Source organism: Ruditapes philippinarum, unplaced genomic scaffold (assembly GCF_026571515.1).
Source record: "Ruditapes philippinarum isolate M1 unplaced genomic scaffold, ASM2657151v2 ctg1685_1_1_1_1, whole genome shotgun sequence".
NCBI lineage: Eukaryota > Metazoa > Mollusca > Bivalvia > Venerida > Veneridae > Ruditapes > Ruditapes philippinarum.
Genome location: NW_026860356.1, coordinates 240,288 through 299,541, shown reverse-complemented (window position 1 = coordinate 299,541; position 59,254 = coordinate 240,288). Strand labels below are relative to the sequence as shown.

General features: G+C 32.4%; 3 protein-coding genes across 5 annotated transcripts; 1 reads left to right on the top strand and 2 right to left on the bottom strand.

Moving 5' to 3' along the window:
• Positions 1 to 71: 71 nt before the first annotated feature.
• On the bottom strand, positions 72 to 20,030 carry LOC132759782 (scm-like with four MBT domains protein 1; the record flags this gene model as incomplete). The annotated part of the gene is given in 18 exon segments (XM_060751632.1): positions 72 to 284; positions 1,049 to 1,224; positions 2,407 to 2,516; positions 5,460 to 5,584; positions 6,099 to 6,148; positions 6,943 to 7,202; positions 8,247 to 8,329; positions 8,672 to 8,918; positions 9,814 to 9,911; positions 10,346 to 10,586; positions 11,063 to 11,151; positions 11,590 to 11,830; positions 12,415 to 12,500; positions 12,753 to 13,392; positions 14,100 to 14,179; positions 15,692 to 17,119; positions 17,677 to 17,863; positions 19,928 to 20,030. Coding segments are annotated over 17 exon segments (4,306 nt in total), but the record flags the coding sequence as incomplete, so codon positions are not given.
• A 10,742-nt stretch (positions 20,031 to 30,772) lies between these two features.
• Positions 30,773 to 38,215, bottom strand: LOC132759781 (ras-related protein Rab-43-like). The gene is made up of 4 exons (XM_060751631.1): positions 37,918 to 38,215; positions 32,649 to 32,832; positions 32,012 to 32,157; positions 30,773 to 31,126 (listed from the first exon to the last, which is right to left on the bottom strand). The coding sequence occupies exons 1-4, from the start codon at positions 38,113 to 38,115 to the stop codon at positions 31,013 to 31,015; spliced, it is 642 nt and encodes a 213-aa protein (XP_060607614.1). The 5' UTR covers positions 38,116 to 38,215; the 3' UTR covers positions 30,773 to 31,012.
• A 1,107-nt stretch (positions 38,216 to 39,322) lies between these two features.
• Positions 39,323 to 48,563, top strand: LOC132759780 (uncharacterized). 3 transcript variants are annotated; one of them, XM_060751629.1, is made up of 11 exons: positions 39,323 to 39,427; positions 39,882 to 39,915; positions 40,840 to 40,974; positions 42,651 to 42,766; positions 43,325 to 43,499; positions 43,974 to 44,179; positions 44,888 to 44,941; positions 45,765 to 45,861; positions 46,203 to 46,349; positions 46,656 to 46,727; positions 47,315 to 48,563. In XM_060751629.1, the coding sequence occupies exons 4-11, from the start codon at positions 42,677 to 42,679 to the stop codon at positions 47,890 to 47,892; spliced, it is 1,419 nt and encodes a 472-aa protein (XP_060607612.1). In that variant the 5' UTR covers positions 39,323 to 39,427; positions 39,882 to 39,915; positions 40,840 to 40,974; positions 42,651 to 42,676; the 3' UTR covers positions 47,893 to 48,563. The 3 variants fall into 3 exon arrangements, with proteins under 3 accessions (XP_060607612.1, XP_060607611.1, XP_060607610.1); XM_060751628.1 differs by lacking the exon at positions 39,323 to 39,427 and adding an exon at positions 39,449 to 39,563; XM_060751627.1 differs by lacking the exon at positions 39,323 to 39,427 and adding an exon at positions 39,600 to 39,766.
• Positions 48,564 to 59,254: the final 10,691 nt, after the last annotated feature.

The following is a 59,254-nucleotide window of genomic DNA, read 5'->3' as shown; positions in this document are numbered from 1 at the left end:
ATATCAAAATACTAACAAATCCCCATATCTATTTTTATAAGAGAGCTGAAAATTGAAATTAAACAGTTTACCATCTTCATCATCATAATCAATGAAGCCTTCATCTTTCAACAGATCACCATTAGCATCGTACTGCCTCTGACCTTGACCTTTCTTCTGTATATATAAGAATCGTTTCTTCTTACGCCCTCGTTTCTTCGGTTCCCTGCTTCGGTCATCAGAATATGTGGACGACCTCACACTGATTAAGTTGCTGAATTTTCTCTTCTTTCCATAGTTTGGATCTATGAATAGAAACAACATTTCACTGAATGACAGCAATATAAAAATATATATATCTTATTTATTAACCAGGCTATAATACACTTGTCAATGTTAAACTGTTGGTTTAAACATATTTATTTAAAAGCTCAATTGCAAACAAATTCTTGCAACTTCTTTTAATCACTTTCAAGTTCTTCCTGGAACCAACCAGTACTGGTGTCATACTAAGAAACATGTTCGTGACCTGATAAGGGCTGGAACCCATGATCCCTGGTTTGAGGTACAGACACCTTAACCATTAGGCCATCGCTCCCCATGAACTGTAAGAGCTTTCCACTGTAAATTTTGACACCATCAAGATGAAAATTTGAAGTTAATCTGTGGACAGAATACTGCCTGAATATACTGCACTGATGTACTTGCTAAATTATACCGCTGATAAAGGGCTTTTGACCTTTTGCAGGGCATATTTCCCCTGCAAAATTCTATAAAATCATGCAGTTTCTCTTTTAATAAAAACAATTCTTTCACCTTATGCAAAAATACTGTTATTTCCCCCCCCCCCAAATTAAAGGGAATGGCCTCTTCCCCTCCCTGTGAAAAAATGCCACTGCTGTTCACTTTCAACTCCAGTATTACAAGTGGTAAAGCTGTATAGTTAATAGAATTATTAATGTACTTATAAGAGAAATGGTTATGTTGTACTTTTAAGAGAATTGGTAAATGTATTTATAAGAGAATAGGCTATGCTGTATTGAATACAGAATTAAAGATGACAACTTACTTGATTTAGTTTTTGTCAGCTGTTGACAGTTTTCAGGGCAGTTGTTACGCACTTGTACAGGACTGAACAGGTACGGGCAGCATTCCAGCTTAATGCACGTGTTTCTACAGAAATCTTCCAACTGTGACTCAGTCTGACATACCTCCACAACTGCCTTGTACTTCTTTCCCTTATACCTGGTGTTAATACAATAAAGTTTTATTTTTTAAATTCTGTATGACACAAGACATAAACCTGTGCGCTTTCATAATATTGTAATCCATACAGGAGATTCTGTTTTTTTATCTCTGACGTTACGATGGGCTAAGCCACTCTTTACTAAGCGATAAATATAAGATATCTTTATTAATATGTTAACCATATTAAATTGACAAATACTAAATCATGTTTTAAAATACAATTTAATTAAAGGAACTCCACTTTTCTTACATATATCAACTAGGGCACTTAAAACAGAAAGATATCTATGAAAGAATATAAAGAAATATACTTAGAATTAAATTGAAAATCATATTTTTGTGTAATTCTTTGCCCAATTTGAGTTTAAAGTATTTAAACTTTTTTCATTTGGGGTCATTTTGCACAACAATTAAAATGATTAGTCAGGAAAAACAGACCAAGTGACAAAAAAAATTTGCATACAGATTATTGACAATGACCTAAATCAAATGGTACAAAAATTTTGGGGAAAAAATCATTCCAATGCCGTCAAGTCAAAAAATCTCGGTGGAGTACCTTTAATGTAATTATCCTTAGTAAGGCACAAATTTCAATAAATAGATTTCATAATGTTATGCTGCACATGTACATGCTTTGCCTTTGTAAAAACATTGTTTAATATCTACTTAAAGGCCCATTTTGCCTTCGAAATGCTATCATTTTTATTTCTCAAAAACTCTCTATTTTTTGTATCTTGTTACAGTTTCCAAAAATTTACTCATTTCAAACATACATGTATATAAATTATCCTTTACTTCTTTTGTTTTGTTGGCCATGGGTATAATCATAGTGAATACGTATTTTGTACAGAAGTCAAAATACTACTTTGTTTACATTTCGCTACCTTTACAACACATTCAGCACATCTTTCTTTAGTTGTTAAACATCTAATGTGCTCTGAATCTATTATTGAAACATGACATGTTTGACATTTCTAAAGAATTAAAAATATAGATTTCTGAGGCATAATGTGAGGCATGATGTGCCTTTAAGTGGTACAAATGAAGCCAATTACTGTTGAGTGAAAAGGTATGAAAGAGTATGTTAAGCCAGTTACCTTAATATATACACAACATAAATTTAATACAAATAATAATATTGAAAAATGCTTTTTTTTTTAAAAAATATGTCACACTTACTTTGCTTTCAGAATGTGTGCCTTCATACTCGGGTTGAATGGTCCTTCTTGTTGGATCTCTTTCAATGCTCTACAAGGCACGTATGCTATACTCACTAACAAACTTAATACCTGCAAATATATGATAATTACTATACACATATAGTGTTAGATTATACAGAATTTATTTTAGTTTGATTGTGTTGGAAGCTATATGCTTATCATACATTCTAATTTGTTCCAGGAACCAACCAGTACTGAGCAATGAGTACAAGGAAACAATCATTTGCCCCTGACGGGGTTTGAACGCATACCGCTAGCTATACTTAGACAAGAGGGATCAGTGATCACATGTGTCGCCTCATGATGGCCAATTTCATGTTGGGACAAGTTTTGTGACAGACGGAGAGACAGACGGACAGTGCACAACTAGACTTGGTACTGATCATTCCTGTAAAGTTTGGATAAAATTGCACCAGTAGTTTATGAGGAGTAGTCCGGACAAAGGTTTTGTGTATCTAGCAACACACAGAAAAAAACACCTTTTTATCAAAGTGCCATAACTTGGAAAAAAATCATTCAACCGGAAAACCCATGCAATATGCTCAAGAGCTACAGATCAATCCTGTAAAGTTTCATTGAAATTGCATTAGTGGTATAGGATAAGTAGTCCGGACAAGCTTTAAAAATAAAAATTATTAAAGGGCCATAACTCTGACAAAAATCATTGAACCGGAAAATGCTGACAATATGCACAACTAGACTTGGTACTGATCATTCCTGTAAAGTTTGGATGAAATTGCACCAGTAGTTTATGAGGAGTAGTCCGGACAAGTTTTGTGACGGACGGACGAACAGACGACGGAGAAGTGATCCCTATATGTCGCCACTACTCTGTAGAGGCGACACAATAACCACTCAGCCATGCCGCCACACAAATAGCATCCCATGTTGATGGATCTCTAACAACTGTGATAGACCGTTCCTGATTTTTTACAATATTTAAATTTTACCTCCCTTGCAAAAAGTGACAGCCATTTTGCGGGTCAATATTCTATATACATGTAATTTAATTGACACAATATAAAAACTTCATTCTAACACTATCGGAATTTTTTCCATATAGACAAAGAAGGTCGAAAGCGTGCATTATTCTACAACAATGCACTCGCCGTTCTTATTATCTCCCTGTGTATTTTCACATTGAGGGCGCCATTTTGTTTGAAAAATCTGATAAATAAAAAACAATTGTTGTCGAATTTTGTTGTGAAAACTATCTAGAATGAAAGAAAATGGTCTAACTAAGAAAATGAATCCGAACACCAATATATTTTATTCAGTTGTCAACGCTGTACAGACGTTTAAAGTGTTGTTTACGTGACGTCACAATGTAGCGCCAAACAGTAGTGCAAAACAATCAAATCATGTACGCTATTTTGATATCGCAAACAACTTAAGTTTTAAATTTATTTCACTTTTAACAATTTGTATTTCGCTTGAAAAATTATAAAGTGAAATAAATTAAACAAACAAAGTTTTATCAACGTTTTCAAAATTCGTTAGATTCAAAATGTTTCTACACACAGTAGATTTAATGACATTTTTTTCAACCCACTGGAACAGCCTTTAAAGAACGTTTCTTTTGGAAACTCAGGGGCGAAAACAAATTTAACCACCAAACGTAAAGTCCAACTTTATAATAATAATTATATTTTTTCTTGACGTGTTAGAATGGAAATAGATATTAATTCTTCGTGCATTATTGTATATCCTATACCACTAATGCCTTCGTGATTATATTACTACGCATTTGAACTCAAAATGTGCATTATTCCACAGACACTTGGGGTTTGGAGCTCAAAACGCCTTTAAAATCCAAATAAAATGCATATTTGTCAATCCCAGCACATGTACTGATCATATATATCAAAAAAACTTAATATAAGCCGTTTTGAAAAAATTTCAAATTTCAACATCTATAATAATACACAAGATAAAAATGTTCGCCGGAAAAAATCCGCACCCCTACCGTCATAATCACCATGTATTTTATTCCATTTCCAATATTTTCACATAATCCTTTGGTCCATCGACACAGAAGATATAATTCTTCACGATGGTCAATTTTTAACTTGAACGGTAATATAAACAACACAACAGCCGAAATAAACATAAATATTATCGCCGTTTTCCTTCAATGACATTATCTTTCGATAAATTCAAACGTGCCAGTCGGCTATGGCCGAAGCCATCCGATTATGTGGTTCCCACACTTAAAAGCGCTGCGCATTTTGCACACGGCAAAGCTGCGGCCACATAATTGGTTGGCTTCGGCTTATATTAAGTTTTTTTGATATATATGATCAGTACATGTGCTGGGATTGACAAATATGCATTTTATTTGGATTTTAAAGGCGTTTTGAGCTCCAAACCCCAAGTGTCTGTGCATTATTCTACAATTATGCACTCAGAATTGATATCTATTTCCTAAATATAAACAGCTGATTTGGGCGAATTATTAAATTCTTTTAAACACATGAAAGAAAATTTAATTATAGTACCAGTATGTTAAAGATTTTTTATCATTTTTTCATGAAGATGATAGAATTATGATAAATTTTTATCTTATTTTAAGCATTTAATATATTGGAAATGGCCCTAAAAATGATGGCCAGGGGAGGTAATAACTGCTATGTGAAGAGCAACTATTATTACGCAGTATTCAAGATAATAATTCCACTGTACAAGGACATAAAAATAAAGAACCTATTTCCTTATAGACTTCAATGCTAACTGAGCAAACTTTTAGCTGTTTAAGACGTGTAACTAGATTGTACAATAAAGAAATTTACCAATTACAAAGATCTGGAGAAAGGGTGAGCCCTCGGATGCATAAATCAAAACAAAATAAGATGTAAAGCAGACTGTTTGATTGAGTCAGCACATCAATGATAATGAAAAAGAGCAACATCCCTCATGGCCCCTATCAACATTTAAAAGAACCGGAATAAAGTATCCCAAAGGACAAGAAAATATTTCGACACCTATTACAAGTCACAAATATATAATTTTTACCTCTCTTAGAACAAGATCCATCGGCCCTGGACCAACATGCTTCGGTAAATCTGATATACGACCTTTGCTTAAATACGGACCAGAGAAACATCTGTGATTGAAGTAGATTGTTGGGCACCAGGCACCTAAAATGTTTGATAATCCATTAGTGTAATATGTAAAATACTTTGGAAAAGTATTTAATATATGCAGTTAAAAACGTAACATGAGGTACTTTGCTACAAAACTTACTCTTATAATTAAAATTTCGAAAGAAACTACAAAATTATGTTCCAGCAAATTAATCTTATACATGTATATCCATACAAAGTCCTTATTTGGTTTTAATGATGGTTTCAACACATTTTTAGTCATATCTGGGTGAATGGTTCAACCAACCATCTTTCCTGGATAACTAACCAGTAATTTCTCATTTCTCCCAGTGAAGAATTCTCATTCCTCATTTCTGGATCAGCATCAAATTGCAGATGTACAAATTCTTTTGTTACTTCAATAGATTTTTCTATAGCTTGTCTTAATACCAACATCAAGTTTATACAAAAAATCTTCATCAAATTATTTCTTTTACAAGTTTTTTAACAATCCCTTTTACAAGACATGGTTTTCATGCAACATATTGTATGAAAACAGTTAACTGACCTTTTGTCTGACTAGATGTTATTGAGCGATAAACTTCTTCTGTTCTACGTCTGGAATTCAGTAAAAATTTAAAATCATGAATAACAGTTGAAATAAATTGCTAAAAGTGAAATATGTCTGTGGTATATGTCTGTATGAAAGATAAAATCATTGCAGGAGAAGTTTCTTTTACTAAGAAAAATATTGGTAAGTATTTTGCTTGCAAAGGGTCATACTTTACCATATACACAGAAACTATTTACAAGCAAGTTGATAGTTTTGTAGTTTCAGGATTAACATATTTTTTAATAGTAGTTAAGTAACTAGTAAGCAAAATATTTGCAAATATTTGTAGACTGAATGTTTCTCAGAAAACCTTTGCAACCTTAGCAGAGCATAACCCATTGGGAGACAAAGGTTTTGGCTGTTACTAAGAGGTCTTGCTCTGCAGAGGTTGAAATTACTGTGTTGAAATCTGTGCTTAGGAAGAATTTTAACTGTTAATGTAAAGTGGCAATTGCTCTATAGACAGCTACTCTTTGAGTGTGCACAGTACAGTCATAAGACTACTTTTCAACTTAAACAGTAAATGAGTATGCAGAGACTAGAGAGACGACCCAATTTTACTCAACTATATAGGTTCCTTATCATAAAGTGCGGACTTAATGGCAAAGGACCCCAAAAACTCTATGTATATATCATCTTCGGTACAAAAAAAGAGATACTTAGGTAAAATAAGTTAGCTAGCTGGATTCTTTTCTTAAATGTCATATTATGCCCCATTTTAAAAATTTTATTACAAATATAAGAAGCCAGCAAGAGTTTCCTTATCAAGGAAAATAATATCTTTATATTAAGAACATACTCTGACATGCGTCTTTGTCTCTTTTTCGCCTTTATCGGTGGTTTAAGCTGATAGTTATTACTCTCACACCACCCAACAGGGAACAGATTGTGTGAGTCTATGTCTTCTATATGACTAGGAATGTCTCTCATATGATCTAAATGTATCCATAGCAACGGACCAACGATCTTGGTGATGGTGGCAGCACATATCTGATTGTGATTGTTGGGGTTGACGGCCTCTAATTTCATACCTCTCTCAAACTCATGATCCTCTGTTCCCTGTTTTAAAAAATTGTGACTCATTAGAATTTATATCAGCAGTACAATTATTTAAACAAACAAAGATATATCATAAAGGATGAGTGTGGGTATAATACTGAATTTATTGAGTGAGTAATATGCGAGCCTCTGAAGAACTGTTTACAGAATCACTTTATATTGACATGCTAATAGTGTAACATTATCATTTACCACACCTTTATGCTATGCTTGTATAATGCAAATGATGTCACATCAAAATATATGCATGGCCAAGTTGCAAAAGCAACACAGGTATGTGATAAATCAATTGATCTTTATAGCTACATCACCTCCTTTTTATACAGATTTTAACATAGTCATATATCGGCAGTAGATCCACCTCATTGACTTTCCTGGATAACTAACCACTAATTACCAATTTCTCTGCAAGTGACCGACCATTAATCCCACATGATTTCAGAATCAGCAGTGGGAGAAAAATTAACAATATACCTCAAAGGTTGAACTCTATCAAAATAGACTTTCCTCCAAATTATGCAAGTTCTGCCAAAATCTAAACAAAAATTACTCAACCTTTTCTTGGAAAGCTACACAATACATATTGCCCATAACCAAAATTTTTCGAGAAATATGTGACAAATCAGACATTTTATCCCTTAATATCTATACTTTCCCTGCCTAACGATTTTTACAGCCAAGTAATATACATAACAATTAGTTTTTACTTTTACACACATCCCTATTGTTGAATTATAAAGAAATTCATTAACTGATGCATCCATTGTTTGCAAATTCTTCACTTTCATGAAAAATACAATCAGATCCATGAATTGTACAGCTAATGTAACCTTGGTTATACTCAGGTGCCTGCTCATGCCTGAAATAATTTGCATGCAGGGGCACCTAAGGTTTTCTTCCACCAGTAAAGCTGGAAATTGCCATATGACCTTTTCAACATTGGCTTGACTTAAAACCCAATCAATAAATCAATCAATTGAGCAATCAATCATGATCAATCGATCAATCAATCAATCATAGATAATGTAAGAAATTAGAACTTACAGAGTGAAACAACTTCTCTGGAGCAGCTTTAGCATTACACATTGACAAATACTCTCCCCAAACAAAATCTCCACCACTCCAACCTGTAATATTATACATGTAAATACATATAAGCACAATCAATCAATCCATTGATCAATCAATCAATCAATCAATCAATTTTTACTTTTTCTAATGGACTTGCCATGTTTTGAGCCTGGAAGTAATAATTGTTTTTAAATCATAAAAGATAAGATTAATCAGCTAACAGTATGACACCAGATATACATTACATCAGCATAAGCTGGCATGACTTGAAACTGGTCGCAAAGGAAATAATCGATACTGCTGCCAGAATCTAAGAAACAAAATGTTTGTATCAATTATTTTTTTCGTCTAAACTCAAGTCTAAGAAATAATCTCTTGTCAACAAACAAATAACTTACCAATAGGTGGACTTAGACGAATTCCTTTACACTGACACCATGAGATAGGAAATATTCCCAGATACTCGGAGTTACAGCAGATCTGTATGTTCTCATGTTCGATCCTCACATCGTCCATCTCAACAATGAAGTAGTACTTGTTGATCACCTTGGTTACGGTGGCAGGACCGATCGTATTCATTCCTGGATTTAACGCTTCAAGTTTCATCCCAACAGCAAACTGATGAGTCTTCAATATTTGTTGATCCTGTAAAATGTCAGACAATATGTCAAATAAGTAATAGAAAGAGTATTGAAACACGAGGCTATCTGATTTGTACGAGGCGACATAGCCCCCGAGTATAAATCAGATTACCGAGTGTTTTGATGTTCTTTCTCTTTTGTATCACAGTCAAAAATAAAAGCACGTTCCCTGAAGTCACAATATGAAACCCAAGATAAAAAGCAACCAATGAACAAGCATCTGAATATGATATTTCTCTCGCTATCCCTTTCTCTGTCGTCACAATATGTAAACCCCATACAAAATGAACCAATTAATGGGCATGCTCTGGAGTGCGGGTAACTAATACCCGCACTCCAGTTAACGCACTGTGCATGTATATGTATACAATTTAACTCTTGACACATTTTCAACAGAAAGGTCCCCAAACTATGATACAAGTAGGTTTTGATTTACGACTGGTCTTAATATGTTTGTACATAAGTGATACTAAGATTTGATGTACTACAAGTCTAAATATATTTGTATATAAGTGCTTTAGTCACATCCTATTTAATTTACTACCAGTCTAAATATGTTTGTATCAAAGCGCCTAAGTGACACCAAAATTAATTTACTACCAGTCTATGTTTGTATGTAAGTGCCTAAGTTAAATTAAGATTTGATTTACCACCAGTCTAAATATGTTTGTATGTTGGTGCCTCAATGATACTTCCTATAGCTTTTTTGCAATTTCTTTGGATACAAATGATTTTACTCTGCAGTCATAGTAGAGGAAGACTTCAATATTCTCTTATTCAATTAATACAGGAATTTACATGCAACCAAATAGAACCACCACAGACCTGTCAGCCATTTACTACCATCCGGTTTTCAAAAGGTCAAACAGCATTTAAGTTAGATACAACAGTACACCTACCTTAAACACATCCTCGGGTACACCATCCTCCTCACACTCTTTTAGAGCTGCCTGTAGAATCTCTGACCAGTTTTCATCTGTTTGTTCATCACATATATCTACAATTATATCAAAATAGAATCAAGTCAGTTTGCTGGTGATCCAAGATAACAGAAACAAAAATCATAGCAAAGTTGTTGGGAATTAGAAACAAACATATTATAGTGTGTTAATGTAACATGACATCCTGTGCATACACTACCTTACACTACATTATTTTCTACATTAAATTATTGATGTTCATATTCATATATAGTAGTTAGTTAATAAAGGTCCAACTTAGAAACCATGACATATTTTGTTTATTCACAAATAATCCCTGCAATACTCACCTTTATTGGCCTCATTTCAGAAATAGCAAGAGTAATTTCATTGAACCTTCTTTATCTAAATTCTTCTCCTATCCGAACAGTATTCAATTATTTATAGTCTAAAGACCTACATTCTATTTTAATAACCTTTCCTCTGTAGCTGGAAATAACCAAGTTCTTACCTTGTGGAGGTTTGTAGACACATCCATGCTCACTGGCCCAGCCAACAGGATGAAGTCTTGGGTCTAAGTAAAACATCCAAAAATGTTTGGAGGCAGACTGGGTGCTTTCAAGCCTCAGGTACAACCTTCCTCCTACATTCTCTAAGATCTGGACCAGCCAGACATGTAGAGGGTTCAGTATATCCTGAAGTTCAAGTCTCATACCGCAATTCAACTGGTCAACTGGACTGCACCCAGTACCCTATAAAAAATAATTAGCAAAATAATAAAAAAGAGATTTCTTAGATCCATCTAATAAAGATTTTTTGAGGTAACACCATTTTTGTTCGTGTTTCAAGCCACATCAACACTACTTAGGTCATATGACAACTTTTTAGTTTTTATGGTGCACAAAGACCTTAGGTGGCCAGCTGTGCATTAGTTTTAGGCACGGAGACCCTTAAGATCATATCAATGTTTTCCAAGCTTTACTTGTCAAGACAGACAAGGTGCTTTTTAAAACCAGAGACGGTAAATCATCTTTCTCATATAAAAGAAATGAATGTGTATGGGAGGATTTAAACCTAGAGCAGTACAAGACATGATCTGAAATCAGTGGCAAACTTCTTTTTTTTTTTAAGTTAAGGTAAAAAGTACAAATATTCCTTGCTTAATCATCAGGTACATGTATGTCAATAACAATGTGAATTAATAAATGACAATAACACATTATCTCACCTTTTCAAAGAAATATGAAGGTGCAGTTCTGGCCCCTGTTAGTGACTCTAGCAGAAATACTCTCCAATCACTAACTCTGTCCCGAATATCTGTGGAAGAAAATTAAAACAAAACCAATATGAAGTGTGGTGCATTTATTTTTTCATGATTATAGATTTTTAAAATTTTTTTTGGCTATTTATGAGAAATTACCTTTCAATACAAAGATATGCTCATAAAACACAATGTCTTGAACCCATATATAGACAAATGGAGAGACTTTCTGAAAGTTGAAAATTTGATCCTCAAGGTCAATCTCTTTGGAGGAAAAGTTAATTTTTCCACATATTGAAAAAAAGCCCTTACCAAAGACTAAGTACAAGGTATCTTGCTTATAAAAGATTAAAGTCATCAGTAAGAAAAGAGAGACAAAATATGAGAGCAAAATAAAATGCCCCGTGACCAATTAATATGGGCATAAAATCATGCTATAAATATCACTAATGTTTAAAATAATCCTCATAAACTAACATAAAACAACTACTGACCATCTGGTGGTTGTAGATTTTTTCCATTCTGGGCCGACCAGCCTATCGGATGTATATCTGTAGTGTTCAAATCGCACCAGAAGTCTCCGGAACTCTCCTCGCCGTACCCGTCGTATCGTAACCTTAACAACGGCCCACATGTCATGAGAACCGAGGCTACCCAGAATGTAGAGGGATCAGATTTGTTAGGAACTTCCAGTTTCATGCCTCTGATAAAACCACTCTGTAGACTACATTCAACCTATAAATAAAATTAAAATGATTGCAATAAAACGAACAATCACCTAAAAGTGAAAGATTCAAACTTTGTATGCAATAAACTGAGCTAAATCAATTTTAACTTTTTGAAATCCCTTATAATAACAATGGAGTGAATGGACATTTTTTTTTTAATTCTAAGCAAGGCAAATACATTTTCGAACTAATTTAATAGTAAAAGTGATAAAATTTTTTAAAAGTAAATCGTTAGCTCATTGTTAGGATTCAGACAGGGCTTTTTTCTTTCCTGTTTGAAAATATACTATGCAATTTCCCCCCAAAATCCAAAGGCAAGGCTACTTCCCCAACCTGTGAAAAAACTCTGAGACTACAAAATACAGACAATAACACATGACAACTACATGTTTATCTTCACATGTAAAGATCACAGTGCTAAAAACATATCAAATGATTCAAATATAAGGTTAACAGTTTTGAAGTTGATAAAATTTCCTGTTCTTTAACTAAACCATTAGCCCTAATTTGTTGGAAATGAAAGAATCATTACTTATTGCTTTTTAATAGTGTATAATTTTATCATTTTTGAAAATGAGAGTACATCCATACATGTTTGAAGGCTGTGGGAGGGACTGCAGTAGTTCCAGTCTGCTGAAGATAATCTTCCCAAACAAATTCTGGCTCCTCATCTTCTCCTAGAAATAAAACGCACAGACATCGCATAATGTTGTAAAGAAATGAAGCTAAATAAGTGGGTTTTTGCAACATTAAATTGTAAATACCTTAATTTCACACTATGAATGGCTTCTTAGAAGCTTAAAAGTTTAGAACAAAAGAAGCTATTGAGATCTATCCAAAGGATCTTGTTCAAAACCATTACAATTACAAAATATGCATTCTTTAAATTTAAGCATTAACCTATATGAAAATCACAAGATTGTTTTTACCTTCAAAGCTTTGTTCATGAGCTGTATCATCTTTAAACTGAGCTGTTTCGTTATCAGCGTCTACATCTGTACACGTGGGCTCACTACTCACTATATCACAGCTGGACGGGGTATTGTCCAAAGAACTTTCTTTAAGTGATGTGAAAGTAACAGGTGCTTTGTCTTTGATGTTAGTGGCCTTTAACTTTAACACAGTATGATGAAAATTTTCCCAAGTTATACTATTACTATCGTCAGTGTATATATCGTACATGTCGGAAGCTGTAGCCGCGTCTTGGCTATCCTCCGAACTACTAGGCTGACTACCTGTATCCGCCATTACAGAACCGTCCATTTTCATTTCTACATTGGAATGTATACTTTCGGTATCTTTCACCTCTTCCATCTTTCTTCGACTATTTTGTTCCAAACCCTCGTCCATTGGTTCAAAAACTTGATCCCCACTTTCAGAAATATTTTGCGACAGAGCATCATTGCTTGCCTCAGGGTCACTGACTGTATTATTTGTAGTGTGGTCAGGAATTTCAGCATCTTTTACATCATCTTCATCAGTTTCAATCAGTGCTTCAATGGAATCTTCGGAATCAGATGTCAAAGGTTGAATCTCCAAATAAGGTTCAACACTGTCTTCAGAATGAGTCTAGAACAGAAATGAGAAAAATGACGGTTACTGATGGTGGTGAAAATATTGGTCAAAGGGGCTCATTTGAACAAGTTTGGTAAAGAGTAACTCAACAAAGCTATGTTACAATCATTAAACCTTTAGGCCGTATAGTGTTGCACAAGATTTTTGCCATGTCAGTCTATTCAAAAGTAGTGTGCACTATAAAGGTTTATTTTGGTAGCTCAGCATGAGGAATGCTATATAAGCTGGAGTTTTTAAAATTTGGTAAACAATTTTATTAAACATTTTACTTCCAGTTGCCAGATCAAATGTCATTTGAAACTTAACTGTGGACAGTCACTGATCCTTCAAAGATTAGAAAAAAACAAGGATAACATAAAATTTGTAAGAAGTTTCAATAACAAGCTAAAATCTTATTCAATGTTCACTGAATACTAAACCCTTCAGCATAAACAAAAGAGAAATTTCAAATTTGGACTTGATTCAACATTTAGCAAAATTCTTAATTCTTTACAAACAAGAGCATTGGTTATTTATGACCATATTTAGAATCATTAGACCAGCATTAATAGAATTTTCAAAAAATACTTGAAATGTTTGACGGCAAAAATCAAAACATGGTCTTGGGCTATTTTGCCTTGTATTTTGCCACTACTTTATACCAGTGCACACCACCTGTTTTCCTATATTTAAAAACTGTTTCAGATAGGTTGAACACTTGCCTGATCTTGCACTGATGTATAATGTTGCTGTTCCAAGCCGTCTTGCCTTGATTCCTGGTCTCCTCCTTCCGATAACTCTTCTGAAATGTTTATATTCTTATCTTTAGTTAATAAACTAAGCTAAGGGTATTCATGATCTTAATGAATTATTCATTTCTATGTAATAAAATATTAAAATTGTAATAAAAATATTGCTCCATGGACAATGGTGTAATATGATCATTTATAAAACATTATTTTGTGAAAGGCATCTTTATCAACCAAAGACTACATGATATTAATAATTAAATTATATGAATTTTTCAACCATTACCCTAAGTGCTAAAAGTGTGAAATACATCTTTATTAAAACAATAACTGTCGGAGGACAGTAACGCTAGACTATTCCAAAAGTTGTCACAAGGGTGTTTCATTGAGTATAATAATGCTTACCTATATGAATACATAAAATTGTCCAAAAAGGGACAAACCCTTCAGTAGTTATGGAGATACCGCAAAAATTTACCTAGAATTTCTAAGTCGAAAAAGGGGCATCATTATGCAAAAAAGTAAATCAGACTTATGGAACTTGTGCCAATCATCTTAGATAATCACAGACAACACGAGTGTGAAGTTTCAATCCATTCCCTTCTGTAGTTATGGAGATACCAGCTTACATGCAAAAACTTAACCAAGAATTTCTAATTTGAAAAAGGTGCATAATTATGTTAAAAAGCATGTCAGAGTTATGGGACTTAAGTCAATCATCTAAGATAATCATAGACAACAAGAGTGTGAAGTTTCAATCCATTCCCTTCAGTAGCTATGGAGATACCAGCTTACACGCAAAAACTTAACCAAGAATTTCTAAGTCAAAAAAGGGGCATAATTATGCAAAAAAGCAAATCAGAGTTATGGGACTTGTGCCAATCATCTAAGATAATCACAGACAACAAGAGTGTGAAGTTTCAATCCATTCCCTTCAGGTGTTATGGAGATACCAGCTTACACGCAAAAACTTAACCACAGGGACGCAGACACCGACAAATGGGCGACTGCATTAGCTCGATTATTCTGCGAATAGTAGAGCTAAAAATTATTTTTGCTTTAAGTTTTGATTTTTTTGTTTTCTAATCAACCACTAGCCTGCTGGAAGCAAATGAAAATACCCATGCTATCAATGCAAACTTAGATCAGCCAGTGCAACTGAGCCATCTGATCAGGGTCTGCACTGTTTGTAAGTCAATAAATGTATTGAAAATTTCCCTAAAATCACAATGAATGATTTTGTCCAAATTGAGAGATGGATAAGTCCATTTAAAATATTTAGCATGGCAGGGTCTTTCAAACATAAATCTATTTGAAAGATCCTGAGCATTGTGAGGGTTAAGAAGGTTTCAAATATCAAAATGCTGACTTGGCAGAGCAGTCTGGACTGCCTTAATTGCATATAGGTAAGTTCTCATTACTATTACCAGTAAAAAGATTATTCATAAAATACTTAAGACATGCTTTGAGCGTAGTTGAAGTAAGCCAGGCACAAATCAAGTATTTCTATTAACGATAACATGAGCTTAAAATGAAGAAATGGTAAAAAGATGAATTCAAGTTACCTGTATTCTTTAAATTCGAATTTGTGAAATCCAAAGATGCTTGAGAATTCTGCGAGGACTCTGTGTCAAATGATGACGGAAACAGCAGCAACTCCTCAATGTCACTTGTATTAACCATATTAGACATACTGGATGATTCCCTGGAGTCTGATGTAGCATTATCTATCACCATTGGTGAATTCTGCTCACTAGACAACAGCAATGTTTCCTCTATGCCTACTTTTTTATCAAATAGTCTAATTCCTAATTGGGCATCTGATATAAGATTATCTTCAAGAGTCATTTCAGTGTATTCATTTGTAACGCTGTCAGTCTTTGATCCTTCACTGATTTCAGTAACATTCTCGGCAAGGGGCTCTAATCCTGTAGGTTCAGACATTTTTACAGATTCTGATTCATTTTCTTGATCGCCAGATTTAACTTTACTGTCACTATCCAAGATATCCTGCTTTGCCAATATCGAACCTTCAGTTTCCCCTGTCACATTCAAACCATCATCTTTTTGAATTTCAGGAGCCACTGTAGGCAATAGCTGGTTTTGTACCATACTCTGAACTGGATTCATTTGAACTAACCTTGGAACAACATTATGCTGCATCAGCGGCTGGGTGAACACTTGATTAATACTTAATTGATTTGCGACAGAGAAAGTTTTCTGCTGGAAAGGGTTTGTGGCAGTAGAGATGACTGGGCTTAAGACAGATGATGGAACCTTAGTAGCCATCAGATCTGGATAAACAAATTGTGGTCTTGGTTGACCCTGGGCGTTCATCTGTGACGGGTACGCAAGCTGTCCGCCCGGTTGGAAACTGATGTTTTGAAATACTGGTGAAGCTGACATAATCATTGGGACATTGCTATGTACTACAGGAACTGTGTTGCGAACCACAGAGGCGGTGTTTGGTACCATGGCCACTTTGTTTTGTACGACTGATAGTGAGCTTCGTACCCCTGAAACACTGTTCTGCACCACACAACCAGCGTTTTGTACCATGGAAACTCTATTCTGAACTGAGGGCATCTGACTACCAATTTGAACAGTCTGTGGATAAACTATCTGAGCACCTATTTGTTGCGGGGTTGCAGAACGATTCTGTGACAAAGGGCCAACATGTCGGTAAAGAGCTTGAGCAGTAATTGTAGGCTGGGCTCTAAGGCCAGATTGTGAAACTGACACAGTCTGTTGATATAGTGGCTGTATGTTCATTCTGGTCTGTTGTCCAGTTAAACTCTGGGAGACAATGCCACTTTGTGGATATGGAGTAGCCATTCTTGGCTGAGACAAAGGCATCTGTGTAATAACTCCAGTCTGCGGGAACAGGGCCTGGGCAGTTAATCTAGGTTGTGTGGTAGGCATTGTTTGGGATATTGATGTACCATGGAACACTTGAGGTACAATATTCCCTCTTGAAATTACTTGTCCTTGACCTAGAATACAAAAATAATGATAATACAATCAAAACTCAAACTATAAGTATAATAAAAACTTTGAATTCAGCTCAGATAATATCATACACATGTATAGAAATAAAAAAAACAAAAATAAAGGATAATAATGGTATTATATATCACACTATCCTTTTAGACGAGTATGATAAGCAAAATTGAACCATTTCTAATCACTAGAATTCAACTGTTTTCCAAATGTTATTGATTGTAGTATTCAAAAATAGATTCTTTGACTTTCAAGGCTCATTTGTCACAAAGTACCAACGTTCACTCTTTAAAAATATTCTAATTCCGTAAACCTTTTAAAACCTTTCCCTGAAGGTTACCTGTTTTCTTAACAGTGATGAAAAAACAACAATGTCAAACAACAAAATATTAACAATCACTATACAAAGATCAATTGAGGCCTTTTTAGTTCCAATCTAGCTGTTGAGAAAAATTGGTTTATAAATGTAATTTCCTACGTTATTAAATAATTAATTTATGCAGAAAAACAATATTATATACATCCATGGATCATTGTTTTACAAGCATACCTTGTGGATTCATCATTGGGACAGCCACTTGTGGAACTATATTTCCCAGTGGAGATTTTATGGGACTCACTGGCACAGCCTTTGGTCTCAGTGTACGAGGCACATTGACAAGAGCCTTTTGCCTGTTGTTTGGATTCATTTTGCTTAGTGCTAATCAGTCACCATTCATTGCTCTAAAATATATTCTCTGGAATGAAATAAGAATATCAATATACTTTATTATTTATTACTGTAAATAACAAGAGCTGTCGGCAGGACAGCACGCTCGACTATTCTAAGTGCTTGATAGTAAAAGAGCCTTGATAATGTTAAATTTTTTAAGATCACAAAAGGTCTAATTTTTTTTTAATAAATTCATGTTATAGGCCTTAGAGAGAGTCTAATTATACAGTATTGGCTTGACTATTCGGAAGGTAATGTCACAAGGTTGTTTTATTGAGTATAATAATACTAATTACCTATGAATACATAAATTTGACAGAAAAGGTACAAAGGCTTCTAATTAAGATGTTTTATCAAGTAAATCACTGCTTTATTATTATGAATGCATAAAATTGTCCCAAAAAAAGGCACAAACCCTTCAGTAGTAATTGAGATAACAGCTTACAAGCAAAACTTTACCATGAATTTCTAAGTTGAAAAAGGGGAGAAAATCAGCCTAAATGCAAGATAGAATTATGGATCTTTGTAAGTGACCTACAATTATGACCCTAAATGCATATGTGAAGTTTTAAATAAATATCTTTAATAGTTATTGAGATATGTAAAACTTGCATGTAAACATTAACCAAGAGACTAAGTAGAAAAGGGGATATGAATCAGCCTTAATGCAAGATAGAGTTATAGAACTTGGTCAGTGACATACAATTATGACCCTCCAATTATGACCCTAAGTGCATGTGTAAAGTTTCAAGTAAATATCTTTGAAGACCTTTAACCTTTAACCAAAATTTCTAAGTTTCAAAGGGGCAAATAATTCTTCAAATTTTGCAGGCAGAGTTATGCAATTTTGCAAACTGATGTACATTGTTACTATAAAAAAGTATTTTATTTCAATTGAATATCTCAAGCAATAATTGAGATATTTGACTTTACAAAAAAACTTTAACCAAAATTTCTAAGTTCCAAAGGGGCATAATTCTGTCAATATTGTAGGCAGAGTTATCCAACTTGTCAATCTGATGTACATTGTTACTATAAATAAGTATTGTAAGTTTCAATTGAATATCTCAAGCAATAATTGAGATATTTGACTTTACAAAAAACTTTAACCAAAATTTCTAAGTTAAAAAGGGGCGTAATTCTGTCAATATTGTAGGCAGAGTTATCTTAACTTGTCAATCTGATGTACCTTGTTACTATAAATAAGTATTGTAAGTTTCAATTGAATATCTCAAGTAATGATTGAGATATTTGACTTTACAAAAAACTTTACCAACGCAGACGCCGACGCCGGGGCGACTACAATAGCTCTCATATTCTTCGAATAGTCGAGCTAAAAATGTTTTATTTCATTCTTTTGTAAATATAATATATGTAAATCTAATATTACATTTTTCATTTCATTGAATATTAGCACATTCAACAAATTTTAGTGTATTCTGTTATTACATCATCATTCTGTTTTATTGTCAGTATGAAATAACGATTGAGATAAATTAAAAAAAGCTTTGATTTTCATAGAGAGGATACCTGGAGACCTATTTCAAAATTATCTATATTCCCATTTACTTCAAATAGATAGATCTACAATTTCAATTAAAGAAAATATGTTTTCCAAAAATTAAAAAAGTTAAAATTTTGATGTATCTGAAGGAAAACGTCTGCATTTAAAACCTAGGTCACTAGTTTTTGGGTTGGTGTTAATTAAAATATACAAATTTTAGGAAATACTATTTTTCTTTGTTAATTTGCAATGTATCAATATTTCAAAATTTATCTATACTGTATATCATTGTTTATTTACTGTGATCTTTGAAGTTACAAATTAATAAATTAATAGTTAAGCGTATTATTTAAGAAACAAAGTACCCCCAGATTATAGTTAACATGCAACCAGCCTTACATTTACATATTGAAATATCAGTTCGAAAATATTAAGAGACGAATCGTATCCGGTAGAAGGGGGAGGTAACTTGTGAATAAACAATTAAATAAAATCGAAATCATCAATATTTCAAAAGAAAATGAAAACATCTGATGTTAAAAATGTATATATCAACACATTATAAATTTTAAAGAAGTGTTAAACCTTATTCCATTTCTTTCCTCCGATTTTAATCAATAAAACATAAATAAACAAAGTCAAAACTGCAACTTGCGCAAATTGACGGTGCGTGAGAATAACACTCTTTTGCAAATCTACAAATACTACATTTAGTGGTGTTCGAATAGCGGTCCAAAGAATGTACAGACCACATACACTTTGGGTGTGCAGCTTAAAACGCCTTTAAAATCCAAGTAAAATGTATATTTGTCAATCGTAGCACATGTGCTGATAATATATAGGCCTATATAAAAAAAACTTATTATAAGCCGTTTTGAAAGAAAATCATATTTCAAAATTTCATATGTCAACGGTATAGATCTAATAATATAGACGTTGAAATATGATTTTTTTTTTCAAAACGGCTTATATTACGTTTTTTGATATATATGATCAGTACATGTGCTGGGATTGACCAATATACATTTTATTTGGATATTAAAGGCGTTTTAAGCTCCACACCCCAAGTGTCTGTGGTACAGATCGACCTCTTGAATTGCTTAAAAAGTGTAAACTAAAGGTGTTTTAGAAATTTAATCCAACCTTTAAAACAATACTAGATCTATACATGGCGGTAATTTCTATTTCACACGGGCTGATTATCTGTGATAATAATAATAATAATAATAATAATAATAATAATAATAATAATAATAATAATAATAATAATTAATATTAGGCCTACAAGTAATTATAAAGGTTCTAAGGTTTTGCCTCTCAACCCAGGGATCATGGGTTCGAGATAAATTCCGGTCAGGACCATGTTTCTTCGTATGACACCAGTACTATTTAGTTGCAGGAAGCGGAATCGAAAGTGATTAATATAAATTACAAGAACTTGTTTCGCACTATAGAGATTAAAAATATGCTTAAACCAAGAATTTAGTACCGATATCCCCGGTCCTAGTTATCTCCTACGTAGGAGTTTATGTTTTGTATAGAACATTATGAATTGGCACCAGGACGCTTCCGTAGTTTTATTTTTATTTCGCAAAAGCTTTTTACTTTAAGCGTCGTATCATAATTTCCAAAAAGTTACTCATTTGCCAATTACATGAACCATATTTTTGCTTCTGTTGCTATTCAGCAATTTGTTCAGTTATAGTGATTTAGTATTTTGTGGGAAATCAAAGTACTACTTTGTTAACATTTTTCTCTACTTATGACATTCAACGCTGCTTTTTCAGGAGATAAGCATCTATAATACACTAAAACTATTATTAAGATTTAAAAAACTTCATGACTACCCTTTCTTATTCGTTTCTGAGGCATAATGCAACTTAAGAACGAGTTGAACGAGTTAAATATTATCATATTATTCAACGAGTTCACGAAACATAGTAATGAAATTTCACGAACATAATTTTATATTAATCACATATCTAAGGTAGGAACTGTTTACGGCAAGGGGCATGGCGTGAGGTGGTTGCACATTTGGTTCAAGCAAACGAAATGGTCGCAAACAAAATGGCTACCTACCGAGTCATGGATATATATATAATGCCCGAGTCATGGATATATATAATGCCACCACTATAAATTATTTTCTCCAGGTAAGTGAATGTGTATATTATTTTATTTTTTTGAAAATTGTCTATTCATTAAGGCAATGTTTATGACACTCTCGGATTTTGCTTTCAGCTTTTTAGTTTCTGATTAAACGAAGTTATTGAAGATATAAACTGGTCATGTGCATATATTTAGATTTGACAAGTAACTTTTCTGGTCGTTTTTTCTCCTCATGTTAACATTCACATTTGTAAGTTTTGAAGTTCATCAAACAAGACAAAATATGTTTTCAGCGAACCCACTGGATGCCGCAACAGATAAAAGAACAAATTATTTAAAAGCGGCATATAAAGTTTTAGAAGCCAGAGTAATCAAAAGACTGGGCACATGATCGAGCGATTTCTACTGGAGCCGCTGGATTTGTGATCAAACATTGTTATCAACTAGAATATCGACTCTTTTGGAGATAGAAGTGTTCATATAAATTCATATAACTCTATTGACACTTTTATGTTTTAGATGTTTCTAAAGCAAAATATTGTGCGCAAAACTTGATTTCCTTGTTGATGATACTTATAAGTTAAAGTTAATTTGTCCTTAAGGTTTTCTATGAATTACGGTTTGCACGCGATAGTATGACATAATTATTCCCTCGGAAGCTATTATGTGCGCGTGCACACGCTGGCTACATCACATACATGATGGCTTTCGCGTGTGCACGTATTCACGTTAGGTACGCAATATGTAGTAAATTAAGAAAAAACATCGTATGCCCCCTTTATGCCACCGTTATAAACAGCTTACACATACAATTGACTTGCTTGACTTGCAATGATATAATACAAATGTACATGCATCTCCCGAGCGAAATAATGCATTAAACTGGCGTGGGTGCTGGTTTATCGTGTGATGATTACAAATACATGTAAATTAGTTTTAGCCATGCGATTGGTTCTTTTTAAAAAAAATATATATCTTAAAGCGGTCAATAAACATTTACTTCTTTAGATAGGGCAAATTTATTTGATTTTGTGTACAGTGTATACAAATACCAGACTTGTGTACCAAAGCTTAACTTTTACACATATTTTTCTTGTCAATTCACTAGCATCAACAATTGTTTTCTCAGTTATTATATTTGTTTCATTTCTTCACCTGGTCTTTGAAATAGACTCGATCGACGCTTGCCATGAACCTGATGAATTTTGAATAGTTCATAAGATATTAGGTGTTTCACTATCAATATATAAGTCACCAACATTAACGAACCTGATCAAACTTTACATATGTGGTGGCAGAATTTACTTTCTTTTTGGTTCCAGCAGATTGTGGGTTACTGACCTTTTTATAAATTATACTCTTTAAAAAAGGCGTGTCCATATCAATTTTTGAGAAAAAAAAGGTTGTGAAGGTTGGTCTAATTTGTTTGGTTTTACGGCGCACCAACACAATTAGGTCTTATGGCACTGAACCAGGGAAGATGATTTTGGTTACAAACTTAAAGCAGAACCAGCGGTCAAAACCATCTCACCCACTGGAGCCAAGAGAAGCATACTCCAGTAATTCGAACCCATTTAGTCGCCTTTAAGATCACGCAGGGATAAAAGGTGGCTGCAATTCTGATGCCTCGACACTCAGACACAAGAATTCTTAATTAATCAATACAGTTACTCCAAAAACAAACAAACATTTTATGACACGCCTCTATGCTTTAAAACTGTCACAAGAGGCCAAATAGAACAACTTTTCTTCTGCCAGTGAAATAGAAAGAGACCAGACATGAAATTATTCCAAGTTCATTACAAGATGCAGACACATATAGCTAATAAATGGCGATAGAGGGTCGACATAATTTAGTGAGACAGAAAGACAGGCCAATGCAGACATTATGTCATAATTTCTGACATGAACTGCTATCTTTACATTTATGCTGTATCAATTCATTTAAGTCAACTTCATGGGAGACCTTGGGGGTGGGGGAGCTTACTACTTTAGCCAAGTCTGTTTCTCTGTAAAGACGATTTAATTATTATCCACTCTTCATACTTGTAAGTATGGAATATCCACTTGCAAGTCAATTTTTCAAGAGTCTGGGAACATCACACTGACTTTTAAAGGAACTCCACTGAGGTCCAAAAGCCTAAAATATAAAATCTGAATATCTACTCAAGTGCTTTAAACAAAAGATATGCAAAAGAAAATTAAGAAATATTCTCAGAAATAAATTGAAAATCATATTTTTGTGCTATTCTTAGCCAGATTTTAGTGAAAAGAGTTGCAGCGCTTTTGAATTTTGGGTCATTTTCGGCAGTGGAGTCCCTTTAAGAACTCAATCTTGTATTGTCTCTTTTTTTCAACAGGAGTTTATTGTGAAAGGAACAAAACAAAATATAAAGCACGAAAGCCCATTTATTTCACTGAATATGTACATATCTTTAATAAAATGTAATATCAACATACAGTAAATCATTTACATTCAACAAACTGACATATTCCTGCTATGAGAGAAATATATCACATAAAGTAGTACTAAAAGAGGTCACATGATAAAAACATGAATTACTCAGTCAATCTTTTTATTATTAAACTTTCTATTGTGAAATAATTACTTCATTTTTAGACTGAGGCATGGTCTACTAATTCTACACTTACTTATTAAAAACTTTACCTTTAAATATTATTAAGGTAACATTGCAGAGTCTCATTATTTATTATGGTATTATGTAAGTATCTTTTGGAACATACAGATTAACATAATTTCTATGCTCTCATACGTTTATATATCTGCAAAGATGCGATTGGAAGTCATTGTATACTTAGAAAATAGAAAATCTTAAATCAGTTTTGGTATATTCTTTGAAAATAACATTATATTTAACATTATTTCATACAAGACAATGATGTCATTTATTTGACAATGATGCCAGATAATTTTTGACAATGATGTCATATTTCACAATAATAACAAATTTGACAATGACATCATTTTTCACAATAATACAATGTACCAAATTTGACAATGATATCATATTTCACAATAATACCATATTTGACACAGACATGGGTACCAACACATTTTAATGATGTGTTTACAAATGACACAATAGAAATGTACCCTACACCTATAATTTGTTAAAACAATTAAAACAGCACTTAATTTATAATATTAAAATAAATAGCTCAACCTTGATTTAGTTTTGAAATGCATCATTATTATTAGCTCAGCCTAACTTTAACTGTATAAATAAGATATAAAGAATATTGAATGAGTGTAGGTTCAATACTGAATTTATTGAACAAGTTAAATAAAATTGTATTATGCGAGCCTCTCTGTTCAATAACTTCAGTAATGAACCTATATGAATATAATATTCTATTTATCACATACCCAAAATAAAGACTGTATAAAGTGCAAAAAGAATCAGTTTTTAATTGACGTGCCTATAGTGTAATGCTAACATTTAGCGAGTCTTTACACTATGTTTGTATAATGCAAATGATGTCACATCAAAATATATGCACAATTGTGCAATACCATTTTTAGTTTTTTTACAGAGTCACAAAATTGGCACGGGTAGGTGATAAAATTTACCATGCTTAAATCATCTATAGTGAACGTATCAGTTGTTTCATTCTGGACAAAAGCATTAATAACTTTAAGAAAAAAACAATAAAAAACACCAAAAAACAGACTGAATAGCAAGCAGTATAAACCAGGATCAGATGGCATAGATGAGCTGGCAGAACTTTGTCTGCACTGGTTGCATTGGTAGAATCTGTGGCAAGCCAGCTATGCGTTAAATTAATTGACATTATAATGACAAATCATCAATCAAAATAACATTTAATCAAATAAACTCTAAAAGATTTATATGGCTAAATGGGAAATTACTTTCCTTGTAAGTAAATTAGATGGGAAATTAATTTCCTTGTAAGTAAATAAATATCTCTGCACTATACATGTAACTAGAACAATATAATTATTATGTGAGCAAAAAATAGAATGATTTTCATCAGTTGGAATGCCCTTCACTATACTTAATATTTCTTATTATTGCACAGATTATCCTGAAAGAATTACTGAATACAAATGTTCACTGGTATATGTATGTTATACAAGTCTGGTAAAATATCATACATTACATGTATATTGTACAGTTTCTATATAAAAAGCCTTCAAAAGATTCCATACTGAAATTAAACACAATAGAAATTTATAATGATGCCATCTTTATAACGCCATTATCTCAAAATAAGCATAAAAAATCATGAATATTTACTTTAAAGTGCACATTTCACAATTAAAGGGAAGTAAAAAATTCAGAACTAAGGGAGGTATATATAAAGACTTGGCAGTGAAGGAATATTCGTGACTAACTCGGGAGGGTGGTGCAAACAAGAGCTGTTTTTGTTAGAAATGTGATACCTTGGCAGTATTGTTAACTCCTTCCGCCAATGAACCAAGAATGAGCTTAAGATCGAAGGCATGTCGGGCAAAAATGTCTCCAATTTTAACCCGGTTAATGGACTTTTGGATGGGCTATAATCCGGGGAGATGGGAAAACCCCCGGTGCCAAACAAAAATACAACATAATATTTTAATTTTTAAAAAAATATAATGAAACTGTAGTTGGTCTTTTCAAAGGCAGTTACAAAAACTTGCCCTGATTAAACAAGCAAGCTTAAATTAAATTAAGTTAAATGAAAGAAATCATGTTTTCTTTCTTAAAATTAATTCTATGGTCTATGAAATTAGTTCCAAAATGCCAAAAACTTTTTTCTTCTAAATCATGATGTTAAAATTTTCCATTTTCTTTCATTTATTTTGACACTGCTTTTTTGATGTGCATCCTATGCAAAGCGACCCCTCGTAAAGTAATTACCTCTTTTAAACTGCAGTTACAATTCTTCTCAAATAAAATTATCCTCTCCAGAGCAGTCACCTCTATGCAACAACCAAAATCTTTGCCTCCTAAAAGGTTACTGATCTACAAAGGTTGTACTGAGTACATGCACATTTTTTGGACATACATGAAACAATTAAACCAGATTTTTCAAATGTTATGAATTTTAAAATCATCAATGCAGTTCCAATGATAGTGTTTAAAAAAAATCCAAGGCAAATAACAATGGTGCTTTGGAAAATATTTATCATAAAACTTATTTACTTCATAGCAAGCAGATCGTATTATACTAAAAGCACATAGCAAAAGAAACCCAGCCATATATTAAACGTGTATACATTTTAAGTATCTATTGCACAAAAATTACAACAATAAATACTGTGACAAACCTTTAAACATCATGATATTATATCACCATATCTATCTACAGTGACGACGGAATTCTGTACACATAAAAATAAGTCTTAAAAGTTTACAATTTATGATATTTTTTTATAGATTGCGATATATAAATATCACTGTCAAATGGACCACTTATCCTTAAAGACCACTCATTCTTATGTCCAATTTGACAATAAAAGAATGTACAAATTGTACAGGTGAAATTTAGAAAAATATCAATGCTAGAGTTATGCTTTGTTTGTTTTTTGTTTGTTTGATTGGGTTTTACGTCACACCAACACAGTATAGGTCATATGGCGATGTTCCAGCTTTACCTCAGGTGCCCTTCTGTGCATTATTTCATTCACGAACGGGCACCTCAGTAGAACCACAGATGTTCTGTAAGCTAGCTGGATAGCTTTCTCACATGAAAGAATCCAAAGTCCCTGTCGGGATTCGAACCCACAGCGGTGAGTGGCAATTGGTGTTATGCTTTGTAAACAGTCACCCACAATTATTACTGTGAAATAGTGAAGTTTAAACTTAAAAATCATTGGTGATCAGCAAGATATACATGTAAATTGTATGTAAAACCCGAACAAGGTGTTTCACTAATGCTGAAGTCAGGTGGTGTTGAATGGTGATAATATTATTTTTATTCTTGTGAATAACATGTATTAGTTGTATTTTTTCACACCATTTATCAACCTCTTAAAATCTGCATCTTGTAATTGCACCAAATAATATGCTTTATAACATTAATTTGCCCAGCAAAGTAAAATTATCTTTATATGTTGTAAAAAAAACCTTTTATTTTTTAATAAAATACATTAAAAAATTCCATCAAATAATCACATGTTTTTGTTAAGACATATTAATTCTATAGTATAATTAACATATCCCATAGTAAAACACATACTCTCATCACCTTGTTAAACATAAATTATAACTTACACAATATCTGCACTATATATATATATAAATCAAAACATGAAAGACCATTAATATCGACAAAAACAAATTTTTAACATGTAATTTTTATTTTTTAACCCAAAAAATTTAAAAAGTTCATTTTGTAAATTATTGGGCCTAGGGGAATTCGTATACCCTTAAGCAAGCTTTTATAACCCGTGTAAGTTTTTTGTAATTTAAGTAAACAAATTCGAAGTAAAAGTTTTTTCAGAAAAAAGACTTAAATTTTTTCCACCAAAAAAGGTTTTTAAGTAAAAAACTTTAAAAAAGCCTTTAAAAATTAAAAACAAAAAAACTTTAAAAAAAAATTTTTTAAAAATTTTAAAATTTTTTATGTAAAAAGGTTTATAACCCTTGAAGATGGGTTTTTTTTTCAAATTAAAAAAAGTAAAAATTTTTTTAAAAAAAATGTCAAAATGAAGGAGGAAAATATTTTATAGGTACTTGACCTATTTAATACAAATTTGCAACACTATATAAACAGGTGTGTTTGCCAGCATGATCTTTGTAAATAATATTAATTTGTAATACCTCATTTTCGACAAATTGGTAATGATTCACCACCAAATGTTTATTTTTTTATGGGAGCTTAAAATACAATGTTTTCTTTCTTTCCGAAAAAAAAAAATTTTATTAAATTTTTGTTATTTTTATACAATAAAAAAATTTTTATTCTTTATTTTGTTTTCAAAAAAAAAAAATCAATCAAACTAAAATTATCTCAAAAACTAATATGAATTTGCCAGGTTATGTACATACTGTTGTCAATTCTATTAACAATTTATCATAATTTACAATATAAACTCTTTTTTTATCTTTACACAATTATTTTAAAAGTTACACATTGAATCTAGTTCAATAATATATAAACATAATTTTTATGACAATACATGAACACAATGATATCTTGAACATTGGATGAGATCACACATAAGTTCAATAGGTAATAAAATTCTCCTTATAAACATTTAAGGATACCCCTGTAAGTCTGGACATTCAAAACCCTTTTTCTTTGGGACATACCTCTATTCTGCATGAACATACACTACTATATCCTTTGTACATACCTACATTTTGAGAACATGCCTATTTTTTGGGACACCCCTATAACTTTGGACATTCAAAACCCTTTCACTTAGTGACACATCTCTATTCTGCATCAACATACACTTCTATATCCTTTGGACACACCTATATTTTGAGAACATGCCTATTTTTCGGGACACCCCTATAAGTTTGGACATTCAAAACCCTGTTACTTCAGGACATACCTCTATTCTGCATGAACATACAATTCTATATCCTTTGGACACACCTATATTTTGAGAACATGCCTATTTTTCGGGACACCCCTATAAGTTTGGACATTCAAAACCCTTTCACTTAGTGACACATCTCTATTCTGCATCAACATACACTTCTATATCCTTTGGACATTCCTGTATTTTGAGAACATGCCTCTTTTTCGGGACAAGCCTGTCTTGGGACAACCTCAAAATGCACATTTTATATAATAGATTATTTATTCTGATGAATTTTGGCTCACCATCCAAAACAATTATACCCAACATAATTTTCTCACATTTAGACAAGCATCCATCTCTACATTTCAAGTTACATGTATGCGATCTGAGACAGAGAATGTTTTTTCCCCAAACAGGTAACGGATGACCACCCTAGCTTAGCATTATTCTTGACTAAAGAAAGATATATTTTTTGATCTGTAGCTTTATTTTTGAGAGCCTGTTTATTCTGAATGAATTAAAATCTGGATTAATTAACAGTGTCTTCCCCCTCCCCCCCCAAAAAAAACAACCTTAAAAAAAAAAAAAACCCCGCAATATTCTGTTTATTTAACAAGTAATCTACTTCATTTAGTAAACCAGGCCATCAAAAAAAACCTGTTAACATTATTAGAGTTAAAAAGGATCAAAAATTCAAGACAGGCTGTAAGTTGGACATACAAACAATGTTTGTTTGTTTAAAAAACAAAATTAAAATATTTCATATACTCCATTTGTACATATACATATTTTGTGCTGATAATTATTCCCATCATTTTAAGTCTGAAAAATAACCTCTCCCTGAAGAATTTCTACTAAAATTTTCTATATGTTTTCAAAACCAGAAATTGTAACAGGGAGTTTAACAGTAATAAGCCCCAGTGGTACGTATAATATATAATGTACATATGTAAGTATGGGGTGTGGTTACAACTGATTGGTGTATAACACACTAACTCTCTTTATCTACCCAAATGTACAGAAAATTGTATTGTTTATATATTGGTAGTTTTGTATTACAGATATACTGATGTGTAAATTCAATACAAAGTTATTGATACATAAACATTCTATACATGATTTTTAAGCACTTGTTCTGTAACTTGATGAACCTATTCAGTCAGAGTATATCTTATTCTCTGTGACCCAGGTATACACTTACATGTACATTTCATAAATGATGAATTCAGTAAATGTGGGTTGTGATAATTATATCCTTGATATAAACAAGATAATTAAAAGTGACCTTCATGCACATGGCCTAGTTCTTTCATTTAACATTTGATGACATTTCAAATGTGACTATTGTGATCTCTTTCCCAGGATTGTTTAGCTCTTTTTTCTACCTTTCTCCAGGAAAAAGTTTGATTTTTGATTTAAAGTCTTCCAGATGCCAGCACTATTGTTGAGAATTGAGTACCCCTCAAGCCGGTGCTAAGGGGTGTAAGGGATGTTGCACTTGTTCATTACCCTCATGCACAGACTCAATCAAACCAAGTCTGCAATTATCATGTGATTTTGTTGTGATTAATGCTTCAGGGGGATCATTTAGTTTCCAGATTTTTTGCCATCAATAGGGTATCAGTCATTACTTAATTTAATTTCACACAATAAAAAACTTTCCGACTAAAAACATATGGAAGGATACCCAAATTTGCCAGACGAAATTTCACAAAGACCTATTTATGCACACTAGAAAGGAACCCCTAAGAAGCATTATGATGTGAGTTGATAAAGACTATTTTGATATTACAAATATCATATTGTCAACACTATAAAACATGTAACAAGATCGTTGCTGTTCAAGAATACAGGAAAATATTTGTGATCAATTTTTATCTGCCTAATTCTATAGGAAAATTGTTGCAACTGTAAACTTGGAACAATGGACTAAACTGCTTGGAGGCCCAGACAGTATGTATGAGAAATATCTCAAACAAAATAATGATATATCTTTTCACTTTAAGTTTGAATCACATGATAATATAATATATAAAGGTACGGGGCAGGATTTAATAGGTTCATGTCGAACAGCAGCCGAACCCGCCACCGACGGATCGTGAATCTAGATTTACTCGACCAGAGTCAGCTGATGTGTCAAGAGCTACATCTCCCCCATATCTCCTCATTAACTCCTGAAATATTGACAGAAAAATAATCATGATTACAGATAAAATAATTTGTTTATACATATATATTACTTAACCCTAACCACGCTCAATATCTTAATCAAACTTTACCTTATCTTTCAATCTACAAACTTACAGCAACACCTGGGGTCAAAACCATCTCACTCGCGGTAGCTAAAAGATGCACAGATTCCAGTAATTCAAACCCATTTAGTTGCCTCTTAAGATCATGCAGGGATAAAAGATGGCTGCAATCCTGATGCCTTAAACCTTAATAGCAAACCCACAATGGGGTTAGTACATCTAAAATACATACGTACCTATCACAAAGCTAGGTTAGCATGAACATTTTGTGCTTTTTGGCTAGACTTGTTGGTGGCTACCTTTTAGCAATTGACTATTAACATCCCTTTATCTAATAACGTCCTGCACCAAATTCATAGCAAGGCAAGTCCATTCAATAATTTTGGTTATATGGTAAGGGTTTAAGACTGACAAACAGCAGACACAGTTTTGATTTACTCAGAAATAATAAGTGTATTCTCCATTTTGTAGAAATGATAAAGCACTGATCTAAAAATCACACATGGTGTATTAAATGCAATTACATTGTGAGAGATAAAAACATTCTTGAGAAGTTAAAATATAGCCAGGCAACAGTAGTATTCTGTGTCCTCCTGAGGTTATTAAACCATTTTCTACGCTCTGTCTCAAATCTCATGATTTTCATTGGTCAGTATACAGTATGTGCTGGATTTCAGACCAATCAGATACTTTAGATTTAAGTTTGAGCTAGGAAAATATCATTATAATCTAAGACCCTGGTCTGACTGCACAGATGTCATAATTTCTCTTAACATAGAGTATAAGCATTTCATTTCCCAGTCTAACCTTTGCCAGTTTTGTAAACGTCTCATCAACATTAGTATTTTCTTTCGCTGAGGTTTCCAGATGAGATATCATGTTTTGATGTTGAGCAAATGAGTTGGCTTCCGAATAGTTTACCTCCCTTAAATTCTCCAAATCTCTCTTGTTCCCTGAAGAAAATATAAAAAAAGATCAACATGTTCAGTATATGATGGCAGGTTGGGTTTTATTGTTCTATAGGGCTTATCCAGTTGACTATTCTAGTCAGATATTGAAACATGCAAATTAAATGGCAATACATAACAAGGGCTAACAGACAGACAGCATGCTTGGCAGACTATTCCAAGTTGTTAACAGGTTAGAGCCATGGCTGTATTTTCAAAGTTCTTAATTGGGTCTTGGTTTGTGTCCTACCATTATGATTCTAAAAACATGAGTTACAAGTGGAACATCTTCAGTGGTTAATGAGATATATAGTTCATACCAAACATTTACAATACAAAAGTGTGAATAGGATAGCCCATTATTCTTTGTGTAGTCAAGCTAAAAACCGTTTCTTTTCAAAAAGTAAAATATATCAACATGGTACAGGTACATAAGATACTATATTATAATATATAAAATTATGCCATAATATCATATCTTTACCATAATCACTTACCAATAAGTATCTGTACAATACTTGGCCCTGCGTATCTTTTTACATCATCTAACCATCTTGGAATGCTTTCAAAAGACGTCCTTTTAGTGATATCATATGCCATAATTACACCATTAGCACTGCGATAATAGCTCTGAGTTATTGTTCTAAACCTTTCCTGGCCAGCTGTGTCCCAGATCTGTAACTGTAAATAAAAAAACACTGTCTTAGATAGGTCTTCAAAATGATTTCTTGAGGAAATTTGAACGAGCAGGCACCTTTTTGTGCATTACGCGCTTTTTAAAAAATATTTTCTTATCATAGAAGATGTAAGCAGTGATATATCACCTTATATAACAGAGGCCGATATATATAAAAGGCCTTTTCCCAATTAAAATATTCTTTAAAATCATGCAGTTTCCCTAAAATCCCAACCTACAACAGCTTTTTTTTTCTTCCCAAATTAGCAAAACTTGTCTATATGAAAGATCTTACTAGACTAATATTTGGTTGTGAAATGCCAAAAAAAGGACTAGTACTACAAATTGTCCCATCATTTCATGATCGTTAAAGTTTAAACAGGTTTTATTAACTGTACCCTGCTAAATATCTTATATGGACTTGTCCATCTTTCCAATTGGACAAGACCATTCATCATTTTAAGGGGTTAACATTTACCCCAGTTATATATTCAATGAACTAGTCTATTTTTTCATTTGGACAAGACCATTCATCATTTTAAGGGGTTAACATTTACCCCAGTTATATATTCAATGAACTAGTCTATTTTTTCATTTGGACAAGACCATTCATCATTTTAAAGGGGTCAACATTTACCCCAGTAATATATTAAAGGAACTCCACTGAGGTTCAAAAACCTAAAATCATAAAAAATCTTTTTAATAGATCAGCTTGGGCACGTAAAACAGGAAGACATGCAAAAAATAATTCAGAAATATACTCAAAAATGAATTGAAAATCGTATTTTTGTGCTACTTTTGATATGATTTGAGTAAAAAGCGTTTAAACGCTTTTCAATTTTGGGTCATTTTTCACAATTTAAATAATTGTCCTGGATAAACCGCAAGAGCGAATAATCTAAAATTTTGCACACAAGCTACTGATCTAGACCTACATCAAACTGAGCATTAATCTCGAAAAATCATTTCCAGTTTCGTCATGTCAAAAATTGGGAAAATTTCAAAATATGTTCATTGTACTGACTGCTAGCCTTGGTCTGTACTAAGTCACATGGGTACATTATGTAAATTCAGTTCCCAGCAAGCTAAGGGTAAACAGTAAACCAGATTTTCTTAATCTCATCCTCTGTACATGACATGTATATTGCACTTCATACATGTATTGTACGCAATGACCTTTAATTTCCCTCTGAATTCAATATTTAACACAATATGCTCCATATGACTTTGCTGTGTTCTGAAAAGGGTTCAAATAGTATTTCATAAACAAAATGAAACAATAAAATAACATTCATCCCAGTTCAGAACACAAAGTACACAGTTAGTATGAACAGGGGACATTCTTATATTGAAACAATTAATATCCTTAAACAATTACAATATAGTACACTTATATAAGTCCTAGTCAACTTGCCAGAAAAACAATTAAAACAATCAATGTTTATAATTAATATAAACTTCCTTGATACAGTCCTTGTTTTAAATCTGATTGTTAAACCTGAACAACTGAATTTCATATTTTTGGTGGTGTTTTATGTCACACAACCAACACAATATAGGTCATATGGTGACCTCCTAGCTTTACTGGTATACATAGACCTCAGATGTTTTTTCATGCATTATTTCAGGCACAAACAGGCATCAAAGTAAAACCGCAGACGTTCCATAAGCAAGCTGGATATGTTCCTCACATGAAAGAACCTAAAGTCTGTGTCAAACCCACAGGTATTGGTTATGGTTCTCTGACAGTGACCTACAATTTCATGTATGACACCAGGGCTTCCATTAGTGGAAGTTTGGGAGTCATTTACTCCTGATTTTGGCTTGTGACTTCCAAAATATAATGCTTTTCCTTCTTTACCTATATAATGTGACTTCCAATGTCAGACATTTTGCAGCCACTGACTTCCAAAGTTGGGAACTTAATGGAATACCTTTGACACCAAAGACTTATATGAAATTCATATTGAATACATGTAGTTTCCAATTAAACCTCCTGTACCAAAGGTCTTTCTCCAATCTCAAATGAGGTGCAGGGCAACATATGCCCAATGACAAATAGAAAAGAAGGTATTACAGGCACATGTAGATAGCAAAATTTTTGTTATAAAGAGCACAAATGAGGTTTTTTTCTGAGAGAATATGAAAGAAAAAATATAGTCTTTTTTGTTTTGAGGTAATAGCATAAAATTATTAGCAATAGATTGCAGCATAAAGAAATAATAATTTATTGCAGAGGAAACCAAATCTGACCCTTGTTTTGGATTAACAAACATGCATGCCAATTATATAAATTTAAAATCAATGAAAACCTTCAAAAGCTATCCTGCAGAAACCAACTATTTAGAAGAAAATTTGCTTTAAAAAAGGGCATAAATCTTTTCAAAAATATGTTGATTGCAACTAAAATCAATTTAACCTGTGTTTTGATATGGCATCGTATTAGAATGCCAAATTATCCTTTAGAAGTTATCCTTCGGAAACAAATAATTTTAGTACAACAAATTTACAAAGAAAGGGGCATAACTCTATCAAAAATAAGTTGATTAATGTGAAAATCAACCTTCTTTTTGGTTTTGACTAACAAACTTACATGGCAAGTACACAATCATTAAAATCCTTCAAAAGCTATCATGCCAAAACCAATAACTTTACAGAAAATTTGGTTAAAAAGGGGCATAATTTTACCAATAATTAGTAATTTGAATATTGCAGAAAAAATTGATCTTGTGTTTTGATATAAAATACATAGAATAGCATGTACTTACATGCAAAATCAAATACAAACAAGAAATGTCCAACAACACATATGCCCCCCTTTCTAGTCCTTGACTCACATTATTGGTTATTTTGTTATAGAAACTTGCCATTAATGGGTACATGAAAGTGTTCAGTTATGGAAAAAAGAAAAATAATGAAGACTGTGATAAATAGTTTTCAAGATAATGAGCATACACCATTCTGACATTTAAGGCCCCTGTGACCTTGACCTTTGAACTAGTGACCCAAAATCAATAGGGGTCATCTAATAGTTATGACCAATCAATATTAGAAATATGAAGACTTTGTGATAAATAGCTTTCAAGATAATGAGCGGAAACCATACTAACATTCAAGGACCATGTGACCTTGACCTTTGACATAGTGACCCCAAAATCAATAGGGGTCATCTACTAGTTATGACCAATCAATATGTGAAATATAAAAACTTTGTGATGAATACTTTTCAAGATAATCGGTGGAAACCATTCTGACATTTAAGGCCCCTGTGACTTTGACCTTTGAACTAGTGACCCCAAAAGCAATATGGGTCATCTACTGGTTATGACCAATCACTATGTGAAATATGAAGACTTTGTGATAATTAGCTTTCAAGATAATGTGCTGAAATCATACTACCATTCAAGAACCCTGTCACATTGACCTTTGACCTGGTGACCCAAAAATCACTAGGAGTAATCTACCAGTTATGAACAATCAATATTAGAAATATGAAGACTTTGTGATAAATAGTAACCAAGATAGAGAGCAGAAAGCATTCTAACATTTATGGCCCCTGTGACCTTGACCTTTGACCTGGTGACCCAAAAATCAATAGGACCCTGTGACCTTGACCTTTGACCTAGTGACCCTAAAATCAATAGGGGTCATCTACTAGTTATGACCAATCAATATGTGAAATATAAAGATTTTGTGATGAATACTTTTCAAAAAAAATCAGCGGAAACCATTCTGACATATAAGACCCCTGTGACCTTGACCTATGACCTAGTGACCCCAAATTTAATAGGGGTCATCTACTAGTTATGACCAATCACTATGTGAAATATGAAGACTTTGTGATGCATAGTTTTTAAGATAATCAGCGGAAATAATTCTGACATTTAAGGACCCTGTGACCTTGACCTTTGACCTAGTGACCCTTAAATCAATAGGGGTCATCTACTAGTTATGAACAATCACTATGTTAAATATGAAGACTTTATGATAAATAATTTTCAAGATAATCAGCGGAAACCATGTGGTCTACCCACAGACAGACCGACAAAGCAATACAATATACCCCCTCTTCTTCGAAGGGAGGCATAATAACAATCATTGAAAATCTTCAAAAGTAAATACGGGGAAGTTAAAGGGCGGGATGGCACAACGGGCATGGGCTTTGGCATCGAAGTTTCCTGGCTATAGACTTCACGTGTATATTAAAAAAGAAATCAAATAAAAACAATTAAAAGTTACATAGAATTCTATAAATTTTCACTGTCAATTCTAATTGGGCGCAGCCATATTCAATTTTGTAACTCAATGATAACATTGAGTTACACTGAAAATGGCAGTGCCCAGCTAGATATGACACTGAAAATTTCACTGATAGGTATAGAAATCTATATGTTTTTTAAATTTTATTTCCTTTTAAATATACAGGTGTACATGTAGTCTATAGCCGGGCAAGCTAAAGCCCAGTTCACAGACCGGGTCTTTGACTTCCCTGTATAATGAAACATGGAAGTTTGTCAAGGTACAGAATTGTTTAACAGGATTTATTATGAGGGAAGTTTTGTGTTGATACGGGAAGTCAAAGGATGGGACCGCGCAGCGGGCCAGGCCTTGGGTTTGCCTGGCTATAGACTAAACGTGTATATTTAAAAGGAAATCAAATAAAAAACAATAGAATTCTATACCTATCAATAAAATTTTCAGTGTCAGTTCTATTCGGGTGCCGCCATTTTCAATGCAACTCAATGATAATAGGCGAGGTATACCATTAACGGACAATCGCAACTTTTTGGATTAATAATAATTGTCTAGTGTTTCGAATGAAAATGGAAGCAGTGCATGAAATACCGAATGACACCTTTAAAATGAAAAAATTATGATTTTTAACCGACTTCCGCATTCATAGGCTTTGCCGTATTTCATATTAGATCCGCTGACGGTCCGGAGTCAACATTTCATACATGTGTGAGTAATGGCCAGGGTGAACATGGATTCCCACATACTTCTAACCCGATGGCCTATCACACTAGAAGGAGAAACAAACTTTTTTGATCTTCAATGCAAAAGTTTGCTTGTGTTCCCGTTTTACATACCTTCACTAGTTTTCCATCAATCTGAAGTGTCTTCATTGTGAAATCTACACCAATTGTACTGGCATGTTTTTCAACATACGTTCCAGATTTGAATCTTTGAACAACACAAGTTTTACCTACATCAGCATCACCAATTAACACAATTTTAAATAAATAGTCAAAAGTTTCGTCCGCGTCTGAATGAGGATGAAAAGCCATTTGTTAAATCTGAAACTAGGCACGCATTTGATGTGTCATAAAATGTAAATAGAAAATTGACATATAACCGGAAGTTAAATCAACTTCCTCTTTGTTACTTATAAGAATAGGTTTATTGTGAAATCAATGAATATTTGAGGCTACATACCGCTAAATTGGAGTATTTTTTGTTTAAAGATTTTTTTTTCTTCGAATAATTTGTAGCGCAGAATTTGTAGAGCAAATAAACATCCTTGACAAAAACATAGAGCAGATAATTTAAAAGGGTTGCTTTGTTGAAAAAAATACTCTGAAAGTATCATACATATCAATATATTAATATACGAAATGTATTGGCAAGCGTGAAATACATGATCCAACATTACATAGATCTATATTTTATATAACATATAATAAAATGTTCCAGAAAAAAATATTATCCATCACAAAATGTTCTTTCTTAGTCACTTTGAACTTTATCCAAATTTTATTTTTTCAAACAACGTTTTTTATATAGAATATTCAAATGATACATGAATTTCAATTGTTAATGTTTTTTATAGTGGCTATTTATTGTAGACCTATCCACTTTAAATACCTCTTAATTACAGAAATATGACCCTGCTGGAGTTTACTTTTTTTATATGTAGTACTTAGTTCGCCGAAAAAAAACCCCACAAATTATTGACAGTCTAATCGTTTACTAGATACTGTGCGGGTAACTAATACCCGCACTCCAGTTACCGCACTGTGCATGTATATGTATACGATTTAACCCTGACACATTTTCAACAGCAAGATCTCCAAACTATGATACAATTTTTATATGTAGTACTTAGTTCGCCGAAAAAAAACCCCACAAATTATTGACAGTCTAATCGTTTACTAGATACTGTATGCCTTGTTTGTCAAAGAAATTTATTCATAATGATATGCCGATATGCGGATGAATATCATTTAAATCACGGATTTATATTACATGTTTAAATTTAAGAAAAAATGCGTATTTAGTTCGCATTTTTAAAATATTGCTGCTGATAAAATTTTACCGTTTACCATCTGTTTCGACTTAAATTTATTATAATTACATGTATTTGAAATGAAATATTGCCTGGAATATGATTCAAGCGTCGTAACTTTTTATGCCAATATTATAAAATGACTCGTCTATTTGATAACATGCTGCAATTTCATTGGTTCATCTGATATGAAAGCGTGGGGCTAATTGACATTTATATTTAACTTCCGGATGCACGTTAAACCCCAAATCTATTTTTAGACCAACGCACTCTGTCACTGTCGACTGCTTTGCGTTATCTGCTGTGGTAACTTGGTAAGCGACGCTTTTTCTTTTTATTTACCCACGCAGGTAATGACCCCGAAACGATCGGGCTTTTCACGGTTAATAAAAACAGGGAAAATAATATTTCCCTATCAACGCCATACGAAAGCATCAAAACATTATCATGGTAATTTTTATTATTTTCCTTAAATCTGATTACTCATGTGTTATTTTGCGAAAATTTTGTCAATAGATCAGACGTGTATAGACATGCAAGTTTTGGGATCCTGCAGATATTACGTTCTATTTATTTATATTTTATCTATGTCTATATATATTACTGACGGAAATGCGGTGAAAGGATATTTCGGCTGTTTAATAGCAAACAATGTAAGTTATAGTATATACTTATAAAATATTATTCAAAATACATGTTTTTTTGTCTTGTTTTTTGTTGTTGCAAATTTCATTTTCATTTGAATCTCATTTGTTATTTCATTTTCAGGGAGTTGCATTCAATGGAACAGTTCTAACTGAAGGTTAGTTTTTATTAATTAAATTTTAACTCGCATATATACTGAAAACTATTTTAAAAACATTTTTTTACAAATTCAAACCCGAGAAATAACACTTTGAAAAAAAAATACAATCTTAGCAAAATAGTGTTTATAGTGTTTATAGTATATATTTTATTTTTTATATTCTGTAATAAGTTTCTTTACTTATGTAATACAAATGCATTTTAAAGAAAACCTATTCTCCTATTTTCATATTTTCATTTAAAAACTGTGTTGCATTATCGTTGAAGAGATAATTTTTTCTTATATTTGCATGACAGAGATATAATTACTTCACATATTATATTTGATAAGCTTGTATGCATTTGTCAAAGACAGCAGATACAAGAGAAGGAAATAAATATTCTAAATTTACAAACTAATAATAATAAACGCACGTGCACAAACTATATATGCAATCATCGTAAAAAGGGATGTTGCACTTAACCGTCATGCACAGACTCTCAATTTTCATGTTATTTTGCTGTTATGAATGCTTCCGGGGGACCCAGCATTTTTCCAGATTTTCAGATTCCTATGTAAATTAATTATTTTGCCGTGTTGGACTTTATTTAAGGATTCTTATTTTCTCTACTTTATTGTACTTCTGTCATGCAAATACAATGTATAAGAACTGAACTATTAATCGCTAAATTATCTTTAGACTATATTATATTCACTCTATACGATATTTTATTTCAAAACAATCATTCATAAAAAAATGATGATAATATTTTTGTGCGTAGAAACTGGAACGCAAGAAAGCAACAAACCTAAAACATGTATACACATGCGCCAATACTGAAACTTACATCAGGTTTTAAGAAAAACAAAATGTATGCCATGTTAAAAAGTGTCTAGAATTGAATTTGTACTGCATTAGTTTTCTTTTTTTTATATGATTAGAGACTGCAAAATTGATACTCCGCGGCGGATTAACAAATCCTACACAAAGAGTGCCTGCGGCCCCAAAACGACTTTATTCTAAAGTGAAAGATGGCAAGTTAGTAATAGCATGGCTAGCCAATCCAAGAGTTCTGTGTAAGTACCATTGGATATTAATTTCAACATATTCTTTAATGCAGTGCTTTTACTTATACAAGATAATTTAAGGCAGAGGGCGTCTGAAATGATGACATCCGACTCGCATTTGTTATATAGAATCTCTCGCCAGCTGTGTTACAGACCTGAATATCTAGCTGGAGGGTACGGTATACGGCGGTAACTAGGCTCTGTCGAGTTACCGCTAAACTGTAACCCGAGAGATAGATATTCCGGTCTGTTACGAGAGACGATGTTTGATTCATTTTCTTGCATATAACATATCTTATTTCGGAAAGAAATTATGAAAACTAAAATTTCATTTAGTACTTTTTCTTATAGAAGCGTATCAATTTACAACTGCATTCATAACGGCCAAATGATGCCATTCTATAAACGCAATTCATTAATAAAAGGCACCGGGAATGACGTCATTTGAAGCACGAGTCTTACACGCGGTGTGAGACAGATTTTTCTAGCACATGTTTAAACGGTAAATATACAAGACTATAATAATCTTTCACTGGCTGCCGGTACAGACCGAATTATCTAACTCGACGGTAACTGTTTACGGTGGTAACGAGGCTCTGCCTAGTTTCCGCTATTTAAACAGCCACCCGAGCGCTAGATATTTCCGTCTAAACTGACAGCCGGTGTTTGATTCTTGTTCTTGCATATTACATATCAATTATTTTCTGATCAAAAATTACGAAAACTGATATTCTCATTACTCACTTTTTCTTAATTTACAACTTTATTCATAACGGTAAAATGACGTCATCCCAAGAACACAATTCATTCATAAAAGGGGCGCGGTAATCTCGCCATTTAAAGCACGCGACTTGTCTTGCATGGGGGTGTAAGACAGATTTTACTAGCTCCGGTGTATACGGTATATTATAAGAATCTTACACTGGCTGAACAGAAATTACGAAAACTGATATTCTCATTAGGCACTCTTTCTTATAGTAGCGTATGAACCTCACAAACTTCATTCATAACGGTAAAATGACGTGATCCTTACAACGCAATTAATTCATAAAAGGCGCGCAGCAATGACGTCAATTAAAGCACGCGACTTGTCTTACTTGGGGGTGTAAGACAGGGTTTTCTAGCACCGCCGAAACGGTAGATAATCCTGTCTGATATGCAAGAAAATCATGTTTTGTATGCAAGTCTTAGTGCTTCGAAAATGCTTAACAGTTGCCCCACCTACTTCATCTCATTTTGGTTTATCTTTCTTTACTTTTGGAAACATTGATCTTAATAGGCATAGATCTACCTTTAGTTCTATTATGTAGGAAGCTATATAAGCTTATAGACACACTCTCGATTCCGTGCCTGGCACGAATCAGTACTGAGCAATGTGCGGTAGTTAAAGCGGTGTAATTTGGTGTTATATATTATTCATTAATGGTATCTATAAAACTTATAGAAAGCATGTAATTCGAAAACATTGTGGAGTGATATATTCTCATTTAAATCTTTATTTTGTAATACATTAAAAAAGATTGTATTCACGACATTCATGCAAATTGTAAATAAACACTCTTCTAAGTTGTTATTGATTCGTTAGAGATTTGCCGAAACAAAATGATTTCTTGTTTTTTTTTTAAAAACGTAACAAATAAAACAATCATGTTTCATTTCAATGTTATCTCCTTTCTATGTTTTAGATGGTTTGGAATACCTTGAACATATCATGATGAAAGTGGTGCACTATTATTCATCTCCTAAAACATATAGACATACTGAATATATCCTTTTCAATGTCACAGGAGTTACATCTACGGTAAGGCAATTCAATGTTAGATAAAATTCTGATTTTGATCTACAACTACGCATCTATAGAGCCATATTCTCGGCTAAACACAATTATTTAGGCTCGTTTATGAAATGAGTGTTTTTGCAATTATACAGATACCTCTTTCAAGTCTGCTTTCTGAAATTAAGCATTACCGGTGCATTAGAAATGATCAAGGTCGTGAATCGAACCACCCAGATTCATTCACCGCAGTAGATCAACACTACACGATAAAGTTGGTGGATGATCTTATCCTGTTAGGCTATTCAAACATTTTAAAATATGAAAACAAAGATACAACATCATCAGCAACAAGAATAAAAGTCAGCTATAAAGTATCCAACCACACTGATTGGAAGTGCGTGACGAATTGTTTATGATATTAACTGATAATTCTATCATTATGATGGCTAACTCGAAAATAATATTTGAGATTTACTGTTTCGTAAATTTCTGTGATTTATGTATGACAAAACATATGTTCTTCTTATAATATGTTTATTGAACTTTATTCATCAAACTGAACATTTCATTTCCCTATTACAGACTAAGTTCGAATATAATTGTACCGAAATAAGACCCGGGACGTTTGAAATATACTCCACACTCTGGTTCCTTGGAAATCTTGTACATTCAAATGATAGTCACCTAACATCAGCAGCTGTTGATGATTCGAGCAGAAGTGATGTCCTTTTCATTCCGAGACAAAATCTAGTACCGGGTAACTATTAGACAGTTTATTACTACGCTAATCGTATAATAAAATCAGGATCTCAATTCAAGTTTAGTTTTACTTTACTTTCTAAAATAATAATGCGCACGCGCGTGCACCAAAATCAACACAAAAACTTCTGCAATATTTACGTATATATTACTTAATAGGACAAAACACGTTTAACTGGCCAATGGATGGATGTTTGAGCGTAGTTTTAACCAAATGTAATGATGTAAACACTATAGATAATTTACCATTTTGATTGCCTTTTGAAATTCGAATCATAAGAGAGCCTACTTCATTGCTGCCCAATTGTTAAAAACTCCATTTGTGAATGTATTTCTATTCATTAAAAAAGTAGAAAAGAAAAGAAAAAAAGGTTGACTATATCAAAATATTATTTGACAGAATATGCTACTTATGTGAAATTAGTTCTATAATTATTATCATTATGCAATTTTCTTGTATTTCCTTTTTTAGATTTAATAGAAACCAAAGCAGTCACAGAAAGTTGTATTTGCAAATCTACTATATCAATTAAAGTTTTTGCAAGCGGAGCTAATGTAACGGCGATAATACAAGCATGGGGCTTACCTGTCGATACACCGGTAGAGATCCAGTTGATTCAAAATGCTGAAATAAAGATAATACTAAAAAGTGTAAACATATCAGGGCGAGACATACAGGTATGTAAATTGATGAAGCAATATGAATGTTCATGTTTAAATGTTGAAATTTGCTCAAGATGGGTCTAAATAAAAACTTGCATTTACCACAACCAAACAAACTCAATTAAACCCAACCGGAAAGATTGAAATTTTGCCTTGCTTGGAATTCTTTTAATGTTTATCTATTCTTAAGACACAACAACGCTTAAAGACATCATCAGATGCCTCTCCTGTTTTATTAAAGTCACAAGCAGGTACCCAAATAGATCGTTGACATTCCGTAACTGGAAAACTTATATGATGTATGAATAACATAATCAGTGATTTTAGCAAATCGGCCATTGACGGTCGTGGTAATCTTCAAGAATCATAAAAAAATTTTTAACCAAAAAATATTATTCTGTAGAAATTGTAAATGCCCAAGTATTATATTTCCTTTTTCCAGTTAATTTACTAAACAATCCTTATTGAAAACAATAATTTGTTCAATATCATTGCCTCAAAATTGAAACATACTTTTCCAAAACTCAAAACTGTCGAAAGTAAGTTTTGAAAATATACTGGTAGCTAAAACGTTTATAGTGGACATTATATAGATGAAAGACGTATCGGAGTCTAATTTCATAACATTATTTTATCTTGACAATGTATTATAAAAGAGCCTCAGCTGACTTAATATTTTTCTTCTATGAGCTCAATGTACTAATTCTATTTAATTTCTTTTAGAAACCGTACATAAAGACATTCAATTCTGAGAGAGGAGAAAGTTATTTTGTGAGGGTAAGTCTGTGTCTTTATTCTGATATCTTACAATTGCATTATTTTCTACGCTCCTGTTTGTGTCAAACAGACAAGGAAGGAGTCTGGCAGAGATTGCTGAAGTTAGCCGTTTGTTTCCGGCATAGTTTAAACTAAAACAGACTGGGCATTCTTGAATCTCAATCTAAATTTAATTAACTATAATTTCTATATGAATGAATATAAAAACATATATATATATATATATATAAATCTTTACTACAGAACAAAAGTTGTGATCCACATCTGGGAAAGTTTCTAAATTCAAAATTTCACCATTTTCAATTCATGTCTTATTGTTTAATTCTGCTTAAATTGGTGCTAGGAAGCCTAGATGGTAACTTGCACTTTCTAGTACCGTTCATGAACAGGCTTAATCAAACCGAACGTGCAACATTTTTTGCAATTTTGTCGTTTTGGGTGTTCTTTTCAGGATTCCGTTTTATTTCTTTAGGCAAATATTTTACAGACACAATTATTGTAACAAATGATTCTATAATGCTGTGTTCTCTAAATATTTTGAACATTTCGTTATTTTTAGATGCATTTAGAATATCTGTCATTCTATATTTGAGATAAGACTTTCTTCTCAAATGCATTTATAGGTGTTTTCATGCTTTGATCTTAAATATTACGAGCCTTTCGATGCAAATATTACGAACCTTTTGAAACATTTTGATGTCTTTTTTTAATTATGCATCATAAAGACCTCTATCTTTTACTTTTGGTATCGTCCGATACTTTATAACTTCTTATCTTGTTTGCAATGCTTTGATTTACGAATGAAACATTTATATTTTTGTAGGTATTACGTCATTGTCCGCGGAAATATAAAGGTATATTAACATGTGGCAAAGACGAGGCAGATGTGATGAAATCAGATAATGTCTCAATAAAAAAAGGTAAAAACAGGAAAAGAAGGAAGAAAAGAAGCATGTGCTCTTGAATATGAACATTTAACATTTCACTCTTAAGAAGTTTACCTCTAAAAATTGATTAAGTGCAATTCATTACTGGAAACAGTTTACTTTAGATTCTTGTACACATGACATAATATAATAAATATTTTCACATAAAAAATCGTTTGTTATTCATTTTAGTTAACATACCCATTTATAACCACTGTACAGCTTAAAATACTTCTCAATAGTCTGAAAGACTTATGCTGTAACTAAAAGTTTTAACAATTTTGGTCTAGCATAACTCATTCAATCATTCATCATCCTCATCATGCATATTGTAGGATCATATTATTCTACCTGGAAGTCATCAACAGTGGAAACGTTCGAAGGCATAGATAGCCAACTAGTACTACAAATAGCTGCCATAACATTTACGCTTGGTTTCTCTATAACTTTGTATTTGGCTCTAATGATAAAATTGCTAACAGGTAAATATTCTTATTTGTAGGCATAAATATGTCACTGAAACAAATAATTAATCGTGCTGTTGTGTTACTTACGAACTTACGATACTTTCTTAACGTTCATTTTGCTCATCCATGTATTAAACATATATTATAGGTAAAATACAACAATATATGCAAAAATTGTCATACTAATTTATGGTATTTGTTTCCTGGGAAAGTTTACACTTTGTGCTTTTTTCATTAAAGTTACATTTACACACTTTAAAGTATGTTATTACAGTTTTTGTCATAACATTTCAATGATTTAACAAATGCATTTCATTTCAGGCAAATATTGTCCCAAGAGAAAGTCATCAAATGCACTCAAGCGATCAACTTATGTTAGACTAAACAGCAAAGGTATCATCTTGTATTATACACAAAATCATGTATATAAGTCAATAATTAAATCGATATCTTCGTGTTCTACCCACCTCCTTGTGTTTTTGTCCTTTTTGTTCCGGTGATACTTTAGTGGCTGGGTAATGCCAGAGACCATGTTCTGTGAACGTTTGTCTATTCTTGCTCAATTTTCAGGTCATGTTAAATGGCATTCCATATCTATTGTAGTGCTGTCAGCGGAAGATTTATTTCAGCTGATTCCCAAACTCTTTCGTGTCAGTTCTGTTAGCTGACACCTTTAACCACAACACTGCCATTATTCATATTATTTTTAAACAAACAAGAAATCAAAGAAAAAAATTGTTTCATATGAATACAGACTTAATTTGACAGACATAGATGCAGAAATGAGAAGTACATCAATATGCTCCCAAGTCAGTCTGTATATTTAATTTAGATTAAATGATTTGTTTTACCATTAAACAAACAACACAGATACGAGTTGACACAACAATGTTATATATGTCATGTATTAAAAACATACATATAAGCTTGTTATATGCTGAGTATAGATATATCAAGATAAGAAATGCTTTTATTTCCAGGAGCAATTTCTACGAAACTTACTTCATCTAAGCGGGTCGCTATAATTTTTACAAAAGATTCACCAAAGCACGAAGAAAATGTTGCAAGAATCAACGATGAATTGACACAAAGAGGCATTAATTCTGTTATGTTTGACGAAACTTCTTCTCCGGAAATTATGGCAAACTGGGGACAAGCGGCAGAAAACGTTGTGACCGACTTTGAAGTGGTAATGTTTATCATTTCGCCACTTCTATACAGAATATGCAAAAAGGAAGGTATTTTGTCAACAACATTTGAAGAGAGAAATGAGGAAACAAATGAATCGGGCGCATACACCCCAATACTGACTCGTTTTCCAGCCGCGGTTTTAAGCACTTTGAAAGCTAGAAAGACGTGGGCTGACACAAACAAAACAATCTGTGTTTCATTATGCGTCGCGGAAACTAAAGAAGAATATAAACGACTTTCGTTGAAAATGCGACAAGAGCATCCGCTTGTTTTTAAAGATAAAATATATTTCCATAATTTAAGAAACGACAATAGTAAGAGTAACAGGAAACTTATACACAAAATAATACGGGCATTAAAACATTAAAAGGTGTAAATAATTTCCTCTTATAAATGTATTCAATTTAACGACTTATCCAAATTTTGAGGTAAATTTAGGGAAATTAATACCTGTTACGTGAAGGCAAATATTGGTGACAAAAAGTCGAACTTCTAGTTATAACATTATAAAAGATGCATATGTTAGGTCAAGGAATTCTCATGTACAGAACACATGCGCTGAACGAAGGCATATAGTTTTGAATAACCTCATGGCAACGATAATGCTAAGTTTACAACCGTCTTCACTGATTAAAATGAGGAAGAAAAGGGCAGTAGGTTACTAGGGTCTTGCTTGCCGTTGATAGAGGCAAATTATGCTCACGTGTATAGTATATAAACTAAAAGACATGCTTTATGTTATTCTAAAGAAATGGTGAGTGACGAAAGGGTAACCATGTCTGAATAAAAATCCCGGAAACGAAAATTTCAGTTCCTGATATCGCATCCGACGTAAAACTTAAAGTATTTCGGACTTTGAAACAGAATTAACGATGAACTTTGCTGAAGCGTTACACATAGGAAACTAAACAAACTATTATCAAATAGTACGAAATGCTTACGTATCTTATTTATTTATGTTTGTTTATTTATTATATATAGGTAACCATTTATATGTACGTTTTAAACGTATTTGATCAATAAATTGTTTGAATATTATTTTCAGATGTGTTTCTTGTTTTAACTGCATTGACTTCACGAAAATCATCGATTGAAAAGTCTAAAACAATGTAATGGGTCACATCTATGACAAATTTTAGCGAATGTGGGGTTTTCCATCTTATCATGAAGTACAAACAAACTTTTATTGCTACAACTTCATTGAACGCCGCTTATCCTTGTTGATCTTGCTTATCATATTTTGTAAATATATCGATAACAAACGCACCGCGTTGGAATTAATCGCGAACAGTACTGATCGAACCATGAAGCTTTAACGGTGAAGTTATACACCGGGAAAAACCCACATTTACAGGGTTTCAGATGTCATCTGTTTGATTAAGGAGCTTTAGAAGTTGTAAAACATCGATATGTTATATCTTCCCTGTTAAATATTTAAGTTACCAGTGTAACTGAAAACTAAATTAGTTTGCAAAGCGATACTGATATATCTTTTTAAATCTTTTTAATCACTCGAACGCGGAAGTTTATATTTTAGATTAATTCGAAGTCATGTTGAATGCAAAAACAAGAAAACAAGTTGGCATAAAGCAGCGCTGAGTAACTGAATTTACTTGTAGTTTTTTTTAACCTGAACACTTAACTAACCACAATTATTAATCTGTTTACCCAGGTGTCTTGTTTACTAGTCATATTTTATCTTGCACAATGATATGTTAAGAGAGCAGTTTTTCATTTACGTTATCAGCAGTTTCTGTTACAAATCACGCACCTTCGGAATTATTACCCTTTAGCCATTATTAACCTGGCAGCAACTGAATTACCAATGCGACCAGTGCTCACATAGATTGGTCTGTCTCATGCTATTCTATCGGTTCATTGTTTGAAATGTTCTCTGCAAAGGATGAATGATTTTGTTCAGATTGAATCATAGACAAGTTAATTTTAGACATTTTTTCTTGGTAAGGGTACACTCAAACATGTTTGTAGATATCTTTATTTTAATAAAAACAAATGCATCCTCTCAGGCTTTTAGTTCGGTGCCTTCTGTGGGTCCTACTGGTGTGACTTGTGTCATGAGCTGCGTTCTGTTAACGCCGCCTTGCCTTGTTGATCTTTATTCTCATTTTTCTGATTGACTGTAAACTGTATCAGGGTCTTTCAAATGTGTTTCTATTTCAAAGACTCTGCTGAATTAAAAAGCTATTAAGCACTTTACTTTTTTATCTGTAAACAACTATCAAATTTTAATATTTTATACTTGGTCTTTCATTCCTATATAAATAATAATTATACGAAACACTTTAAATATTATGTTTGTAATTTTAAATTAAATACAGAAAAGATAAATTGTTTTAGTGATATGTAATGCAACATGCAATATGTACATTTAACACAAAAAAAATAAATGTATCGACACCCACCCCATTGGCCTTACAGTAACTTTAGTTAAATAAGAGCATAAATTAAGAACGCGTGCGTGATTTTGTAACAAATTAAACAGAAAAGATAAATTATCAAATGCTTTGGCTTTTATGATAAGATAAATCAGCACATTTATATATTATGGGTTTGTCTTTTCTAAATACAGTGTCAAGGGATAATTGAAACCATTTTCACAAAATAATACACATACACACGCGCACGCACGTACGCACGCATTAACACACAAAACTCTGATGAGATAAATGTGACGAAGTAATGCAATCTTTGTATCAATGAACGGACCGGCTTGAGGTAGATTGCGAGGAGAACATAAACCGTACGGGAAAACAACTATTTGTAAATTGCGATTATCTCCCATCGAATGCGCCTTGCAGAACAACAAAAAATAAAGATGTGCAGTAAAACAACAAACTTTTTGTCAAAGCGCTCGAATTAATCGTATCCCAGTATGGACGCGATAGATGATGTTATCAATACTAAATCACATGTTGGCCTGGATGGACTAGTTCTTTACAGTTACCATATACTTAGTGACTAACATCTTTTATCTAGAATGACGCTTACAAAAGCTGTTTGTATCATACGTCTTCTTATTTGTTTCTCTAATAATTAGTAAGGTTAATCTGTGATATCAATAATCATAACATGCGCACAGTAATATTTTTTTTTTGCGAGATTTTCAGAAAAGCGAAATGGCCATCTTTGTAGGACAACAACAGAAAGTGTGAAGACAATTTTAATAATTGCCATAAAACGCTATATACAATTCTCAATGTAAATATGAATATAGAAATCGACTCCATTTTAAATTAATATACTATTGTTTTATTAATTCTCATTTTTTTTAAAAAGAAAATATCTGCTGAATTGTCTGATGAACAAAAACATTGCACTTGAAAACTAGAATAAGAGTATGGTCATCAATTAACCGCCCGTTTTCCGTCATAAGTATACGTTATAAGAAAATTTATAAACTTAAAATGTCATTTTAACATGAAGATTGTATACAGCCAAAACTGTCTTAAGTAGCCAACCAAGGATGGAGTCATTTTGCCTGCTTAAGACAGGTGGCTGTTAAATTGAGGATCAAGTTTTTATCCAAATATTTTATTTATTTCTTTATAAAATAAATCTAATTTAATTATTAATAAGGCAATCTGAAAGTAGCACAGATAAAAAACTGCACTCACGATTAATGTCAATAATTTACAATAATTATCCCATAAAAATATTTATCTTCTTGAACAACGATTTAACATGCGATATCTTTTCTTTACAAAAAATTATGACATTTTTAACTTTTGATCAAGAGATTAATGTATGCAAGTCATCTAAGTTTCGGCACTTCCTTTGATGTTTCAGATTAAACAACAGGGACTACATGTTTGTTAACATCAAAGATTCTTTTGAAGAGCCGGCTAGTCACCTCCCAGAGGTCATCTCGTGTGTGAATTTAATGGGTATACTTTAACAATGACATCATTATATTTATGCAATTTTATTTTCACAAATGTAAGCGAGTGTTTTATGTATTTATGACTGAGGAATTTAGACAATCGGTGATGTAATTCAGGACCGTGTACGCACGAAATTTATCTAAATCTAGATAAACTGATAAAAAGAAAACAGTCGATCGAAAAATAAAAAAACTAGCTTAACTAAAAAAACAAAAAAAAAACGGACTGCAATTGCGTGCACACGTTACAATCGTTTGTAATTACGATGACACGGATGCCATTCTAACATTTTGTATACAATGCAATATGTTTAATAAAGAACAGCTTTCCATATTGTTTGCGGACATGTCCTTAGTGCATTTTACTATTTACATCTACACTCATACTGGGCGTGTTGGTATGAACTTGTGTAAAGGTTCCTGCATTTGACAGGGTATCATGAAAATGCTGTCGGCCTTTATGTCTGTGACAAAATAACGTTTCACGCTAAATAACAAAACAGTAGATTCTACATATTTACAATTTCAACAAAAAACATGCTTGAATAGATATATTTAATTATACGTATGCAATCAGTTTTCTGGTCATGTTAAAACTAAAGATGATAGTAGAAATAAGTAAGTGAGCAAGGCATACTGAGGATATTTCTCTATTGCCAAAGAGTTGACAAAGTTTAGCTACGTCTGCAAAAGAAGGAAAAGGAAGTAACGTACAATCTTTCTCAAATAAATATGGTGATTTGCTGTGTTGAACATTAGTTGAGATCATTTAGATTATTATTCTTTAGGTTAAACTTCAGATCTATTTCTGTTATCCGATAGATATTCATCATCTACTGAATAAACAGTAACAAACTGATTTTGTTTCGCATGCAACTGTTGATTTTCTAAGACAAAATCATTTTAAACAGAAACGCAGAACTAGTGGCTTCAGACATAGTGGTCAACTTAATCGCAACAGAAAACTGCATGCGGAGGCAAGGACTGTAATTTTTTTTTAGAACATGATAAATTACTATTATTTCGGTCATTTTGTCATCTTTGTTGTCGTGCAATATTATAAAATAAAATATTTTAACAGTCTATGATTACAAAGACAAGCCGATCGATACACAGTTACTATTTTTACTATGATTTGTGTATCTGTACTATATGCCAGTTTATTTTACAAATATGAAAAAAAAGACGACGTAAACAAAACCGTCGAATCACAATTTTTAACTTCTTAATTTTTAACATCTTAATGTACTTATGATTTAATTTCAGTTCATAGTAATAAAATGCTATTTTAATAAAGTTTACTTAAACATGTGTAAGCATTACTTTCGAAATTTCAGAACCTATAAACAAGAAATTCTGGTGCACTGAAAATCAGAGTATTTATTACTAACAGTTAAAGGGATGGCATGTAAACTGATTATATTTTTGTAAATGTACTGGGAATTAATGGATTTTTTTTCTAATGGTAGCGTACATGCTTGCAGGATTGTTAAAAACATTTGTTTTGATTTCATTTGTAAAAGGAATGTATATGAACCCCAAGGTGCCAAAATATGTTGTAATTTCAAATATACTGGTGTTATAAATATACGAGATGTAGGAGGAAGAAAACGCAAAAATGAGGGTACTTTTTTGATTCGTACGCAATAAAAAAATTGAACAGATATTGTGTAGTTCTTTTTTCCTATAAGAATTTATTGTAATCAATTTACGATTGAAAATGTGTGTTACTGGTGAAAAATCATTTTACAATTACTTTATCACATCCAATATTTATGTTATATTTTATTCATACGTTTGCGTGTTTCAATACTTTAAAGCTTTAAAGAGAAAAGATTAAAGTGTTTCAATACTAGAATATCAAGATAAAATCAGTAAAAGTTATTAAACTTTACAGCGAAGGATTCCCCGAAGTGTCATATTTACGAAAGAATACAAGTAAAAGCAATAAGTTTGCAGCGTTGAGTCCCTTCCCAACCGGTGGATATTTTGGTCGCACTCTTAAAGTACATTTTTTCCTTGTCAACACATTCCTGTCTCTTTGAAAAACAAACGTGCATGCTGGTTGTTAAAGCGAAAAAAGGGGAATGTTAATCAGTATAAAAGTTTCGCCGACCAACACGTTCAACCTACACGCATTTGTAATTAGAATAATTATAAAAAATGAAATGTTTCAAAAATAGAATATCTTTAAAGACGAAATGATTAAAGTCTCACTATTCACGGCCCGCTAACATTTTCTAGCTTACACAAACAGAAAAGTGGTAATGTAACACCAATGTAACACCAAATTTACAACTGGGGGAGAAGAGAAGGCAATTAGTTGTGTAAAAAGCAATGAAAAAATCATGTTATAGAAATTTGCATTTGTGGGCAGGATACAAAATTGAAAAGTACTGTTTTGTAATGTTAATAAATTGATTTTGTTTATTATGTAATTTGGATATCACTGAACTTCATACATATATCTAACCCAGTGGATGGAGTAGCGTGTAGCAGATTGGTTATTTTCTGGGGTTTACATAAACATTTTGACGAAGGGCAATGGCTGTGACACATAAGTAAAAGTACACCAATATGCTCGGCTAACTGATTTGTAAGGAGGTTCATAGCGCATCATGTTACAATGCTCTATTGGCTTTTTGTACAGAAACGCTGGTCATGGTATTATAAAACTTATTCTATATTCTTGCTGTTTTGCATGACATGTTTGTTTTGTTTCTTAATTTAAAGTAAGATGTAAGTGTGTATTATGCTTTCTTATATTTAATATGATTATATTCGTATGGTTTGCCCCTTAAAGTTTTATTTTTGATTACGTACATTTCTAATGTTTTAAATTGAATTGTGTTTTGTTAGCTATAACATCACATTTAATCAGTTCTTTTCAGTCATTTTCAATTGCAAGTTTCTTACTTCTTACTCATTTTCGCAACTTATTTTTTTCCAAAATATTTAAATTCTCGATTTGTCATAAATTTTGATTTAGTACAAAACTCGACACATTACAAAATGCACTAAAAAGGAGAATAATGTTATTAGACTTAGTCTTCATTCTAATTATTTTCTTGAATAAAAAAATGATTGATTTGTATTGTATCTGTATATATTCGGGAAATAAATGTGTTAAATAATAAATAAACTAATGTTTTAAACGATTTGCAAACCTAAGCAATTACATTACTCAATGCAAAATCGTCTGTATTTGAGAACTATCATGCAAAGATAAAATATTGGAAACGTTGCCTTTTAGAGCAGTCAACGAAAAATAAAACCTCAAGATAATATCATAACTTTAGGTCTATCTATACTTTATGATGTACAATGTATTAGAAATGTTGTAACAGTTCAGAAAAGCACATTCACGGTAATGTTTCTCTCGGGATTATTTTTTCATTACTTCGAATTCACTTTTATGTTTCCTCTGATAATGTAAGAAACAAATTAAAAGAATGTTATTATATTTTTTCTTTATCACAGACTGACCCATTTACAAATCTTTTGGTATCAATATAATTAATCGTTTGGCATCAACAATCATCCCCAAGATGATTGAGACGATAAAACAAATAATTTGATAAAACATTGTAAGAAAAAAATACTGCTTACACAACATATGAGAATGAATGTTTATAATGGTTAAATATGCAAGAAAAAAAAGTTTGCGATTCGGACCGGAATATTCGTCCCTTGGGAACCCGCCAGTTGGCGTCAACTCGGCAAGCATCGTTACCGCCAAACGGTCAGGTCACCTCGTGGCAGTTGTTCCAATCCGTTCAGCAACATAATTATGACAGATATTATTATTCAAATACTTTAAATCGGTGCTATTGGGCGAGAGGTGTATAACACTTTCCATTGTATTAAATGCACAGACTAAATGAAACTCTAAAGTGTTCAAAGTTTTCAATATTCTCTTTTCAAATTGTCTTTATGAAATGATAACTCATGTAAGATCTTATATGTCTCACTATTAAAGTTAAGGTATTTTGTCTTTAACTAAATAATAATAAAGTTTCAAATTACTAATAAAGACATTGATTAGAACATTTAAACATTTGAAACTGTAACCTTGACCGATTTCCAAAGAAAGCAATTTACACAGCAATCCGTTCAACTGATAATGAATTAATAATTTATTAGATTAAAAATTCATTTTACGACCACGTCCACATAATATGATAATAGGACTAATAATATTTCATTAAACGGCTAAAATTGATAAGGAAGTGATAATTTGAATTCGTAGAAAAACAGTGTGAACCATTCAAGCCTTTCAAGTAATTTTCAGGCTTCATAACCTCTGACCCCCTTTCAAGATTTCATTTAATTTAGTTCTGCATATTGTTTTCACACGCATGTTTTTATGGAATTTATGGAATGGCACTCGCGTGGAAGATTGAAAGTTCCATTATCACTGCCGTTTAAACACATATGCACATGTTTCTAAATCCAAAATTTTACCAATTCATGTTAAATGTTGACCTCTTTTTACGCAGGTGCTTGTTGGCCTACATTCCAGTACCGTCCATAAATGGCATAAATCAAACCCAACTTGCACCATTTTCAACTTTAGTGACAACTACTTTGAATGTCTTTAAAAACACAAATGCTTATTAAATAAGATAACATTTACGACAGGAAAATGTAAAATAATGTAAGTGGATGATTGGCGGAAAGTTCAGAATTTTGCCCAAAATCATTTTCAAATAAACTTATTTAAATCTTTAAAGTTCCCCTTTTTGTGTGAAAAGCTTTGAGTAATGGAGAATAATCTGTAGTGTTACTGCACTAAATATTGTTGTATTATTGTCTGGTGTACATAAAACATCATGAAAATAGCATCTTCCCACTGATTTGTATTCTTTCACGGATGAAGTCAGAGGGATAAAGCATACTTTATATTTTGAAGATTATAGATAGCAAAATGTCATGACTGTTTATCAGCAATTGTTTCATTCAATAGTGGATTGGTCTACAAATTGAACTAAGTAATTCAGGCGATTTAGCCATTCTTTAGACCACCCTATTAAGATGCATATTTTTGTCATGAATTTAATTACTTAGTTTTCAAGTACATCTAGTTTCATAAGAAAATATAAGGAACACGTACAATTAAAATATTTAATGTTGATCATTTGCTTTTATCTCAAATTATTACATGTCATATGTTTTACTAAAAGGAAACATTTAAGGCCGCCAAAAACACCAAAATACAATACACCAATGATGAAAATATTGCAGATTCATTTTAATTTAGCCATTTTCTGAATAATCAATGCATGATACAACCCTAGTCCATAGCACCAGCTTAAGCAGAACTCGTATATGAACGTATACAACACAATGTAACACATGTTGCAATAAATTGAAGCAGTATGTTATATAAATATAGCGTGAATAAGATAAATTGACCCGAGGAACTATATAAATAAATAAATAAATAAATAAATTAATTAATCTTTAGCTAACAGTTATTGTTCTTAGATAGATATGGTGCATTTAGCAGGGAACGTTCTGAACCGTTATAAAGGAGCAAACTCGACCCCCCTTGAGGAAACTGACACCAAAAGAGCACACGTAAACAATTATCGAAAACGCTTCAAGTCCATATAACGACCAAACAACACCGAAACTTCTGTCCCCTCAGGCGGGGCCTCACAATGTTTCAATAAAAAGCGGAGAAGAAAATATAAATTCAAGGTCACCTGGTCACTAGTCCAGACGGAGAGAATTCGTGACTGAAAATAACATTATAAGTATTCATAACTATTCCAATTGTTTATTCGAAGAATAAAATCGATCGGATTCAAATTTTGATTCTGAAGGCCAAGCAAAGAGCTTGTCTTGTGTATCTTTAAATGTTTGCGGTTGCGCGTGTAAACAATTAAGTCCAGAATTCAACTCATTTATTCAGAAAAACGATATGATTGGTCTCCAAGAAACTAAAACTGATTCACTTGACACTGTTATTTTAGAAAATTATAATCTTTACTTTAAACACAGGAAACAAATAGTTGATAGAGGTAGAAAGTCAGACGGAATTTGCGTTGCATATAAAAAGGATAATGGACCTTATACATGTATTTCTTTTATAGATACTAATTCACAACTTGGTTTGTTGTTTCAAAAAGACTTACCAAAAAGGCGATATTTTGTATGGTGTGGTTTATATGCCATGTGAAAATTCGATTCTTGCACCTGACGACCCGTTTTTAGAAATTAAAACAGAATTGGAAACTTTTACAAGTAAATATAAACACATCTGTATTTTCGGTGATTGGAATGCTAGACTAAAACAATTAAATACAAGAAATCACCGAACCAGACGTTGACATATTTCGAGAAAATGATATGAAAGACTTATATAATGAACTAGAACAAGAAACAAATATATTTATTAGATCAAATGTGCATAAATTAAGAAACAGTGAAGACAACCCTGTTAACAATTATGGCAAAAAACTTAATATTGATTTTTTAAATTGCAATAGTATGTATATACTTAATGGAAGAACAAATGGCGACCTGTGTGGCCGCGTAACATGCAAAAATGTTACATGTAGTACCATAGTTTTATTTATTTGAACTAGTAGCATGTTTCACTTTATTTCTAAACTGATTGTATAAGATTATTGTTCCATGTGTTCTGACGCTCACTGTCCTGTTGAAGTTGTTTTTGATCATGGTGATACATTTGTAAAGACTCTACCAACTGTAATCAGAGATCTAAAGTGTGGGATCAAAATTATAGTATTCAAACGTTTGTTGATAACTTTGATACAGATAATGTAAATAGAAAATATGATGAATAAATCATGACTAAAAATTGTTCTAAAGACATTGTTAAGAAGTTAGTAACAGATATTTGCTCTGTATTAAGCAAGATTATCGAAAAAGCTTTATTAAAATCATTCAGTAATAAACGGAATATAAATCTTTTACCGCCTTGGGTAAACACTGAATGTAAAGCAGCTAGGTGAAATTGTCATCGAGCCAAATATTTGTACATATTACGTAAAAATGATGTTTATTAACAAACTTTAAAAACTAATATAGCAAATCATATATCGAAAAACAATTGTAGGAAAGTTATAATTAATTTAAAACAACAAATGTAAAAAAAACTTAAAAGTCTGAGAAAGTCAAGTCCTAGAGAGTACTGGAAGATCCTTAATTGTGGTAAGAAAAACGTTATTAATTCTGAATAATATTTTGATAAATATCAAAAAGTTGTGGTAATGACAACTATACACCCCTGACAACGATATCTCTGATAAATAATGACATGTTAAATAAAGAATTTTTTTGCACGAGATTGAGTTCGCAGTAATATTACTTAAGAACAATTAAGCATGCGGTTTAGATAATGTTTTAAATAAACAAATTAGCCACTCCTTCCCAGCAATGATACATATTTATTTCATCTATAGTGTAATACCTGATTCTTGGTATTATAAATCCTATATATAAAAATAAGGGTGATGCTAGTGAGCCTAGTAACAATCGACCGATCACAATGCTGAGTTGTTTCGGAAAACTATTTACCTTTTAAATATACGATAACAAGATTTTGCTGATAAACATGATCTAATAAAGCAATATGAAGCTGGTTATTGAAAAGGGTTTTCAACTGTTGATAACATGTTTGTTTTAAAAATGTTAATTGATCTACTTCATTATGCTAAAAAAAAGTTTGTGCTTTTATAGACATAAAAAGTATACCATTAGTAGGTCAATACTGTGGATAAAGCTTAATTAGAGTAATATAAGTGGTAAATTTTTGGATGTTGTCAAAAACATTTAGAATATTGCGAAAACTTGCGTA

Coding starts and splice junctions, on each gene's coding strand:
- LOC132759781 (XM_060751631.1), bottom strand. CDS start 38,115: ATGGCTTTTCATCCTCATTCAGACGCGGACGAAACTTTTGACTATTTA. Junction 32,833..37,917: donor TTGATGGAAAACTAGTGAAG/GTATGTAAAACG, acceptor TTTTATTTACAG/TTACAGATCTGGGACACAGC. Junction 31,127..32,011: donor CGTTTACAAAACTGGCAAAG/GTTAGACTGGGA, acceptor TCAATATTTCAG/GAGTTAATGAGGAGATATGG.
- LOC132759780 (XM_060751627.1), top strand. CDS start 39,647: ATGCAAGTTTTGGGATCCTGCAGATATTACGTTCTATTTATTTATATT. Junction 40,975..42,650: donor AGCCAATCCAAGAGTTCTGT/GTAAGTACCATT, acceptor TCTATGTTTTAG/ATGGTTTGGAATACCTTGAA. Junction 46,350..46,655: donor AATGATAAAATTGCTAACAG/GTAAATATTCTT, acceptor ATTTCATTTCAG/GCAAATATTGTCCCAAGAGA.